The sequence below is a fragment of the Diabrotica undecimpunctata genome, chromosome 1 (assembly GCF_040954645.1).
Source record: "Diabrotica undecimpunctata isolate CICGRU chromosome 1, icDiaUnde3, whole genome shotgun sequence".
NCBI lineage: Eukaryota > Metazoa > Arthropoda > Insecta > Coleoptera > Chrysomelidae > Diabrotica > Diabrotica undecimpunctata.
This window is the reverse complement of record NC_092803.1, coordinates 63,073,363-63,145,451: the sequence shown is the minus strand read 5'-3', so window position 1 is coordinate 63,145,451 and position 72,089 is coordinate 63,073,363. Positions and strand designations below refer to the sequence as shown.

At 33.0% G+C, this 72,089-nt stretch overlaps 1 protein-coding gene across 1 annotated transcript; it reads right to left on the bottom strand.

The window, feature by feature from the left end:
* Positions 1–24,933: 24,933 nt before the first annotated feature.
* On the bottom strand, positions 24,934–68,648 carry LOC140439059 (pancreatic lipase-related protein 2-like). Its single transcript, XM_072528708.1, has 6 exons — positions 68,556–68,648; positions 57,150–57,359; positions 46,062–46,319; positions 41,087–41,218; positions 30,975–31,230; positions 24,934–25,097 (listed from the first exon to the last, which is right to left on the bottom strand). The coding sequence occupies exons 1-6, from the start codon at positions 68,608–68,610 to the stop codon at positions 25,040–25,042; spliced, it is 969 nt and encodes a 322-aa protein (XP_072384809.1). The 5' UTR covers positions 68,611–68,648; the 3' UTR covers positions 24,934–25,039.
* Between the last annotated feature and the right edge of the window lie 3,441 nt (positions 68,649–72,089).

The window sequence follows — 72,089 nt, the reverse complement described above, 5'->3', positions numbered from 1 at the left end:
ACTCTTCTACGACCATCTTCGTGTATTAACGTTTTATCTTTTCTACCATCGTAAAATAATCCGATGATAGCACCAAAAATTGTAGGTTCACCTGTCAATGTAGCCCTAGCTTTAGAACGAGCTCGTCGAACTCTACTTCTGTCTATAACCCGTGATGAATCGTTTTCAGTAATGAGACTAATGTCTTGGAAAGCTGCAGAAATGATTGCAGCTCCAGCACGATCTGAAACCCCATAACGATCTAATGTTCTGGCAACAACTGGAAATGTGACATCAGTCATAGTGAGTAAAGAAGTGGAAATAATTGATTGCGATTGGAAGTCCTCAATGTCACCGTTTTTCTTTAATGTTACTGACTGTTGAACATTCAGTCGTATCTTTGAAGTTGTAGGTGATTTGGAAGTACTAGGAATGGATTCCACATCTATTTGCAAGGCTCTTTGTTCTTCACGTTGCTTTTGTTGGTGTAATCTATGTAAATTCACCTCATTTTTTTTTGTCGTTTCACGATCTAAACTACCAATAATCATTTTACGGTCAGTTCGTTGGTCGAGTAAGAAATTTCGTTCTGGTATTAGAATTTTTCGGTTTCTAGGACAGATGCAATCTGTGAACTCTAAACATTTGCAAGTAGCAATATCAAACAATTTCTTGCTATCCTCACCAAACTTAAACAGCTTCTCTTTGTAACCAACTTCGTCCTTCCTGCCTTTATATGGTTTCAATAATGTTCTATACTTATCGTGGTAAGCTATAACTCTGGCTAATATTGTTTCGTGTTCTACGATGGGTATTAAAGCTCTGCGCCACATCTCCTCTACTGTTTTCGTCACAATTTCACTGGTTTTCCGCACACAGTTGTTATACTGTTTTTTATAGCTTTGAGATACGAATATAAACAGCTTCATCATATCTTTATACGTAGGTAACACATTTTTAGGGAGCTCTCTACCAGAACCAAATATTGGACTCACTAGTTACTTCACTCCGGAGTAATGCCATAGTTGTAATCTAATTATAGTAACTGAATTGACACAAAATTTGTCGCAACACTAAACTTTGACGATTGAGCTTGATGCTATAGAAAACGATACTAAACCAACCGTTTATCGAAACAGTACTGAATAGTGAATACAAAAGATGTACCTACTACCTACTTAGAATTGAAATAGAGTGGGAGAGTAAAGGTCGACTTCTGTGACAGGTAATAACTGGTTGGTGTCTCCGTTATGTAGGGGGCTGGCCCGAAATTAAAAATAGATCGATTTCAGTAGCACCGGGGCAGTTATTCTGATAGAGATAGCAAGAAGTGTTAATGAAGTTTTCGTTTCATATTCTAGGACCGGATTGATACCGCACCCCGCGCATTAAAATTTTTTTTTTTATAACTTTCAAAATTTTATATCACGTTGGGGCAGATGTCAGAGTGGAAATATAAAAAAATGACAATAAACTTTTCGAATACTGTCCCACAGTAGCATCGATTCCGCACCCCACGTTTGTGAAAATCGTTATTTTATTTTTCTCCATATAACAGCGCTCTACCCTATTATATATGTGGATTTTAAACTGAAAATATTAACCTTTTTACATGTATTTGACCAAAAATTAAAATTATTACATAATTTCACTACAACATTTAGGTAATATTTTATAAAGACACTCTTCTAGCCATACTATCTACGGCTTTTTAGAGCTTTTTTTTAATCGGCTGATTGAAAAATGATCCTGTCTATCAAATAAATAGTTTATTATTAATTTCTCGACCAATTTTTATTTTATCTGGGCATATTTTTTATTTTATTGTTAATTAAATATTTATTTTATATATGGTTATAAGATTAAGTACAACCGAACACTTTCAATCCACTTTTTAATTATTCAAGTTGTTCCAATTTAACATATTATCTCTTGGTGAAAACCGAGGCTACTTCTGAAAATTTCTTATCTACTGATTTAATCAATTTATTATAGTGACACTATTACCAATAATAGTAGTCGTATTTTTCCAAATTATAATGACACCCTTTTATGTTCAAACTATTTTTTTTATTGCTATTCTGTAAGTTAATCTTGTTTCTCATCTTTAACATCCACCGTTAAATTTTTATAATTCTCTCATAAACAACTTATCTTCTTTTCTTACAACGCCATATATAATATTGTTTTTATTATATATTATGCTTATATTCTCTTCTAAATTGATTAACAAGGTTTCAAAATTTCTTTCAATTAATCGTATAATACGTGTAGCCAAGTATGCGTCCGTTAGACCAGACAGGCCTGGCGCCAATGTCGGTAAGCATTGGATATGCATTACAGAGTACGCTTACGCTTTAAAACCTTGCTTAGTTAAGATAGAAACCAATGACGTCATAGTCGATGTGAACCTGTCGCCACAAGATCACTTTTTATTCCTTTTCGTCTGTGGATGGATGTATCCCTATTGCTATTGTTTCGATTGTGATGTGCAAGGTATTATGTAATTACATTTAACGAATATAATACCAATGATCACCTTCATACAGTAAAGACGCTCATTGAAAAATCTATAGAATACAACAAACCTCTTGTCCTCACTTTCATAGATTTTCATAAAGCGTTCGACACGATCGAAATATACAGCCTTATAGAAGCAATGAATGATAGCATGATCGACCATAGGTAATAGTGAACTTATTTACAATATTTACAAAAATGCCACTATGACTGTTAAGATACACGATAAAACCCGACAAATAAAAATAAAACGTGGGATAAGGCAAGGAGATACATTGTCACCGAAATTATTCATAACGGTATTAGAGTATGCCTTTAAGATGGCCAATTGGGACCACAGAGGAGTAACAATAGAAGGCGAAAAACCTAACCATCTCCGTTTCGCAGATGACATTGTCCGTATCACAGATGATTTAGGAGAAGCCACAGATATGTTTAATGAATTGAACTTTGCATGTTCAAAAGTGGGCCTCAGAATGAATTTGTCCAAAACTAAGTTTATGACAAATATGGTCCCAATAACCATTTAACTATTTAAAACAAAGTGGGAGAACTGGTGGAGAAATATACGTATTTGGGTCACGAAATAAGAATTAGCAGGGATAACCAAACATGAGAAATCTAAAGACGAATTACTTTAGCGTGGGCAGCTTTTGGAAAACTGCGAGACACACTTAGGGCCAACATACCAATTAGCCTCAAAAGAAAAGTATTTGACCAATGCGTATTACCGTTCATGACCTATGGGGCGGAAACTATGACTCTAACCAAGACTACGGCTTCGAAATTGAGAGTGGCACAGAGACGAGTGAAACGATCTATACAGGGAGTGACGTTGCGGGACCGAATAAGAAACGAAGATATGCGAAGAAGGACGAGTATTGCTGATGTTGTGGAACGCATAGCGGAACTTAAATGGAATTGGGCAGGCCATGTAGCGAGAATGCATGACTTACGATGGACGAGTAAAATTACACATTGGAGGCCAAGAGCAGACAAACGGAGTAGAGGAAGACCACCTACACGTTGGCAACAAAGAGCACAAAACCGCAAAGAATGAAGGAGTTTAAGGGAGGCCTATGTCCAGCAGTGGACATGATAAATGACGGCTGGATGATGATGGTGATGAATAAAACGTCAAAGAAAAATTAAACATGGCGTTATCCGAAAGTGACCTTTGATCCATAGTGCCTAAACAGCTTAACATACAGACATATGAGATGTCATGTGATAATTATTAACCATACAAAATAAAGACATAGAACACTTGAATATTGTTATGTGTCAAAGGGGCCTTGGGTACGTAGCTTTGTTTTTATTGGTTTAATTTGACGTAGAACGTGACATTGGACCTAAAACGTAATATATATGTAAATGACATATCTAAGCTGTATGTCAGCTCATCAGAAAATAAATTTATGAATTTTTGATTATCTACTGAAGAGGATGTTACACAAGCTTTTTTTATATATCACTTCAATTTTAGGGACATACTTACACCTTTTTATTCCATTACTGGATTTTACAATTTCTTTCTATTGTTGTCTTCACTACATGCTAAAAATTTTATTCTTTTGCTCTTTCTCCTTTCTAGGATATGTGTTCGATGTATCTAACTCGTACCCTTTTTTAATGTATCCATCCATTCAGCTGTTAAACTTAAGAAGGAAATCAAAGCGTTAAAACAAACATAAAATGTAATTTTTATTACAATTAGTTGTAATTTAATCTCAAATTAATAAAATATTTAACTGTAATACTGCTTCTGATAGATTCCTTACTTGAAAATTCGGATAGCGAAAGCTGAGCTGTATTTGATTTATTGTTTAATAAAATTAAAAGGTTTTTATTGGAGTTTAGTTACTGGATTGTATTTATTTTATTTCACAAAAAAGAGCTCAATAAGGTTACTAATTTATTTTTTGTTTGGTACTATGTTTTTTTTAAATATATACCCTTCTAAAACAGAGAGCTTATCTGTAAGCTAAGTTCTGCCAACATTGCCTTACTGTTATAAAGGTTCGCCATGCAGGGAACGGCCAAAGCCTTTTCTTTTACGTGCAAAGGCTCTAATACTACAGAGTTGACCAGCTTTCTGAGGCATCACTTGGGAAACACTTTTCGTTGTTATATACATATTATAAATCTCTTGGAGGTTATGGTGTTAAACCTCTAATCAAATCTAGGAACAAGTTTAAAAATCTTATAATCGCCACGCCTACCTGATGCGCACTAAAATTATCGGAAATATATCCGTAGAAGTAAGCATCTCGGCGTGTACATTTCGGTCGGTACAGTCTGCGACAGAGTTATTTTAAAGAACAGTAACAGTGACGTAAAATGGAATTTAAATCAAAATTGAATTGAAAAGTTTGTCCGATCAAAGCCGAGAAATTATAGCGAATATTATTCATATTTTATGCAACAAGAAGCAAGGGACAACGTACAAAGCAGGAAAGTTCAGCTTTAAAATCTAAGTGGGATGAGTGCAGCAAAGGCATGCTTTGTCAATGTATAATTAATTTTTGTACTACCGAAAAAAAGGTTCCAATTTTACGAAGAATACATTAAAAATTTGTCACTGAATATAACTACAATGGATGGCATGAATCTTTGAGAAAAGCAATGACGGATATAGGGTTTCGTTGGGGAAACATAAAAAATAATAGAAAACTTTAAATGGAGAAACTGGAAATCCAACAATTGAGAAGAAACTTTCTTCGAGATATTAAAATCCTACATTCATTCTTTCCATACCCACTCGAAAAGTTGTAGCAAGAACTCCAATGGGGGATTACGTACTCCGATTTCAAAAGGCCTGGGACTAATAATAGTAAATGCAGGTGAAGAAAATGGTTTTGTGTAGAATGCTTGTTTAAAATTTAAATCAAACACAAAATCATAGTACTATCACAGTGAAATGAATTACGAAAATTATAAAAAATGGCTTCAGGAAATGTTTATTCCTACTTCTTATCTTATCACGAAATGCAAGCTGAAAAATGTCATACTATGAGTTCAAGGAAAAATGTAATGAAATAGTGGCTAAGACAACGGAATCTGCCTTTTTCAGAAAGTATGTTAAAAGTCGATCTGTACAGTATTGTACAAAGCCATAAACCTAGATTTAAAGTTATTGACATGAAATTGATAGAATAACGGGTAATAGTGGTTATTCGGCATCAAGGCTGCCTCCGTATCATCCAGATCTTAATCCCGTAGAATTAGTGTGGGCGTCTTTTAAAAAATACGTGGCTGAAAAAAATGTTGACTTTAAGTTTAGTTTCGTGGATCGTTTTTGGGTTGAATTTTTTGAAACATTTTCAAATGAAGATTGGAAAAAACGATGTGAAATTTGAATTCCCGCGCTAAACGTTTCGAACAGTTTTTTAGAGAATTGGAACCTATTTAAGATTTATTTTTTGATCAAATAATAATTAATCATTGGGAAGACAGTAGTAGTGATTTTAGTGACGATCATTCCGAGTCTGATAGTGATTTTGTAGGAGTTAAGCCTCTGTAAACATTTTATTCTTCTCAATTATTATTTTTTATTTCAACGTCTTCTCTAAGTTTTAAAATTTTCTGGCCATTTCTAAGGCTTTATTAGCCTTTTTTATTTATGTTTTACCCTTTTTTTTACTAATTAAATAACGTCTAAATGATTTAAGTTCTTAGACGCACTTATGCTTAAGTGTCTCACTACGATACTTTTGAAATCTGTAAATATAATATTTTGGGTTTATGAGTTCCAAGTATATATTTTGTATAATTGTACTAATCTCACCGTATATGTATTTTGTATTTGTGCGTCTTTGTATGTATAAGTATGTATGCCATATGTGGTTATACTTTTTCGCACCTGTTTTATTTTCCTGTGTATTTATAACAAGTTTTCTAATAATCATTGGTGCTCATCGTGCAGGGAATGATGATTTTATCCTTATAAGGTTTCTTATTTTGCTGCCAATTCCTAAAGAGAACATGATGGTCATGACAGATCACGGAAAAGTTCACTTGTGAGTCCTTCAGACACTTGACCTCTTAACAGGGCCTAATACTTTCAATATTTATAACATTATTAATTTTTACTTTTTGTTTTGTAATGATTACATATTGGTCGTAGAGAAAAATATTTTAAATTAACTGCGATATGATATGAACTGAAATAAAAATTTAACTTAGAGTATTAGGTAAAAACAAAATGAACATTTAAAAAAAAATTTATGATTTAAAAAACCAACAGGTTTCGCCACTTCCTGTTGATATAATTCCTCTACAACAACTACGGACTCCGCAGAAACTTCCTTCCAAATAGCAGTTCAGAAAACCGCCCCGGGTGCTTAATATTTAACCCAGTTCTTATGCAACCCTTTTAAAATGACTGCATCTCTGACTGTTAGGTATCACCACACATTCTGTCCAAGAATTTGCGACTGTACAAGTTTAAATTTAAAGCACTCTTGTCGCCACCGCCGGAGCGGCGGTTTTCCCCAAACCGCCCCTTTCTCCAAATTATTTATGCAAATATTCCTTGCACGCCCACAATTCCGGAACGGTCTGCACGATTCAGACTGCGTTTTCTTACAGAGGCGTAACTACCCGTTAAATAATGATATATACCTCGACAATATAACTGAAATAAAACAAAGGTGTAAAAAAGGGAAATACAGGTCATCTTAACCTTGCTGTTTTGTTCGTGTCTATTTAAACCGAAAAAAAAAAGTATTTTTTGTTCTACAAGTTATTACGTGGCGTATTGCTTCGACGTTTCGTAACTTCATTACCTAGTATGAGACATTTAAATTGCATATGACGAATTATTTAGTGTCCACAGTCACATAAATCCAAAAAAACAACAACAAAATGCATATGACATAAAAATCAACTTCTTGATTTTTTGATAAAAATTAAATTCTTATCTAGAATACGTTCAGGTCAGTATTACTGACTAACCGTGTATTAAATAACATAAAAAATTACATACGTATATCTAGTTGACAATATCTTTATTTTGTAGAAATAAAAAGAAACCTGTAAATATTGACGTGAAAACTTTGAGAAAAGTGATCAGTGGTTTAAAAAATGGTTAAACTTGTGGTAGGAGATATCCCAGTAAAAGTTATTAAATATAAAACATCTAAACTAAAGTACAAAAAGTTATTAAAATATTTCTCATTGAACAACCAGTACTAGTGGCCTAAAAACACACATATATTTTATCCATCCATATGAAAGGAGGCAAAAGAAATACCGAGGGATTTAAGAAATACCTAATTGATTTTCAGTGGGTTGTATGGTAAAATACCAAGTAACTTACTAAAGTCTGAATATAGTCAATATGGAGAAGAATAACAAGGTGCATTTTGATCAGACCGTTCCTGTACCGATAATGAGTTTTCGTTAAAACAAATAATAGAAAAGAAAACATCCAGACATAAAGATATTCATCTAACATCTGTACACTAACAAATAAATAGTGATAATACACTTCTAATTACAATGTGGGAAGCTTTATAGTCATCGCCAGTACCAATTAATTAGGCTCTTGCTAAGGCGTTAAAAAGTCTAAATGCAGGCTCACAATTAAGAAGAAAAATCGGAAAATTCCTCACTTACAATGTTGCAAAACGACAGAGCTTAGACAATAATGCTGTGCTTTTACTACCGTTTTTAAAATCTACAATGTCATGTTATTGGCATTAGTTGACCATGATTACTGTTTTACATACATAGATGTAGGAGCAAAGGGAAGAGCGTTAGATGGCGGTGTTTGGGAAAATAGATATTTGCTTCGTACTATTGAGAATTGTAGTCTTAATATTCCGTCAAATAGAACATCAGTCGGCGGTGATGAGTTTTTATTAAAGACCTTTCTTTTGAAGCCATACAGCAGAAGAAACTTAACATTAAAAAAACAAGTCTCTAATTGCAGATTGTTTAGAGTACTCTAAACAATCTGCATGTCTAGATATCGCAGGTAATAAGATGATGTCATTTGTTTCTGTAAAATAAAAAAAATATCACTAAGATTATAGACTAAATTTTATTCATAAGTTTTAAAAGAATACGACCAATCCGAACGTTAAGTGATACCTGCGCATCAACTTTTCAAATTAATGACCCAAAATCCGAGTCATCCATCCGACTGTGTGAATTTGCTGGGAGTGACGTTGCGGGACCGAATAAGAAACGAAGATCTAAGAAGAAGAACGACTATTTTGCTGATGTTGTGGAACGCATACCGAAACCTAAATGAAACTGGGCAGGCCATGTAACGAGAATGCATGACTCACGATGGACGAGTAAAATAACAAATCGAAGCCAAAAGCAGACAAACGTAGTAGAGGAAGACCACCTACACGTTGGGCGGACGACATCATACGTATCACCAAAAATTGGCAACAAAGAGCACAAAACCGCAAAGAATGGAGGAGTTTAAGGAAGGCCTATGTCCAGCAGAGGACGTGATAAATGAAAGCTGAATGATAGTGATGATGAAGTACCTAAGTAGTGAAGTGATAGTGCACTGACTGGCTTTCCTTGTATTGTATCCATCGATTCGTTGTGTATTGATTTGTTTTGATTTTTCAAAGTAATACTGTGATAAGTTATCGCTGCCGTAAATAGGTAAAGGTTTTTTTTTGGTATATTTCAAGTTTTTTCTTTTATAAAAATAACGTGTAAGCAAATTCAGGTAAATCAATCTAAAAAATGCAAGCTATAAGCAACTTAAACCTAATGTTGTAAATTATATTTTGCAAAACGGGTTTTCATCTATTCCATACGAAGAACAAATTGATATTAAAAATAAGGGGCGTTCTTTGCCTAAAAGTCCCGACTTATAAATATTAGTGCGGGGGGTAAGGAAAATAGTAAATGATTTTCAAATAAGTCAAAAAAACAAACTTTTTTGTGGGCCTTGCATCTTATTTTCGTTAAATAGGAGCAAACATCAAAATTCGTGGTGTGAATCTGGTTCCGATAATTTAAAGCAATTACTTATGGCTTTACAGAAACATGATATTTCGGAAGATCATACATACAGTCAGATTCAATTAGATTTATGTGTAAAACAGAATATTTATGTTTCATTAGATAATGCCCAACGTGAAAATGCTATTAAACATAACGAAATTGTAAAGAATAATTATGCAATTTTACGTCGTTTAATTAATATTGTAATTTTTTTAAGTTGTCAGGAATTATCATTTAGGGAACACGAAGAATCGAGGCATTCGTTAAATCAAGGTAATTATAGAAAACTAATAAAAATATTTAAGAAATACAATTTGGAAATTTCAAATTTACTTTCTGATTCGAAGACACTTAGCTAAAACAATCCAGATAGAATTAACAGCATCAATTAACATTTTGAATAAGGTTATTGAATCTGAGATTCAGGAAACCATTTGTTTATCGCTAGAAGTAGATAAAACTATTGATATATATCATGTAATTCACAATAATCAATTTGTTGTTCCATACGTGTTAAGTGGTAATATTTATGAGAGGTTTTTAGGTTATACAGACGTGAGTAAAAGCCATAAGATAGAATATATATTTGGCATTATAAAGGACAGATTAAAATTTTTTGATATCAAAAATAAATTGGTAGGTCAAACTTATGACGGCTATACTGTGATGTCTGGTGAATTGAATGGTCTCCAGGCAACAGTTAAAACTATTGCACCGCAAGCTTTATTTAGTCACTGTCATGCGCATAGAATGAATTTAGTTTTGCAGGATACGTGTAAAAAATTAAAGAATGTTGTCTTTTTTGACAGTTTCAGCGGATTTGCTTCATTTTTCTCAAGCTCGCCCAAATAGACGAATGTTTTGGTAAAATTTGTTTCGAAAAAAATGCCAATAGTTTGTCAGACACAATGGAATTTTAAATCTCGGGTAGTTTTCACTGCAGCAGATTTTCGTGAACAGCTTGTGCTAGTTTTTATTATTAAAGGCGACGATTATGAAAGTTATGATATCTCGATCCGTGAAGCAATCGGTTTGAAAACTTATTAAATGATTACTCTTTTAGTATTCTTCTAAATATTTTTTAAAAAGTGTTTACCCAAACCGATTTGATATATATAATGTTGTTCAAAATAAGTCAACTGACATTAATTACTTCAAAAATAGAATGGAAAAACTGGTGCCAAATCTCAGAGATTTTCGTATTGATAGTGATTTCCAATATATACGCAGTGGAGTTTTGGATTAGCTTAATATTCCCCCCCCCAAAAAAAGACAAAGCATGACACAGCCCCAGATCTCGAAAAAACGAGTATATTATGAAATTTTGAATACTAAGATTATGCAAATAGACACTCGTTATGCGAATTTTAAAGATTTGCAAATTTCCAAAATATCTATTAGATAAGTTATATATCATTCTTTAATAAAATAAAATTAGAACATATTTTTGGAAGGTGGGGTAAGTTACAAGATATGTATAATTTTGTATACTGCATCTGAATTTCATACTGAATTTCATCTTGTAATGGAAAATAACCAAAAAGTATTTTTAAAGTGTCTAAACAATTATCTATTAGCTGAGCGCTTTCGACTTAAAAAGCCACTTTCAGAGCTATGGAGCTTTCAGAGTTTTTAGCATTGATACTTATAGTATAGGCAGGAAATAATATCTTGCCAATACCAAAAGTATCTGAGATTAATATTTAATAAGCAAAAAGAGAAATGTAATGTTTCAATAATATTTGAAGAAATAATCAGATTTAAAAAAAAATTAATATGTATGAGGTTATGATCAATAGATCAATTATAAATATAGAACAGAACTTGGAAAATGGTAGAGAAAAAAAAGTTCGAAGTAGTGAATATGGATAAACTTTAAGATAATTACGCATATCCAGAAGAAATAAAATAAAAAATGAAGACTGTTAAAAGTATGTATAGTACGGAAATAGAAGGAACAATCATGAAAAATATAGAAAGAAAATAATTGTTTATATGGTACACACATAAATACAGTATAGCCCAAAATAAACAGTACTAAACTTGTAATTATTTTATTGTTTTAAAAAATACATATTATTGACACTTTATAACATGTTCTAAATGAGCTACTCCTCTCTCAAGACAGACTTCATACCGATATTCCAGATTTCTCGTAATGTTATGGAATAAAGGTTGTTTCAAATCCGCGAAGAAGGCTCTAACGGCATCCTTTAACTCCTTGATGGTTTGTGGCGCCCGTTTAAAAACGGCAGTTTTAGCCATGACCCAAATGTATGCGTCTGGAAAATGTGCAGAATAGTGGAAGTCAGTAAATCTTAAAATAAATTTGTTTGGAAAATCTCTGGAGAAATTGAGGAACTGCGACAGCAGTATGGAAAGTTGCCCCATCTTGCTGGAAAAATTACGTGAACGGCAAAATTAACGTAGATCAGGGATAAAGCGTGTTAAATTTGTATGTACTTCTGTTCATTAAGTGTAACTTGCCTACCATTTTCTTCGATAAAGTATGGATCAATAATTCCGTGTCCCTAAACTGCACACCAGACACTCACTTTTGCGCTAAGCAAAGGAACTTCTTGAACTTCATCTGATCTGCCAACGCCCAGAAATTGATTTGTGCGACGATGTACATGGCCTGACAAATTAAAATGTGCTTCGTCTGAAAACCATACATTTTTCAAAATGTCAGGATTTTTATACTGTAATGCAAGAATTCTGGCACGAAAATGCACCCAGCTCCTTCAGGATTCTTTACAAGAAAGTTCGTCTTAAGCAAAGATGAACGCTGTTCTTATCTGGCTGGCTTTCGGATTTTCCAAGATTCGCTCAAAAACACGTTCATGGTTATCGTTGTTGTTAACTGTCTTGGGACGCCCTGAGTTTCCTTTTCGTTGGCACAATACATTACCCGTATTTTTCAACTTTTTAACAACCTTCAAAATCACAGCATTACTTGGAGAACATTTATTAAACTGTTGTGTGAATTGAACACACACGTATTGCAGACTTACACTATTACGGCGGAAGATTCCATATTAGCGAAAATAATGCTCCACAAGAAACACTTTCTCCTCTGTACTTAATACCATTTTTAACAATTAGACCTTAATAACTAATTGTTTAAGGATTACTTGACAGGTCTATACTAGTTGATTTGAATATGACAGCGCGCACAAAGATACATCTATGTTTCAGTTTCAGTACTGTTTACTTTGGGCAATACTGTATAATGAATAACGAAAGGCTCCCAAAATAATGCTTAGAAGGGCAATAATAAATTGATGGATGATATTATATTATTATATGGCATATTAAAGTAATTACTCTTTAAATGGGAATAAGCCACAATTAAAGGTTAAGTACGTTTATTGACTTTTCAATTTCCACTTCGGAAATCGTTCTCAAAATACTTTATTTTAAAAATACTTTATTTTAAAAATACTTTATTTTAAAAACAAAGTATTTTGAGAACGATTTCCGAAGTGGAAATTTAAACGTCAATAAACGTACTTTAACCTTTAATTGTGGCTTATTCCCATTTAAATAGTAATTACTTGAATATTATATTATTATGTGGAGCTAAGACTTGGACATTAAAATAACGCAATTTAAAAAGAATCGAGGCTTTCGAATTCTGGTTATACCGCAGAGTATTAAAAATGTCATGGACTGATAGAATTAGAAATAAAGAAGTACTGGAGAGGGTTGGTAAAGAAACAGAACTAATCACCTCTATACAAACCAGAAAACTGGAACACCTAGGCCACGTGATGAGGGGACCAAAATAAGAAATTTTGAGACTCGTAATACAGGGAAAGATTCAAGAAAGAAGATCTATTGGCCGAAGGTAAAACTCATGGTTGAAGAATCTACGTGATTGGTATCAATGCAGTTCGATTGATTTGTTTAGAGCAGCAAGTTCAAAAATAAAAATAGCCATTATGATTGCCAACCTACGTAGGGAGACAGCACTCTAACAAGAAGGATGATTGAGATATGATTTAATGAAATATATAAAATAACTAAAAGGATTTATAATTCCCTGATCATCATGTTACAGTTTATGGGTCAAGTATGTCAAGTAATACTTTATCGTAAGGTTCTGCAGGCTTGGTTAATATGACCGGTACTATAGGCGATCTAACGTACGCCTACGATAACGTTAGATATTTATTCTTTCTTTTACAACAAATATTATGATATATAATATTGTCATTTCTAAGTACTACAGTTAGATTTCTTATATGTAACTTAATTTTATCTAATAGTCTTGTTTTTTTTCAGGTAAGCAACAATAGAGACACTTCTAAGTAGCAGTTGTTGGTAAAGTACAATTATTTAACTTGCATTTTTAATTGAATTTGCTTAGAGTTAATTAAAATTCGCATTACAATATTTTTAATACTGAGTAACAAGATTTTTGTTTATAATTATATATTTGTAATGGTGTAGGAACATTAACCCATTTGGTCCCACTGTACTCGTCTAAGTGCAGCAGCAAAAATGGCTTAGTAGTGACACATCTGGTAAAAAGGTGGTACTCCACGTGTATGTCCGATTCTATTAGGAAGTGTTCTACTATATTTTCACAAATTATACCCTAGGTATAATCTTCTTCCTAATTTTTGCCGCAGTAATTATAAGCTAACCCCCATATTATTGTTGGATCATTGAAGTGTTTGATATTTTGGGATTTTGATACTATTTATCATTTTTTTAAATTTCATTGTTGTAAGGGTAAGTACTAGTAATGTTTATTTATTCAGTATAAGATTTTTTTTATTATTGTTGTTTTTATTTTACAAAATAGACCTGTAGTCATCTAAGTATAGTGAGTTTGTATGAGATCAAAATGATTATTTGGATTTTTATTGTTTCACATTCAATATTGGTACTGGAATAGATGTTCAAGATTTGCCGCCTATTAGTCCCATTGGGTTTTATGGAAAACATTATAGAACTCTTGTTTTAGCATTGTTCTGGAGCTATTTTCTTGTGGCATGTTAGAGTAATTACTATTTAAATGGGAATAAGCCACAATTAAAGGTTAACGTACGTTTATTGACGTTTCAATTTCCACTTCGGAAATCGTTCTCAAAATACAAACATTAGTAAATTAAACAAATTTTTTTAATTTACTAATGTTTGTTTTGTATTTTGTGAACGATTTCCGAAGTGGAAATTGAAACGTTAATAAACGTACTTTAACCTTTAAATATTGCTCATTGACCTCCCTACCTAGCTTAGATGACCTAGCCAGTTCCACTCATAAACATGTATCAGTGGTAGTTATTCCTCCTGAGACTGACTATCAAACTGACAATGAGGACATAGATGAGGATAATCTTTAGACTTAAAGCTTTCCGGATGATGTTCCCGGAGAAATAGAGGTTCATTACATTAGTGATGACTCTGATAACGACGAAGAAGACAATCTGCCTCTTGCCATTAGAAGAGAAAATTTACTGAAAGGCCAAAATAAAACCAAACAATCTGACTGGACGGAAGAAATTACTGATATTAGTATGATATCTACAACAGGTATCAAGGGTCGTCTGGATAATATGAAAGAACAAATCCGAGGTAAATCTCCTATAGAAATATTTGAGAATTTTTTCGACGAAGATATTACACAGCAGACAACTTTATATGCCGCTCAAAATAACAATCATCAATTTCATGTAACGCAGGAAGAGGTATGATATTTCTGGCTATTTTACTTTCTACTGGATACCATAGATTGCCAGGAGAACGCAACTATTGGTGTTTAGATGAGGATCTTCAGGTTCTCATTGTAGAATGCAATTTCGAGGAACCATTTCCAAGAAATTAAAAAATATCTACATTAGGCAAATAATTCGCAAATTGATAAAAGGGACAGAATGTATAAAGTACGGCCTCTCACGAACAAACTAAATAAAAAATTTCAACAATTTGGCATATTTTACAAAGACCTATCAATTGATGAAGAGGTGATAAAGTATTTTGGGCATCACTCATCTAAACAGTTTATAAGGAGAAAGCTAGTAAGATTTGGGTTCAAGGACTGGATGCTTTGTAGTTCAACTAGTTATTGCTACAATTTTGACACAGTGTGGAGCATCAGTGTAAAAGCAAAAGTCGCGGCGTTGCCTATAGGATCACAAGTTGTTCTAAAAATATTTGATGTCGTTGATGTGCCTACTGACTAGGAAGTATTTTCTGACAATTATTTTACTAGTTACAATTTGATGGAAACTTTAAAAGAGAAGGGCTTTAGGACAACAGGCACAGCAAGAGTAAATCGTATAAAAAATGTCCTTTGTTATCTTCCGCTATAATGCAAAGAAGAATCGTGGATATTTCGAATTACCGCTTTTAAAAAGCAAGTCTACTACTTTTTGTAAAATGGAAGGACAACAATGTGGTCACAATGGTATCAAATTACGATAGTACTGAACCACTTTCAAAAGTAAATCATTGGTATGCTGCTGCCAAACGAAAAATTAATGTACCCCAACCAAAACTTTTCTCATCATATAATACTTCAATGGGCGGTGTTGATCTCTTTGAACAATCGGTTAATAACTACCGAGTCAGTATACAAGGCAAAAAATGGTGGTGGCCCATTTTAACCCACATGCTCAACTTAGCTTGTTAACTCGTGGAGGTTACAAATATTTGCTGAAAATAAAGAAATGGATCTTTTGGCTTTTCAACGAGATGTAGCACGCCATTATTTAAAAAGTTTCGGGAAATCTACTATTCTAGAAAACGACTAGCAGGATCTGTACCAATTTGTCTAAAAATGGATAGAAGCGGTCATTTTTCAAAGAAAAAGACAAACAACTTCGCTTATGTCATCAAAGAGTACGTTGGATTTGTATAAAGTGTGAAGTTACTCTGTGTATTCAACGTGATTTTTTTCTACAATTTCATACTAGTTAGATTATAATACAGGATATACCCAAGTATGTACTTATATTGTAAGAAAATAAAATATTTTCATTTTTACACAATATTTTATATTTTTAACTCCCGATCAACCCATTGTACTCGTATAAGTACACCTACTTTTTGCTCAAAATTTAATTTTTGTATATCAAATAACAACTAATTGTTATTATTTAATCCAGATCCAACAAGGACATTCAAAAAATCTTGTTTTATCGAAAAAAAACAAATGTCGTGGGATCAAATGGGTTAACAGGGGTACCGTTTGTATATAACATTTTTTTAATTTTTTGCAGGTTAAAAGAAATTTATTTTTATCTAATTTACTGTGGGGTCTTTGAATACTTCATTGTATTGGTATATTCTTAAATATCAAGGTCTCCTATCGTATTTTATTCGAGTGTACATCAAAATGTATCTTTATAGATGTAACTGGACTCGGTAGGTAGAAATAAATATAATAAATTTTTACAGTACTCTAAATCTCGTATATTATTACTTATTCGCCTTTTATCGATATAGAAACCACAACATATCGAAATTTGAATTTTTCTATTTTCTACTTTGTATTCGCTCTTGCAGTGTACTAAATTATTAAGACTTAAATCAGCAAATTGTTGGCTACAATCTAAACCATCTACGAAATTATAGTTTCTTTAGTTTGCTAAATATTCTCAATTAGTTGATTGTGTTTGGTAATTCCAAATATTAGATTGTACTACTCGCTTTAACCACTAATAAATATTAAACTATGCAGAACGTGAAGTATGGTTCAGTTCTCCTAAAGTGTGCTGTTATTTCCAAGAACAATGCAATTTGGTTATTTTAAATGCTACATTAGATTGGTAATAAATAGTTATAAGGGCTTTTCTAGCAGTAATACTTTAATATTCTCTTTTAATTTCAATGCATGGGAGCATTATGTATGTCAATTTGTTTAGCATTCTAAGTTTAACAAACATGCCTAGATATATAATAGTGTTATATATTAATAATATAAGTGTATGTTTATTAATACTAATAAATAAGACGTACGCGGATTCAACTAACTTGTATATTGATAGAACTATGACTGACTAATTGACATAAGACAGAGTATCTAAAACATAAGTGGTCTCTTTAACCAAGGGTACTTTAATAACAGATAGTAACACAAAACTTGTTTTGGCTATATGTTAAACATTACTCGAGAGCAATAATTTGACATGTTGTCGTGACACACAATAGTTTTTCTAAAATTAGTTCATTTACCGTATTACAATGTTAGAACTATGAAATAATTAATATACATAGAACCTGAAAAATTTTTAAATAAATTAAATTAAAAATAAAAATTATATCAAAATAAGTAATATCAAAATCAAATGGTAGACATAGTAGACAAATTCTATATAGAATTTTATTATACGATGGAAGCTCAAAATCAAGACAATATTGCCAATACAAACTAATAAAAAATATAAAGATGATTAACTATAAATTAGGAATTTGTAATAGAGAGAGCAAGAAATAAGTTAATCCCTAAATTGAAATGCCGGGCTCTGAGACCGTTAGCGTTACTTAATGCTAAATTTTAGCAACCTTGCTTGAGCTGCGGTCACCCCTTTTGTATATTCTTCCTTCACCAACTAAGGTTGGTATCGTTCGCGTCATAAAAAACTGGTACAACTCATAACCTAAAATCGTGTTATTCACAAAAGTTGTGTAAGTTGATCTTGTCACATATGTCATTGTAATTTCTAAGGCAACGTTGGCAGTTCAACGAAAATATATCAAATCAGCTAAAAGGAAGGCTAAGCGACAGACACATTAAAAAATTACAGTAGATTAATTCCAATGTTCTTTGTACTAATACCCTACGTTTCAAGAAGCTTTAAGCATTTTGGGCATTAACTCAACCCTTTCTCTGGTTATTAAATTTATTAGATACGGTTTTTTCTTCTAATGATAATAATAATACCTATATACAAACTTTAAACATTTTTGATCGTTCTTTTTTATTTAGATTTAGTGCAATTCCGTTATATGTGATGGCAACAATGAATTGATTCACGAACCATTGTGTCAAGTCTGAACACAGGTTTACATTGAAAAAAAAGTGTACCAATTCTATATGACGTGAACTGTACGTAACGCGTGCAACAAAGAATAGTGTGTATTTTTTTCAATTATAAATTATAAGTCGCTATTTGAAAGTCCAGATCCACTCCAAGGATACTCCAGATCAGACAGTACGAAATCAAATAGACTATATTCTTATTAACAAACGATTTAGAAACTCTATAACATCTGTTAAAGCGTACCCGGGATCCGACATAAATTCGGACCACAATCCACTTATCGCCAAAATGAAACTTAGGTTAAAGAAAGTTCAAAGACCAAAAATTATGAAGTACGATATTAACCAACTGAAAAATAAAACAGTAAAAGAAAAGGTACAAAAACGCCTAAAAGAAAAAACGTGGGCTCGTACAGAAAAACCATGGGCTCGTACAGAAACAGATAACACTAATGTAGAACTAGAAAATTTGCACAAAGTAAGTCAAGAAATAACAGAGACATACTTAAAACCTGAAAGAACAAATAAAAAGGAATGGATGACGGAGGAGATTCTACGTATGATGGAAGACAGAAGAAACGCTAAAGATAATAAGAATTACTACAACAACATAAATAACGAAATAAAAAGGGCTATTAAAATAGCAAAAGAAAATTGGTTTAGCTCGAAGTGTACAGAGATAGAGTCATTACAACAAAAACATGATTCATTTAACCTCCATAAAAAGAATAAAGAAGCGGCAGGCTTACATAAACACAAGAACACTGGATTCCTGACAGATAATCAGGGAAACATAGTACTGGAAATAGAGCATAAAAGGGATATTTGGATTAAATACGTGGAAAAAACTTTTGAAGATATACGAAGTAACACTGGTATTACAACAAACAACAATTGTGAATCTGGACCACCATTTACAGTCGAAGAAGTAAAATATGCCATCAAAAGCACCAAAGATGGTAAAGCAGTAGGCCCTGATAAGTTTCACTCAGAATTCTTAAAACTTATGGACTATGATGGCATAAAATGGTTGACAAATATATTTAACAATATATATGATACAGGCATAATTCCCCAAAAATGGTTAGTGTCAACTTTTATAAATCTTCCAAAAAAACCCAATGCGAGAAAGTGCGAAGACTATAGAATTATAAGCCTTATGAGTCATTTACTTAAAACATTTCTAAATGTGAGGAACAACTAACAAGAACACAATTCGAATTTCGTGATGCTCTGAGAACACGGGAGGCCCTTTTTGCTGTACAGGTGCTATTTCAGAGATACAGGGATGTGAAGGCATTTGACAGAGTTAAAAATTAAAAAATAATGACTCTAATGCAAGAAATTGGAATTGACAACAAAGATCTTAGAATTATCAGAAACATTTACTACAATCAAACGGCCAAAATCAAAATAGAAGACCAGTTAACTGATAAAATTGCAATAGAACGTGGAGTACGACAGGGCTGTATTGTGTCTCCATTGTTGTTCAATATTTATTCTAAATAGGTATTTAAGGAAGCTTTAGACCTTTGTGCGAAAGGAATACTAATAAACGGTGAATGGTTGAATAACATTAGATATGCAATTTGCGGATTAGTCCCCATGCCTTTCGACTGGAACGTGAGAAATCAATATGTTCTACGGTAGACTTCCATTTATTAAGTCTTGTTGAGTCCAGTAACTTCAGTAAGTTGTCACCAATTTCGGGATCTTCTGATTTCAAAAATTCGTCATATAGTTTTTGGCTTTCTTCCGTCCAGCCTGGGATGTACTAATTTCGGAAACCTCGGGGGATATGTTTTTTGGCGATAGAGATAACTATTCCTAAAAAACGGTGATAATTGTTGGCCTTTGGGTCAATGAAGCGAATGCAGGTGTCCAGCTCTTTGGTGAATTCGGGCCAATTTCCTTTGTTAAAATTCCAACGGGGTCTCGGCGTGAATTCAACGATAGGAATTTGTATGCCTAGTTCGATTATGACAGATCGATGTTGGCTGTGAGGGAAACTGGGAAGTACAGTTCGAGAGCTGGGGAGTGGTTGCATCTATGAGTTAGTGGAAACCCAGCATAGATCAGGGTTGTAGCCTTTGCGCCATCTTCTAGAAAAGAAAGTAGTTTTATCTTTTAGACTATGGATAAGGTGAATATTATTTTCTTTGGCCCACTCCAGTAGTTTCTCCCCATTTTCATCATTGTTTTCATATCCCCATTTGTTGTGGTGACTGTTAAAGTTCCCAATGTAAACTGTAGGTTGGTTGTCTACAGCTTTTATTACATCTCCTGGCCATTTAGTTAATGGTGGTTTGTAGATGTTTTTTATGATTACGCCATTCACTTCTGTAGAGACTATGGACACATTATTTTCGCAGCTGCAGTCCGTCATCTTAGCATTTTGTATACTGTTATGCACGTAAGTTGCAGTGCCATAAACATTGCTGTAAGTGGCTCCAATCATGCTATATCCCGTTATGACGTCAACGTTACTTTCGATTAGTAGTTTTTAAAGAAATTCGGATTTTGATCTACTAATTCCTTCTATGTTTATTTGACATATACGGAGGGTAGGCCCGATACGTCTCGTCAAATGGTGTTGATAAACACCTTTGTAGTTTTCCATATTTCTATATGGAGATTCCTGTTCTTATTTTTCTTTATCGTACTGTTTGCCAGGAGAGCTCAGCGGCTAGTTTGGCGTCCAAAAATTGATAGACCATTTAGCGTTACCCAGGGTGCACCACGTGGAGGCGATCTATCATTACAGCCCATGTCGTGTAGACATTATAGATATGAAAACTGCTTTATATTAATATTAATAGAAGAATCAGGAGATGGTTTTTAGTAATATTTTACATTCTAGTCAATATAGCTCAGTGTGGTCCAACCTTTTAGACGTTGCGGGCCGTAATAAATTTGAAATTATTATGAAGGGCCAGAGAACTTGACACGTTCAAAAAAAGTTTATTTTAAAAAATAATATACAAACGAAACATTATTTGCAATTATTTTATTATGGTTTACAATTTACAAGTTATGTTTAAAATTTAACATAAAATAAAAAATCAATGGGATATTTTGAGGCAAGGGTTTATCCTCTACTAACTTTTGCACATCTATATCTATGCTAGTCGTACTGAGTCTAATACACGCTTCCAGAGTATCGTTTTCCAGGCGATTACGTGTTTTAGATTTAAGAGGCTTTAAAACAGAAAATATACTTTTACATATATACGTACTACTAAACATTGGATATAGTTTCAACGCAAAGTTACGAAGTTTAGGAAAACGATCCTTGGAGACTAACTTCATTTAAATAACTAATAACTAACTTCATAACTAATATCTTCATTTATTTTGCTTGAAAAAACGAATTGGACTGTAGTTCGCACAGCTCTAATTGGTATTCTGCTGATTGGTTATGGATGTTGACTCTCATCGCATTGTTAAAAAGCTCAAGATCGGGTTTTAGTGCATCAAATTCCAAAAACCTTTCATCGCATTCTCTTTTTATTTATGTAAGAACTTTTGCAATCCTCGTGAAATCGATCACGGTTTCTTCTTGATTTATTTCTAAACACACAGGGAAATGTGTATGGTCGTTTATTTTCATGCAGCTCTCGAAAAGATCAAGTTTTTTGCGAAATGTCTCAATTTGTCCAACCAACTGTGATACTGTCTTATTTATCCCCTGGAGTTGTAGGTTTAATGTGTTAAAGTGAGAGGTAATGTCGGTTAGAAATGCCAGTTCATGAAGAAAGGTCATGGTCTTAAGCTTTGTTATAAATACGTCCGTATTAATAACAATTTCCGTTTCAAAAAACAGTAAGATCTCTTTTCTTAAAGAAAAAAATTTCTAAGGCATTTACCTGCACTCAACCAGTGTATCTCCAAATGTAGGGGAACGTCCTTATATTCAGTATTTAATTCCTCCAAGAAAGAGAAGAATTTTCGGTATCGCTGAGCTCTGTTTAATCCTCAAGCTGTTTACTATATGCACTACAGTTTTTATAGTGTCATTGATTTTAATTATCTTTCCGCAGAGAGCCTCTTGATGGATAATGCAATGAAACATAACACAGTTAACACCATTTGTCCGCAAAAGTCCAGCCATTCCCTTTATGCGTCCCGTCATTGCAAACGCCAGAGCACTTTTGACAACCGCCTATATATTTAAACCTTTGTTCCCGTCTTCCATGTGGTGCAGTTTTAAAAGTTCCTCAGTTACACAAAAGTCTTCACTGACGCATCTATCAAAAATTAATAGCTGATTTTTGTCAGTGATATCAACAGATTTGTCCAGGGCTAAGGAGTAGTACAAACAATCACGAACTGTGTCGATTATTTTTTTAAATACGCGAGTATTCAGCTCATCGACTTCTAGATAGAGTTTGACGGGAAACTGAAACACATTTAAAATATTTGGCCATCTTTTCATCTCCAAAGGATCGCGCCATTTTAACGAACACCGCTTGATCATTTCCCCATCTCTAAATGCTTTTTTACTTTTGACAAGCTCTAAACATTCTTCATATGATGCTCCTAAGCTTGATGATTGAACATCTGTCGGTTTTGTAAATAGATTTTTGTTCATTCCATTTAGCTTTAAGTTCTTTTACAAGAGTATTGCGAGCTTCACCATGATATTTGTCGTACTTTGTTTTGTGCTGGGTTTCATAATGCCTACTAATACTGTATTCTTTTGATACCGCGAGTGATTGAAATATTGATTTTCCCATTTTCCTTGGAACGTACGATTCTCTTCGGAAATTTTGTGTTTTTTTGGCACTTTTCATTCTGAATTTAACATTTGATTTATTTGCCACTGTTAATTCAACACGACACGTGCAGATGACTGAAGCTAATTGCCCGCTCATCGCGAGTGGGTGTTCAAGGTTAACTACTTTCTTAAGATTACGGAAAGTTAGACAGGGTTGGAACAGGTAAAAGTTATTAATGGCAATATTTTTAAAATGTATTCGCGAGGGCCGCAGTTTAATGAGTCTTGGGCCTCATGCCGCCAGCGTGCCTAAGGTTGAACCACACTGATATAACTTATGTTAACAGTTTTATTTTATAATTCCACCATTAAACGATCCACTTTGTTCAAAGTTTGGTATTTTATTTAGAACTACATCCTAGAAGACGCCTTTTAATTCTAAATCTTAAAATTAGGCTGAGAACCGATAAGTGCGATAAAACAACAAAAGTTTTCTTGATTGAGGGTAAAAGGGAACTTTGTTAATCGTAACTTTATTGAGAATCAAATGTGTTCCTATGTTCCATATATCATCATCATCATCAACCTGTATGCGTTCAGTGCTGGACATAGGTTTCTCTCAGCTCTTTCCATCTGTCTCTGTCTTGTGCAACTTGCATCCAGTTATTACTAACATTCTTCAGGTCGTAGTCCATCTAATTGGTGGGCGTCCTCTGCTCCGTATTGCTTCTTGTCTTGGTATCCACTCGACAATACGTTTTGTTTATCAGTTGTCTAATAATCTGGTGACATGTCCTGCCTAATTTCATTTTAGCGAACCGATTCTTTCGATGGCGTTTGTTGTTTTTGTTCTACGACGTATTTATTCGTTTGCTGCCAAGGGTAATGCTATGCGACGTGGGAGTTTACATGTCTGGTTATCTCTGCCCAACCGAATTTTATGTTCTAAGTACTTATACAATGTAGTCTGCACAATATTCCTTTCATCAACAGCAATATTTCGATTTAGCACCAGATTAGTCATTATTTACGTCTTATTCATAAAAATCCTTAGTCCGACCTCCAAAGAAGCTTGATATAATTTTTCAAACATTATTATTACATCATCCATACAATTGGCTATAAGGACAATGTCATCTGCAATTCTCAAATCACTTGAGCTTTTTTCCATTTATGTTGATAACATGCTTGTTTAGATATTCCTTCTTACAAGTATGTTCTAAAAGCCTCGTGAATAGCTTTGGAGAGACGGTGTCTCCTTGCCGTACTCCTCGCTGTATACAGAATTGATTTATTTCTTGTTTAGATAGTCTTACGCTAGCTATGGCATTTTGGTAAATATATTTGATTATGTTGGTGTAGCGATGGTCTATTTGGCATTCTTTAAAAGATTTGAAAATTTTTTGATGGTTTATGGTGTCGAAAACTTTCTTGTAGTCAACAAATATCATCGCCAATGGTTTGTTGCATTCCCTTCATTTTACGAGAAAAAAAATATACTGTTTTATTTTATAGACAGTAGTTTCTAATATATTAAAAAAAAATCAAGTGTAGCTTTTATCAAAAGTAAGACAATATACATATGCGGAGCATCGCTTTGTGATTTTCGGCTTTGTATTCGTTATCCAAACAATTAAAGCCACCAGATACTCTTAGTAAACTGGTTCTGTTATATGGGATAAAGAAGATTATTTTTTAACATTAAGACATTTAAAACATTTATGGTATAAATAAAACTACCAGAAAAAATTTATGTTTTAATTATAAACATATAAAAAAACTAATTATACAAATACCTACATATATTGTAAAATCTGTTACTGACTTTTTGGAGTCAACTATATAGAAGTTTATCCCCGAGCATATGGTGGTTTGCTGTTGGTAAGTAGGTAGTAACTTCCTCTTGCACTGCAACAAAAATATAATAGCTAATATAAAATTGGGTGTTTGTTTTTAGTTCAGTGGTCATGACCTCTAAAAATCGTACGAACAAGCTGAATTTTACTGAAAATATCAATTTTGGGACCCCAAAAAGGTGCATGAAAGTTTTTTTTTCGTAACCTCAGGCTTTCCCTAAAATATTCCATTATAAGAGGAGTACAAAAAAACATCAATTTACCAAAAATCTGTACATTGTAGAAAAAAAATGTGTCAAACAAACAAGAAGTGTAGCAGAGATAATTTTGAATAAAACAGTTCATTCTACAGAAAAAGTCCAAACAAACGTTTTTGTCCAGAATAATCTCAGCTACATTTCTTGTTTGAAACATTTTTTCTGTCGCGTACAGAGTCTTGGTAAATTGATGTTTTCCGTTTTCCCAGCCTTTGAGGGAGTTTTAAGGGGAATAGCGGGGAAAGGAGTGCCAAACTTTTTTGAATCTTTTCAAAAATTTGCCAAAAATTTATATTCTCAAAAAAATTCAGGTTGTTCGTATGATTTTAAGAGGTTAGGTTAGGTTGTTAGGTTGTTAGGTTAGATCGTGCAGCTCTGGGAATGCGCTTTGATGAGGTTATCCAGAAAATATAAAACAAAGTGCTAAGAAATATATGTGTATATCGTGCTGGTATACACGAAATAGTTCCATCAATCCAGAAGAGGTAATAATCACCAGCTGTACTAAAAGATATGAACATGAATAGCATTTTGAACTTGTTAAATCAATCGCAAATAGCGATTTTACATTTATATTGTTTATAAGTAAAAAATTACGTTTACTCTTTTGCATATTTTGTTTATTACATATTGTTATTATCAAATTTATCAAAAGAAGTTGTTAGATACCTATATCGCATGTTGTGAGAAAACGGTTTGGTCTCTGGTCTATTGTTATAAATGTAATATACCAACGAACAGTACTTTGTTGACAGTAAATGTTTTGGTGCAAAACGAAAGGGTAATAATTACTTTGAATGTCTGCGAACGAATGGTACTGAGAATAAATGAAGCAGTTACAGTGAGTAAATCTAGTGGAAAAGATGGTTCAAAGAACCGGCTCTACTAGTTACGACAAATATTATATGAATGATAAATGGAAGATGGGCCAAATAACTTTGCCCTAAACTAGTGTTGCCCAAATGCAAGAACAAGACGAGACTTAGACAGTCTTGGTCTTGGTCTTGCGGCAATGCACCTGGTCTTGGTCTTGGTCTTGGTATTGCACTTCCGGTCTTGGTCTTGGTCTTGGTCTTGCAGCAAGAGTCTTGCAAGTCTTGCAGTTACCTCTTAGCATATTGCTATTTATTAAACGTTACTTTAGATCTTAGAACAACGTAACAGAGTAAGTACATTTTAAGCTTGAATTAACATAGCCATAATAAAGGTCGGAGAAGAACGTCATGGCTTAAAAATCTGAGAGATTGGTTTAACAGATCCTCTGCATCTCTTTTCCGAGCTGCCGTCAACATATTACTATAGCCAATTTGATAGCCAACGCTCGATAATCAAGCTCGGCACATGAAGAAGAAGAAGAATAATAAAGACCAACCAAATTAATAAATGTCTAAACAACTGACATCGGGTGCGGTTTGAAGCAATCTTTGCCTATGCTCTAATTAACTCATCTATCTACCATGCCCCACGGAAGTCAATCTGTTTCTTAATAAACGTTTGCATTTACTACGCTTCTTCTTCTTCATGTGCCTTGTCCGTTCCGAACGTTGGCAATCAACATGGCTATTCTGACTTTGTTTGCGGCAGATCTGAATAGTTCAGCAGATGACAATCCGAACCATTGCCGCAAGTTTTGGAGCAACGAGTGTCTTCTCCTCCCTGGACCCCTTCTGCTGTCTATTTTCCCTTGAACGATCAGTTGTAGTGTGTGAACTACGCTTACATGTGCTAAAACGTGGTTAAAACACAAAAAAAGCAGGCATCGGCATGCCTGTACTTTAAAGAATATTATCTGCCTAGAAAGGGATAATGTTAAGGCAGGTTTGAGCTCTCTTCTACATTTTAAAACTTTTTTCTCAAGCACATATTGCAAGATTGACAGCATAGTGGAAGTAATAGGTTTCACTCGGCATGAGTTTTTCTCTGCATTCAAAGTATTCCCTTCGGAAAAACGTCTGTTTTTCAGTACACAATATCCGACTTTAACTAGATGGTGGTCTTTGAAAGTGTCGTAAAATTTGTGGAGCAATATCTGGAGCCTTACAGCAGCCCCTGTGATAAGTTTTTTTTGAGGCCCTCTTCAATGTGTTTTGTTCTACAAATGCGAGGACCTGGCCCATGCAAGATTTGCCGAGTCTGAATTATCCTTGTTGTGGAATGAAATTCTTGTCAACATTCTTTTCTATTCTAGCCAGGAAGTATGTTATATTATTTAAAAAATTAACACAACGGGGAAATAGGAAGATTTTCTTACTGAAATTTTTTGGGTCCTTTCCTGGTTTTATCAAAGTAGCTTTTGCTGTAGCTTTTCCATTTGAAGTGCATTTAGTATAAATAAAGTTGCTATTTGCTTTGCCTCCTGATGCAGTCTTCTTCTAGTGTTTGGATCTTTATATCGGTTCTAGTTCTTCCATTTACCGAGTTGAGTAGTAGCTTGGTTTGCTGTAACTTTGTAAATTGGTTTATGTTCCTTAGGATTATTAAGTTTTTTCAACTTAGTTACATACTATTTTGATACTATCTGTCATGTCCATATTTTTTTAGGATTTGGATCTACTTTTCCCTTCTAGCTTGATCTAGATGTTGAAGTAGGGCTACTGGGTCAACTGTTTCTTGGCTAAAATGGTCAGCTGCCTTAATTTGTTTCGTATGTTCCCATTAGTTCTTTGGTTTTGCTAGATATCCCGGAAACACATTATTGTCTACATCTCCTTGGAGATAATTTTCCAAATATATTTTTTATTATTTCTCTAAATTTTTCATAGTTCTCCGATTTTGGTTAAAGACGTAGCAGGTTAAAATGTAGCGTGTTTGCATATTTTCCCCAGTTTGTCTTTCTGAAGTTATATCTCCTTTTTTAAATAAATTTTCTCCTGAAGTTTTTGTTTAGACTATGTACTACTTTGGCACATCGATCTTCAAAAACCAGATATCAGGTTATAGTTTTTTTTTCAAAAAGTCTGATCTAAAAGGATAATGGAAGTTTAAAATCATGTATTAATGTGAGACCAATTGTTTCAGCCCATGCTTCTACTGCGTCTCCCTTTGCGTCCGGATCTGCCTCACCCCAAAGCAAACTGTGATAGACTCCACACTATTGAACTGATTATCATGTTACAGGAATACCAGATAGTGAACAGTTTTGTCTTATCTCGGATCTAGTATAACTAACGATGGTAACTATGAAGTAAAAGTTCGGAGACGTATTGTTATGTCGGAAAATGCGATGAGTCGCCCAATTTAAGGTTGAAAAGACAGATCTGTCTTTCAAAATATCAATACGAGACTGGTGAATGCCTTTGTATTCTCAATATAGACGGGGCAGAGGTTTGGACTCCTCGTGGATGCAAGCGCCAAAAAATTGATACTTTTGAGATGTGGTGCTGGAGAAGAATGCTACGCATACCTTGGACAGCTTATAGGACAAACGTCTCCATTCTAAACCGACTCGAGATTACAAAAAGTCTGTCCACAATATTTCTGCAACGTATTCTGCAATTTTTTGATCGTGAACGTGGTTCGAACGTGGTTCGCTGAGTTGACGATAGTTTGGAGGGAATAATTATTTGGAAATGTTCCGGGGAGAAGATCAAGAGAACGATCATCAACTAGATGTCCGACTAATTTAGAAAATCAGCTGAAAAGTGATTCTGCGAAGCTCTCAGAGCAGCTGAAGATAGAAACCACTGGAAAAAAATGTTAGGAATATTGAAAGAAATCATGATCCTCAGTAATAGAGAAACGGCAAGAGAGAGATGCCGATAACAGTGTTCTGGTTATCCCTCGACAATTAAACAATATAAGAGAATTGGATATATATTCGCTAACTTGCAGCTTTATACATAGCTCCAGATAAAGAAGAATATACTAATAGTTTATTATCTTTAATCAAATAAAAGGGAGATATCGAGCACAGTTCATTTATTAAATCTTACCTAAGTATTTTCGCTACTAAAGCATCTTCAGGGGCATTTCGTTAAATTTGGCCTATCCAACAATATATTAAGAATATTATAAACATTACAAATTATACAATAACACAACACGACGCAAGGACAAACAGATTAAAATTATTAAAAAATGACGAAGCTACACATTGGTTGGCATCAGGAGAGAGAGATTCTTTCCTGATTCTATCTTAAAAATATTTCACAAAAGTATATTGCTGTTCAAGAAACAGTTATAGCAGACTTAGATATAAAAATCTCATAATGCCTGATAAGCTGATAGCTTATCTTTTAAGGTCGTGGCATATTATCGTGCACGTTGCGTTTCCAGCACATAGCGTTTAGTTTCCGAAAAATATAATTTAAATGGTTTTAAATATGAACAACGCACACTGTCCGGAACATAGCGTTTCAGGCACTTAACGCTTCCGTTCAGTATATTCGAAAACAATATTTTACTGATGCCGACGGCTACGTAACGAGTCGTAACCGGTTGGTAAGGATAATGTGCATTAGATGTCCGTCGTTCTCCCCTTAGTGTTGATTTAGGAATTTGTTTGATTTTGATACAGAGTATTTAAAAAAATAATTTTTGAGGCTATTTTGTCATTTATGCATGTGTTTTTATTGCTTTGTGACAATTAATCACGGAAGTGATAAACAATTAGGACTTTTGTACGGAAGTGATACCTCTTCTTTCTAAAAATACTTTTTGGTTTGATATGTATGGCTTCGTTAAATGTAGTATTTATTTTGTTTTTTAACTGAAGGTGAAATTAAATTTAAAACATATTTAAACTGAATGCTATTCATTCTAAAATAATTGTTAAACCTATTAATTATTATTAAATTCCTAATTGTTTATCACTTCCGTGATTAATTGTCACAAAGCAATAAAAACACATGCATAAATGACAAAATAGCATCGAAAATAATTTTTTTAAATACTCTGTATCAAAATTAAACAAAGACCTAAATAAACAACAAGGGAAAAACGACGGGTATCTAATTAACATTATCCTTACAAACCGGTTACGACTCGTTACGCAGCCGTCGGCATCAGTAAAATATTGTTTTTGAATATACTGAACGGAAACGTTAAGTGTCTGAAACGCAATGTTCCGGACAGTGTGCGTTGTTCATATTTAAAACCATTTAAATTATATTTTTCGGAAATGCTATGTGCTGGAAACGCAACGTGCACGATAATATGCCACGATTTTTAGACTAGAAGCGGCATTTGCATGTATTTGTTGTCAGGCGGATACAATTCTGGAACTAACTGCAAAACAGTTTTAACAAATTTTATTATTATTTTAATATTTTATGTTCATTAAACCCGTGAATAGTTGCTACTTTTGCAAGATCTAGGAAGACCAGATTGAAAAAAAAATAATACAAAAAAATTGAAAATTAAAAATGATTAATATTTAAATATTCACATAAAACATACTATTCCATATTAGATTAGAGCAAATTTCAGAAATTTTATTAAAATTTTCATTAGGATTTTTAATAAATACTTGTATAAAAATAATATATAGGTATTATATTATATGCTTTCGTTAAATTAGATCAACTAACAAAATAAGGCTGTGTTGTAAAACATGTATTATTTTTCAAACTCTACTTTTTATCTAATTTTTGCCATTTGTATTTGTTTTATAGATGTATGGCATATTCCTGTTTCTATGTTATATATTTTTAAAAATATACGTATATACTCACTTATAATCTATCGTAAATCCTCCCATTACTGAAAAATCGTTAACGTCAATGTTTTTGCAATTTCCCTTCTTATATTGTTTGATATCAGTACATCTTCTTGCGAGAAAGTTATGCCGTAAGCTTTCTGAATAATAAGCGTAGGCTCTGGAATGAGAACAAGTTCCTACCAAATCCCAACCACAACCTGGTTGAGATTCGCCTCCATTTGGAAAATAGTCAGCGTGTCCTATAGCTTGTCCAAATCCCAAAGTTCCCCCTGTTTATCAAAAGATAAAAAATATAATATGTAGTTAAAGTTTAAGATATTATCTGTTTAAAGTAAATTAGTTAAAGTTATTAAGTAAAAAAGTTAAATTTATTAAGTTAAATATATTTGGTTAACAGCATAAGTTTCTTTAGAATAGTTGCTAAACAAAAACCTATTCTAATATATTTTAAACTGAATCAGTATTTCCGCTTTACAAAATAAAAGAAACACCTACAAACTTTACAACTGTAGTTGTAAAGTCTTTTAAACGGTCAAAGTTTTAAAAAAATTCCCTTATTCTTTGCCTAAGAAATTGTAACATTTTATTTATAATTAGATTAGTAACTAACTATCATATATTAGTTAAAGATTAATTTTAAAAACCTTTTGCAATTACCGCAGATGACCGTATCAAAAAATCTCTCTTTTGCACTTCGCCAAAACGAATGAGAAGTCCGATATAGTCCTTTATGAGAATGTAACCGTACTTTAGATTTTGTATTTTTATATACCTAATTCTTTGATATCTTTCAGCTTTTTTATTTCTTAACTTAATGGCTGCTTTGTTAGAAATTTGAGAGCAATCGTCATTTTTTTGGGAACAAAGAACATTTAAGCCCCTTTTTTATAGCTCTAGGAAGAGAGTAATCAAATTTGTTAAATTTCTTACAAATAGCTTTACTTCAAACAAAATCTCTTCCTCAATATGGTACATTTATTTTCCTGTTTGCTTCCCTTTTTAAAATACCGTTATGTTTATCCGTTTATACCGTTATGTTTAAAATACCGTTATCTTTATGTTATGTTTTCCTATATGTTAAAAATTTAAATACAATAATTTAGGATTATAATTTTTATGTTTCGTTGTTTTTTTGTTGAATTAAAGATACTGTTTGATAGTACTGACTGTTTAAAACTCCTTATAAATAAAAGGGAAATGGGTCACGTTTGATTCATCATCGTAATCAAAGTAAGTAAAATTACCTCCGTATTCCGAAGGTTAAAAATTTAAATTCTTTTCTGTTAATATTAACAGTATAGATGCTTGCCAGTTTTACTCAGTTCGCTATTCCCAGTCCGAACTTTCTAGTGAATTTAGTAATTATTTTTTTGCGAAGATAGTTTCTTTTTGGCAGACTAAAAGTGGCTGGAAATTACTATACAACCAAGCACACGTACTCATAGCCAATATTAATAGTAAACAAACTAAATACTAAATAAAGTAAAACTTTGTGAATTACCAACAATCAATATTTATTTATCTGCACCATATAATAAATAATTATGTTAAATTATAACAACTAAAATATATTTTTTAAATATATACTACCCAAAATTTGATCAGTTTAGTATACACTTCCACTTTTTAGAATAATTCTTCTTTTTTTAAAGAAAGAAGCCTGCAATAGTAGGATACTTGAGCTATTAATACTGAGAACTAGGAATTGTTGTGTTGTTGGTTTCCGACAATGAATCTGTCAAAATATGCCCGAGCTAAGCGAATGGAGTATATCATGCTGTCATTTTTGGAAGTTGTTTTTGCATTTATTCGATTCGAATTTTCATCAAAAATCCAATTCTGCTGTTTATCTTGTCCCAAAACTTAAATTTGTCACTGAGTTCCGTAATTATCTAATCCATAACTTATAACAAAGCTACTTGGTACACATTAACAGCATTTGTCGGAGCTTCATCACCAAACAGTTCATCAGGTATGTATTTCTTTTTTCCTTATCTTTTTCTGAGAACTCAAAGGATAGACCGTTCATACTTGCTAACAATTTACCCTTAGTACAGCCACAGATGGAGAAAACTCTCTGCAAGACTTCAAGAACTTTAGAAATTTAAGAAGTTAAAAAACTTTTAAGGTTCTGGGCAGCCAAATCTCTTGTCTTTCAAATTCCGTCTTAAGATATTATTTTGCAAAAATTGAATAATATTACAAGTCTTTTTTAACAATGTATGCCATAAATACACCAAAACGATGAATTTACGTTTCCAATAGTTTTCAAAAGAGAGCTGGCCTCACTCATAATTTGGAGTGTTAAGAGATCATCTTTGTCTATTTTTTTTTAGAATTTCTACTGTGAGATCTTCACCTAGAGGTGAAATCTTCACAACTAGAAATTAGTATTTTCACCACCAGAGAAAAACCCAGTAAATTCTGCTCGATTACATGCACAGAAAAGATATCAATAAAATAAGCCAAACACATAAAAAAGAAAGGAATAACACTAGATTTCAAAACAAACAGCATCTTGACAAATATACTGCGCGGCATAAGCTAGGGATATTACCAATATAATGGCAATGGTATTTTATTTTGTTTCAATTAGTTATAAGTAAACAATTAAATCGGGTGACATACCCAATGAATGGTTGACCTCAACATTCATTTGTCTCCCAAAAAAGAAAAATGCTAGAGAATGCACTGACCACCATACCATAAGCCTGATGTCTCACACACTTAAATTGTTTTTAAAGATCATTCATAAACGCATTTACAAAACACTTGATATGGATATTGAAGAAACTCAATTTGGATTCCGTAATGGCGTAGGTACCCGTGAAGCTCTATTTGCATTCAACGTACTAATCCAGAGATGCTTGGATGTGAACCAAGATATGTACGTCTGTTTCATAGACTACAACAAAGCTTTCGACAAAGTCCGCCACAAAGAGCCAATGGACATCCTCAAAGCAAAACAAATACAACACAATGACCTTCGAATTATAACAAATCTATATTATAAACAGCAGGCACACGTACGCATTAATGAACACACATCAGAAGAGTTCGAAGTTAAAAGAGGAGTGCGACAGGGGTGTGTATTATCACCACTACTATTCAATGCATACTCTGAAGAAATTATGAAAAGAGCTCTTGAGGGAGAAACAGCAGGAATCAAGGTCAATGGAACACCAATTAACAACATTAGATATACGGACGATACTATCATAATAACAGACAACCTCCGAGACCTCCAAAAGCTAATGAACAAGATAGTTGAGTATGGAGAGGAATATGGATTATCAATAAACACCAAGAAAACCAAATTTATGAGGATATCAAAAACCCAAAATAATGGTGAAAGCCTGACAATTAACGGTAGTTAATTGTCAGGCTTACGTTCTAACGGTAGTTAGAACAAGTTGAAAACTACCACTATCTTGGCACAATAATTAATCACACAAACGATTACTCCAAAGAAGTCAAAGTTCGAATAGAGAAAGCACGTACAAACTTCAATAAAATGAGAAAGGTACTTTGTGCAAGAGAACTAAAATTGGACTTGAGAGTTAGGCTGGCAAGGTGCTATATTTTCTCGACTCTTCTTTATGGGATAGAAGCATGGACACTTAACGCGTCGACTGCTAAAAAGTTGGAAGCATTTGAAATGTGGGTGTATAGAATAATCCTGAAGATATCATGGACCGAGCATGTAACAAACAACGAAGTCATGAGAAGAATCAACAAAAGAATGGAAGTATTGGAAACCATCAAGATACGAAAGCCGCAATACCTGGGGCATGTTATGCATAATGAGAGATACAACCTACTTCAATTGATTATACAAGGGAAAATCCAGGGCAAGAGAAGTGTAGGAAGAAGAAGAATCTCATGGTTGCGTAACTTGAGGGAATGGTACGGATGCACATCAATTGAACTATTCAGAGCAGCAGCATCTAAGATCAGAATAGCCATGATGATTGCCAACCTCCGTCGCGGAGATGGCACGTGAAGAAGAAACAATTAAAGATTATTACAGTTTTTAAAAAACATGAAAATTCGAGACCTTGCAAAGATAATCAGAATAAAAAAAAACATTCCAAGTATTGACAAAGCCATTTGAAAATGACCTTTGTTCTCTCAATATTTTCACAATATTAAAATGAATGAAAGTTCTCTTTTTTGCTAAAATTTCATAACGCAGTAAAAGTTTCGATAACCATAAGATAATCGCTTTCTATCGATACTTCTCAGATATGCCAATTAAAAAATAGCTCCCAGTAATTTTTTGATTTTTCAAGTGATTTTTCGGTTTCGTGTCATGGGATAATAAACTATAAACAACTGATAAATTTCATTTAATTTAATTATTTATTTCTTAGAAAAAAAAATAAAACAAAATAGTATTAATTGTTGATATAGATAAGTAACAGTTGTATAATTGTTGTATTATTTTTTATTTAATATTTAGCTATATCCCTAACTTATGCATAGTAGTTTATATTAAGAACAACAAGAGTCAAAAGAAAAAGCACTCACACAGTGGTGTATATAAAGTTAAATGTGGCCACTGCCTAAAAACTTACATTGGTCAAACTGGTAGAATTTGAAACAAATAGATAGTAGAACAAAAAAGGGCTTTCAATAATAGTAAAACAGATTCTACCTACAAACTTCACCTTCTAGACCACAATCATTCTTTAAATGACCATTTTAAAATTTTTCACATTCAAAATAAAGACCTTAAGCTACCTTTATTAAAATCTATGGAAAAAAACAAATGAAAAACTACAGACATAATTCTGAATAACCAACTTGAGACAATCAGTATTTTCAATTAAAGACTATAAAATGTAAACAGATGCTAAAAATAGATCACTTAAGAAAGGCACTATGCCGACAGAGGTATAATGACAACAAATTATATTAAATTTTGTAAGTTTTAAAAATCAAAGTGTTTAGTCTTTTATTGGTAGATAAAATGAATTTCCACCAAGTAACGGTCAAATCCATCACTTATTTAAATATGAATAAGATTTCCCACTACCTCCGATGTATTTAGTTCTCATAGCGAGTCATTTTTATCACTGTTGCTGTGTTTTTTTTTTGCTAAAAATGGGATCTTACAATCGCTAAAGATTACGCTAGAACAGTTGGAACTAGAACATGGTTAATATAATGTCAAGTAATCACGGCTATTTAAAAAAAAATATTGAAGTTCGTGTAACCTCCTGGTTTAAGCCCAGTTGAAGTATTCAGGTCGCGCAAGCGTACTTAACATGACTTAACTACCACTTACATAGTCGGGACTGACCCTTTTACTTGCCTTCCGAAGTACGTTAGTGCAGTGGCGCACCCAGAATTTGTCTTAGGGGGGGTTTTGAAATTTTTTTATGCTACCTCCATGTTGAGTCCCTACAATTTGGGTTTTAGTTTAATTTAAAGTACTAAAGATAGCAGTTCCAAAGATTCAGGTATCTATTATCCTACCTACCAACTAAAACCACCCTCTCTTACTTATGCGCAGTTGACTGTCGCACGTACCGTACTCCGAAAGTGGGATGGCCACTGTAAGGCTGACGACATTTTTGGAACACTCCCTTCTCTTATCTAGATCTTATCTATTGTTCTGAAGCTATTTTCTTGTGGCATTTTAAAGTAATTACTATTTTAATGGGAATAAGCCAAAATTGAAGGTTAAAATAAGGCTATTGACGTTTGACATTAATCGAACTTGTAAATACAATACATTTTGAAGACGGCTATCGCCGTATTCCCGTTCTCCTTCGGGAATCCTCCCGGTGCAAGGCATGCTCCTCCTCAAACCTGTCGATTCCATCGCTCTTCTAATTCCTTCATTTCAAGAGCGTCGAGGTCTACCTCTTTTTTTTCTTCCAGGGGGCTTCGATTTGTGAAGTTTTTGGGGCTAACGTTTGTCAGACATTCTCAATTGATGTGCAAACCATTTTGAACCTCTTCTTTCTATTCTGTCAATGACCGTTTCTGTAGCATTCATGTAATTTCTTATAGATTCGTTAGTCTTCCTTTCCTGCCTTGATATTCTAGCACTTCTTCTCAAATAATCCATTTCAACTGTCAACAATCTTCTCTTCAGGTCTGCATTAATTGTCCATACTTCAGAGCCATAGAACAAAGAACTGATTCAACCATGGTTTGCCCTATTCTTTTTTTGTTCCTTTTGGAAATGTGGTGATCCCACCATAAGGAGTTCAGACATCCTACAATTTTGCGTCCCTGATTACTTCGTGTTTAATTTCGGTTTCTCCCAAGCCGTTCTTAGCAATGAGTGGATCTAAATATTTAAATTTTTTCACTTGTTTGATTTCCACGTCCTCGTCTATCAACACTTCAAACCTTGCATCTGAACTGATAATTAAGTAAATATTCTGTTTTCTTCATGATGACTTGAAACCCCCATTTTAAATATTCTCTCTATAGACACTTTATCATAAATTCTAGATCATAAGAATCTTGAGCTAAGATGACTTGGTCATCCGCAAAGTTTAGGGAGAACAGTACGTCATTTCCTATGGGGATTCCCATTCCCTGGCAGTGTTTTCCCAATTTTGGAGGGCTGCCTCAATATATAAATTAAACAGTAAGGGTGACATACTGCATCCTTGTTTTAGTCCTTTAGTTTCTTTTATTGGCTCTGATAGTCTATATCCGATTTTTAGGTAACTAGTGTTATCCCTGTATACTTCTGTGATTATTCCTAAAAGGTATGGACTAATGTCGAGTTGTTGTTAAGCTTGCCACAATTTAAGTCTTGGAACTGTATTATACGCCTTTTCTAGGTCGATGAAGGCTAGATGTACTTTTGTACCAACCGCTATTCTTTTTTGTATTAATTGTTGGAGTATAAACAAGTTATCAGTGCAAGATCAAAGATCAAAAATTCAAACGTCAATAAACTTATTTTAACCTTCAATTGCGACTTATTCCCATTAAAATAGTAATTAGATCTTATCTCTGTCATTAGCCCGGTTGGTATTTCTCTTCTTCTCCTTTTTTTTTAATGACTGCTTGGATGTAATTGTGAACACTATTCCATCCCTCCGTATTTCCCGTCATCTTTACGATCATCTCTTACAGTCACAAGGTTCATACCTATTTCTTTATACATTCTGTTTCTCTCCACTGTACATCTATTACACTCCAGCATTGTGTGAGTAACAGTGTCGGAATATTCGCAGTATAGGCATTTATCTGCATCTGTCTTTCTGAACCTATGAAGATACGCCCTAAAACAGACAATCTACCCAGTCCCTTAGTCTCGGGATCAGCATCTTTGTTCACTGAGCAACATCTTCCTTGTTGTTCCACTCTTCTTGCCATTTTTCCATTGATCTTTCCCTTTCTTTTTTTTATAGCTGTTGTCAAATGCTTTCTTCTCCCATAGAGATGTCTCTTTTCTTTTCTACTGCTCTAACACATGCAGAGGAATACAACCCGTGATAGTCCACAAGGCCGCCGCAGATAATGTCCTGTGGGCGCATGCTACTCGCAACAGACTCGTTCTGTCTAATTTTTTATAAGCCTAATATTAGGTATCTATATCTAAATATAATGAAAAATATTATTAATTATTGCGTATTTATACAATAATTATTGTGTTCTACATATTTAAAGTGGTAATTTAATTATTCAATCAGCGTTTTGGATTTTTTGTATTGTGTGTGAAAGACAAGTTACATTTTTCTACTATTCTTTATATATTGTTTACTTTATATGCCCTGGGGGGGGGGTTTTAACCCCCAAAACCCCCCCCCTGGGTGCGCCACAGCGTTAGTGGCTTAGTTAAATTAGAAATTAAAAAATTTCTTGGAAACGGTTGAGCGAGGGAAGGCAGTGAATACTGTAGAATCCCTAAATATATATATATATATATATATATATATATATATATATATATATATATATATATATATATATATATATATATATAAAAATTTCTTGATGTCAGTGCCAGAAATCGAACCGGGATCCTTCAGCTTGTTACCTGCTCTGAAGACCTGCTTCCATACGAGATTGCATCCCATCATAACTCATCGAGTATGTGTTTACTGACGTTACAGACAAAATTTAATTTACGCGTAAAGTACTTTTTAACTAAAATATTCAAATTCGCGCTCGATTGAACGAGTGTGAGTGAGAAACTTTAGTTTCTCAAAGTGCGAATTGTAAATACCAGCATTAGTGTTTTTCTTTTTTAAACTTTATCTAATATCTTTTATACAAGATTTTCGGGTCAATCTTTATTAGTATACTGTAGCAAAAAATATTTTTGGTCGAAGATATATTTTATAAGGATGTCTATTTCGACGCCGTACAAGAAGATGATATAACCCAAAAAAATTTGGGGTTTCTAATCTACACTCAGGTGCAAATAAATCGATCCATTCCTTATTTCTTATTTATTTGAAGTTGTATAACTTTAGAGACATTAAATTACGTATGTAAATTTAGGTGTAACCTCGTATACGAGAAATAAAATAATGTTTTGAATATTGCTTTTTATATTTCTTAAAACAAATTGGTATTTCAGGTTTTTGTCAAAAAGGGTCTGAAGCAAGTAGATATTTATTAAATGTTGCTTTTAATTCAACAACCATACTAGTGTAGTGATTTTATTTTCAAAGCGTGTTATATTTTTATTTAATTAGCCTTCAAAATTGTGTCTCTAACTCCGACAGATGCTGCAAGGGGGTGACTTTAGTTCAAGATGGTCGTAGCCAATATTATGCAGCTGAAATGTTGGGTGTTAGACCAGGATGAGGTCGTAGAAGGGTAACATCCAAAAGAGATGATCGATTTCTGGTCTCATCATGTTTGAGAAATCGGCATCTAACTTCAGTTAAACTGGCAGATCGTCGGAGCGAAGTGAGAAGTGTGGATGTAAGCAGATGGACAGTTCGTCGACGACTTGTAGAAGGTAATTTATTATCCAGAAAGCCAGCCCTATCTCCAATACTAGCCATAGAACATCGCAGAGCTCGCCTTGCTTTTGCAAGAGAACATAAAAACTGGAGTGATGCAGATTGGTGCAATGTGTGGTTCTCAGATGAGTACAGATTTTGTCTAAGGTCACCAGACGGCCGAGAAAGGGTTTGGAAAAGACACGGAGAGCGATATTTTCAATGTAATATTGCGGAAAGAATAAGTTATCGGGGGGGCTCTGTTATGGTATGGACTGGTATCAGTTCAGAAGCCCATACTGATTTAGTTATTGTAGATAGAGGTTCTATGACTGTTGCAAGATACATAACAAGTATTTTAGATTAGCATGTGGTACCTTTTGCTCCTTTCATTGGACCTAATTTTATTTTTATGGACGTCAACGGGCGTCCTCACCGTGCTAGAATCGTCAAAAAATATATAGAGGAGTTGGGAATTGTCCGTATGAACTGGCTAGCTTGCAGTCCCGATCTCAATCCCATAGAACATCTATGGAATATGATGAGAAGACGTCTTCGAGCACGAGTATCCCGTCTAAACAACTTGGCTGAACTTACAGCGGCTCTTCAATAAATATGGGACCAATTGGATCAATTTGATATCCAGAGGTTAATTACCTTAATGCCTAGACGTGTACAGGCTGTTATAAGGGTCCGAGGGGGAAACACTAGATATTGATTTATTATCAATGTTTTTCGTAATTTCAGAAAGTTTTGAATATTCTTGTATTTTTGAGTTTTGGCGTATGTCTCTATAAATAAATGATTTTTTTGGATAATCTGTAAAAATTAATTTAATCTAACATATACTTTTACATATATACCTGATTTAAAACTAATATCTTTAAACGTTTTCTTTTTTCAGCAAATAATACCCATGGATTGATTTTTTTGCGTGTAGTTAGGATTTTTAAGAAAAAAAAGTTGCTTGGCATTTACTATAAACTATATTTGTCTGCAACTACGTGTCTCCCTTTTTCAATAAGTAAGCAAGAAATATTTAGGTTAGGATATGTTAAGTTAGGTTTAATATGAGTGGGCACTTAACCATCCTTCCACTCAACATAGAGGTCCATTGTGGCGTATTCCTTGGTTAGAGTTGTCTTTTAAGCCTAGACTTATGTCATTGGGAATAAGAATAGTTTAGTTTACTTACCATTTGTATGGATGACCTGGACAAACTTTGCATCACTTCGGTCCAGACGATTAGCAATATTTTTAACAGTAAATAGAGGACCTGCTGGATCAAGTCCGACTATTCTGTCGACTTTTCCACCCAATGCAGCACCTGAAATAATATTTTAAAAATAATTTTCACAAATGAATTATTTTAATTAAATTTACAAAATATTGTTTAAAAATATATTTAACTCATTTAGTTTCTCATCCTTTATAAATGTCCTTTGTAAATGTTCGGAACTCCACAGCGAACCTACTTAAATTGTATAAAGAAATCACTCCTATTACTTATATAAGCAACAATTTTAAAAATAAACCGTGTGGTTTTATTTTTATATTTTCTATTTGTTAACTAATTTGTCGTTAATAGTCATTTTCTGTCATTCTTATGTCTCCAAGTAGTCCTAATTTCCCTTGTTCTAAAGTATAATTTATTAAAACCCTCTATTTAGGTCACTCTTCAATAGTCACCACCCTTCTTAATAGTCAGTTTTAATATTTTAAAACTGTGTTAAAGCAACACCTTTCAGATAACGGTCACTTAACAAAATTGCATTAAATTTATACCCTAATTATTGATCGTAAACGTCCTTGACGCTGTCAATCAACCGACATGCCTCTTACTTCTTAATGTGAGTGTGTAAATTATTCTAAATAATATACAATTATTTAGGTGGGCCTGGCTATGTGTTTTTAAGTTTGTGTATAAAAAGTATCAGAATTAGTCCAGTAATATTATTTGATTAATATAAATAAAACTTCAATATAGGTCGTATCACAATTATTTGCTGGGGAAAGGAAGTGAGAGTGTGAATATATGGAGAACCAGAGTTAAATTGAAAACCAAGAATAAGTTCTTTAGACATAAAGATATTTATAAATACACATAGGTTCTTGAACTCGTAAGAGGAGCATAGAACTTCAGTGAAAACTGGCCAACGGATTCTATTTTGCGTTAAGGATTTCACCTCATATCAAGACTTTTTTTGACCTCTTATCTTGTCTACGATGGATCTTCTCTAAGTTTGTACTGGGCGACCTCTTTTTCTTTTTCCTTAGGGATTTCACTTTAGGGCAATCTTTGCAATACTGGAATTATTTTTTCTGAGTGTGTGACCAATCCAACCCCACTTGCTGAACTTTATTTTATGTTCTACCCTTTTAAGTTTGGTCAAATGTAAGAGATTTTCGTTTCTAATAATGTTAGGCCACAATTCGCCATAGACATTTATTAATAAAGACCTGCAGTTTATCTGTAAGGGTTTTTGTCACTTTCCAGGTTTCACATCCGTAGAGTAAAACAGACATGACATTTGACTGGAATATGCGGATCTTTGTCCTTGTAGTATACTCGCCAGATCTCCAAACAGGGTTGAGCATGCTGAATGCTTGTTGAGCTTTTCCTTATACGAATATCGTCCTCTGTACCTCCGCTTTCTGGTATGACACTTTCAAGATACGTAAAGTTTTCCACATTTTCAATCTGCATGTTGATGGTAGTAAATAGCATATTGTTTCTTGCATTTACTCTCATGGATTTGATTTAACTAATACTGATGGCCAAACTTACTTTATTGGCTTCTGTGTAAAGTATTTCCAATTGATCAGTCACATCTTGGAACCTTTGTCCTAATAGGCAGATATCGTCGGCGTATTCCAAATCGCTTAAAAAAGAAAAAATGGTAAAAAGAAACGGAGAAAGCACGCATCCCTGTCTGACTTCAGTAAGTATGTCAAATTCGTCAATGTTGATTCCATTGTGTGTCACGCTGCATTTCGCCTCAGTGTACAGTGACTTTATAATGGAAATTATTTTATGTGGGGTGTTTCTTAGCTCTAAAATTTTTCATAAAGCATCATGAGATAAGCTACCAAAGGCACGCTCGAAGTCAACAAAAACCATGTTTAGGGGTGTGTTCCATTCAACCGATTGTTCCATTACTACTCTTACAGTATTAATGTGGTGTATGCAGGAGGATTCTGGTCTAATGCCTGCTTGACCAGCTCAAAATTCAATCTTGTTTGTTAATCTTTTAAGTATGATAATCGTGAATATCTTATTTATTGCGGTATGCAAGGTTATTCCTCTCCAATTTTTGTACAGTGTGAGGTTGCCCTTTTTGGAAGCTTAATAATTTTACCCCTTTTCCAGACCGCTGGAATGCGGTTTATTTCCCACATCTCTCGGATTATGGGGAGCAAAAGTTCAGCAGTTAGATGCGTATCAGTTTTAAGTATTTCGGCACCAATGTTATCGATTCTCGGACACTTGTATTTTCTCAGAGATTTGATAGCTGCTATTATCTCCATTTAGAAGAGGCCTCGCATGATATACGCAAGTCTACATTCTGCGGGTTTTTAACAATTTCATCTGCGTTTTCCCTAGGGTCATTTGTTGTAATAAGCAATTCGCCTGTCTTGGATTTTACAATGTTTAAACAGTTAAGCCCATCTTTTGTTAGTCGTCTAGTAATTTGGTATAGCTCTCAAGTTCTGTTGTGTTGTGCAGTTGTTCCAGCTTGTTTTGCCAGTTCTTCAGCCTACCTTCTTTTGTCTCTTCTTGCATTTCTTTTCACTGCTTGATTTATTGTTTCATATGCTTGTTGTCGGTTTGCTCTTTTTTCTACAGTTCTTGCTTGCAAAATATCTTTCTTCTGCTGTTTTCTTTCCTCGATAAGATTCCAAGTTTCATCTGACATCCATTCTTTATTTTCTCTTTTTTACCCAGTTTATCTTCAGCTATTCCTGTCAAAACATCTGTTAATTCTTCTCAGCTATTTAATTTACGTTTTCGTGTTTTAAATTGGAGTTCCTCCCTAAACATGTGTCGTCCTGGAGCCGTTTTTAATTTGTCTAGATTTTATTTTGGTTTGTTGGTGTTTCGCGTGAATTTGTTTTTTGCCATTCTGATTTACATGGTACCGATTAGGAGATGATGGTCACTTGCGATGTCTGTTCGTCTTTTATTAGGTACATCAAACAGAGATTATCTCCTTTTTTTTTGATATGGCGGTGTGGTCTATTTGATTTTCTTTTATATGACTTGGTGCAGTCCATGTAACATTGTAAATATTTTTATTTGGGAAGATGGTTCCACCAATAACTTGATTGGAACAAAAATTTGTAAAACTATCTCCGTTTTTATCATCACTCCCAGGCCATGTTTGCCATTACGTGTTCTAAGTTAATATTGTCTTCTCCAATTTAGCGTTCATATCGCCCATCATGGTCCAATCATGTTCTTGTAGATTCGTATCTTAGTTTTTTTATGTACGTTTCGTAATTTTAATATCGGGTTCATAGCGAAGTATGCCGTATTGGTTAGAATGGTTCTACTTCTATGCTCTGCATCGTCAATGTTGTTCCTTGTAATATTGAAACCTAAATAGATAAAGCTATATACTTTTTCTAAGTTGTCAGTTGTCACGTGGAGTCATGTTGCTCTCTTCTATCAAATGTGTACTAGAATTTTAGTCTTTTTTTCGTTTATTGACATACCTATTTTTATTTATGTTTACCGTGTGATTTAAGTTTCGTATACCTACGTATTCTCACCTATTGCTTTAGTTTTGCTCAGAATATTTATGATATGTGCATAATTATGCTGCCAGTTGGACTGTTTTATTGATAATTGTGTTATTTCTACATTCTTATGTTTTTCTTACTGTAATTTTTTTTCTTTACTATCTTACTTTTCGGTCAAATTTAAATCTAAATTCAACAATATTGGTGTCAGCCTATCACCCTGTTTTAATCCTCGTTTTATTTAAAATGGGTATGTCATCTCATGTTTCAAAGCTCCTGTGCCGATAAATTCATTTAAAAAAAAATTAAATTATCACCTTGTGCTAAAACAACTTTAAAAGTACTTAAATAAAGAACCTAAAAACTCAAGCTAACACCATGGCCGGAAAACCTTATTCTTAGGCTATACTGAAAAAAGAAGAGTTAGATACTATTTTATTAAGAATAAGTCACAACTGAAGGTTAAAAAAGTTTATTGACATTTCAGTTTCCACTTCAGAAATCGTTCTCAAAATACAAACATTAATATATTATATTAATATATATATATATATATATATATATATATATATATATATACATATATATATAATAAATATTATTATATATTAATTATATATCATTAATGTTTGTATTTTGAGAACAAATTCCGAAGTTGAAATTGAAACGTCAATACACTTATTTTAACCTTCAATTGTGGCTTATTCCCATTAAAAGTGTATCTAATTTAAATTGACACAAGAAAATAGCTTCACAACAATATTAAGAAACCGTTATGGGCCCAGTGTTATTCAAATTTTTCGGAGATGAAAATTCATTACAAAAAAACTGGCATAACATTACGTATACAGTTTCCCATTTTATGGTTAAATCGTGGACGCTAGATCAAAAGACGATACCTTCTAGACGAATCAAATGGATAAAAGGAGTTTAAACGTCTTATGAATGGATCACATTGCAAATGTTAAAGTATTAATAAGAATGAAGAAAGAAAAAAAAACTGAACCAAACATAAAAAACAAAAAACCTGCAATATCTCGGAAAATATAATGATAGAAGGTTTATAATCCATGGTAAAATAAATGACAGAAGTATTGTGGAAAGGAGGCAATTATCTTGGCTGAAGACCTTAACGGAATGGTATGATTGCTACTCAAAACAACTCTAGCTGTTTTTTGAAAGTTGAAGTGCCATAATTATGAGCAAACTCGGTAACAAAGAATGCATTTAAAGCAGAAGAGGACATTTCAGTTGCTACTGTACATTTTTATCAATATTATTATAATAAAATTTTGTGATATTTAGAAAACTGCTGTTCAATGTTTTGACTATAAAATAATTGCTTATTAAGTATATATGAAACGGTTCTATATATTTTTTTATTTGGAAAAGCTCCTTTAAAACAATTGCATAATTAAGGACTTTACCTGCATTCCCACATATGTGTGCACCTAAGGAGTGACCTACAAATTTTACTTTTTCAAGTCTTAATCCAAAGTTCTCCTTTAGTTCTGTAATGAAGCCAGCAACATATAATCCAACTCGAGTAACGGCTCTTTTAGCAGAAATGTAATTTTTTCCGGCCATTTTACTCCAATCTACAACAATAACGTTAATGTCGTGGGTCTTTAGAATAGCTGCAGTAATTTCTCGATTTATTTGTGATACATTGTTACATTTCCAACCTAAAAATAATAATTAATTTATTACTAAAACGGACTAAAGTAGCTATTAATTTTGTTTAAAATTCTAACATGCAATACAAATTGTTTGATTTTTTTTATTGGAACCTCTGTCCATCTATTTAGCTACTTACCAAACTGAGTACTGAATAAACTTGTCATTACGAAACAAAAAACAAAAAAAGAAAAAAAAAACTAAAGGAAAAATCTTTGTCACTCGTTTCTCTAAAAATATGCTTAAAATATTGGTCTGGTGGTAGTAATTCAGACGTATTCACTTTGTGGCTAGACGGTAAAGTTAATCTTTCTTCAAATTACATGCAGCATTTTCACATTTCTTGTCCTTAATAAATCCCTTCTTATTCCTGTTTAAGATATTCTTACCTGATAATACCATCATAATATTTCTTAAAAAGTAAATCATTATCTCTGTACCTTCATCTCCGGTATTTTTTTTTTCTTTTTAACTTGATCTCATCTTAGCGCAAATCTCGTTGGTATGTATTTCTTTATTCGTTTCTTACGTCGCGCGTCGCTCCTTCTAGTTTTGCATACTGTATTCCTCAATATGATAATTTGTGCTACTGGTAGTACATTTTTGGTTTGTTATTATACTCTTTTGTTTAAATAACTTATGTTTTAATAGGTTTAACACACGTGTTACAGATTCTAATTTTGCTCTATATTCTTAAACCGGCTCGCAAAATTAACCGGACACTATTATTTTAAGTAAAATTAAAAAACATTAAAACAACTTGAATTCCAGTAATTTTTTTTTCAAAAGCAAGTTCCAAAATATTCACAACATATTAATTTCACAACAAATAGAAATTTACAAATTTACACCTTATGTCTTTTCTGGTATAGACCAGCTACCGTTATAACGTTACCAAATATTCAAATTCGCCACAATTTTGCCTAACTACTCTTCCTAAGTTGTCATACGAATTTTTTATGGGGTTAAGGTTTGGACTTCTACGAGTCCATACTAGTACTTGAATATGAATATCTGTAAAGTAATGCATTGTTAGCTTGGCTAAGTGCAGCCGAGCAAAATCCTGCATTGGGAGAAAAATTTCACGTACAAAATGCATATAAGGTACCACATGTTTTACCAGTCGTACCAGGTCACTTTCATACACAGAAGCATATAAATAAGGTATATGCTTCAAAAGAAACACAGACCCGTACAGTTGTACTTTCACCACCAAAATGTACACTAGAAGAGAAACAGCATCGATTATAGCGTTTTTCAAGTCTTCTCCATACAATTTGGCGACCAGTAGGTGATTAGGTGAATTTGTCGTAAAAAGAGACTCGTCTTTAAATAAAACGTTTCTCCAATGTTTCATATCCCAATCTCCATAAGCACGAGAGAATTCCAAGCATGGTCTTTGATGAGCTTCAACCAGTAAAGGGCCTGTAGCAGGTATATGAATATACACCAGTCTTCTACTCAAATCTGCAGCAGTATATGTCTGCTCCTGAAGATTAAGAAACCGATCTTTAACGGCGTTTGTTGCCCTTGATCTTTCCTATACAGCTCTACTTAAGTAAGAACTGGTTTATCAAACTCTTTGTTTAGCATCGGATTTTGTACTTTGCGAAGCAAGTACATACATACCAAGCATTTCTTCATTTATTTGGCGACCATCAGGTGATCAGGTATATATCTCTTGAAAAGAGACTCGTCTTTAAACAGAACGTTTCTTCGATCTTTCCTTTCCCAATCTGCTTAAGCACGAGATAATTTAAATCGTGGTCTTTGATGAGCTGCGACCAATAAAGCACCTGTACATGAATATACGCCAGTCTCCTACTTAAATCTGCAGCAGAAAATGTCTGCTCCTGAAGATTAAAAAACCTGTCTTCATCAGCATTTGTTTCTTTTGATCTTTCCTATACAGCTCTGCTTGAGTAACTAATTTCTTAAAATACTTATATCGCATCAGATTTTATACTTAGGTGGAGCAAGTACACAGATACCAAGCATTTGTTCAATATACCGAATGGAACGTCCATCCTTATGCAGATTACTAGCCTGCTCTACGTGATCTGGTTTAATTGTAAATTATTCTTCGTTATAAAAATACTTTTCGTTACCAAAAAGTTTGCCAGCGATATACCAAAAGGAATAAAATCAATTTATATTTAAATGGGAATAAGCCACAATTAAAGGTTAAAATACGTTTCTTGACGTTTCAATTTCCACTTCGGAAATCGTTCTCAAAATACAAACATTAGTAAATTAAACAAATTTTGTTTTTTGTTACTTAGTGAAAAATTCTTCTAATAATTTAATTTTATCTGACTCATCTATATTGACAATTCAGACATACCTTATACATTTTAAAGTAGAAGACTTTAAAATGATATTGCCAATATTGTTGAGTTGCGTTCCTGGGACGACTTTACTTATAAGTTAGTTCATTCGATTACATGAAATCAACTTTAACTTGAGAATATCCGTCAGAAAAGATCATAACATGTAATTCATCTTTAAAAAGACAAATACATGCCATGATGACAGTAAAATTGTCCTGTTAGTGATTCCATAGTAAATTATGAGGGAAAAACCAGGAAAAAAACCTCATAATACTATCCCGACATGGTAAGTATTTGATCGTGCATTTAGTTTACCTTCAATAAACACCAAGTTCCGATTTTATATGTTTGTTATTTAAAAAACATAAATGATTTATTCTCTATATGTTACTGACTTACCAATACTGGTATTTTCCTTTTAATAATTTCCATGGTTTTGGACAAGATAGATCTCAACGTGTTTGTTGTTTTGAATGTTGTTGAAATGTTGAATTTATTTCCTATCCTTTTAAGCTTTTTCGATAATCCTTTTATGTATGGTATTGTTATTTTTCTCGTATTATATCTTGCATATGCTGTAGGATCTCATTCTAAGTTGTTTTGTTCTATTCGATCGATTGTTGAAAATTCCTTATTTATAAACGATAAAGGATAATCATTTTTTAATAAAACAGATGTTAACAAATGTTTTTACTCAAAGAACAAATTTTCGTTAGAACAAGTAATTTTGGCTCTATCGTATAAGGATTTAATAATTCCCTTTTTAATATTAATATTGTGATTTGATTTGAAATTTAAATATCTGTTGGTGTGTGTTGGTTTTCTATACACCTGAGTTTCGTATCCAGTATCGTTCTTAGAGATTAAAACATCCAGAAAAGGTAATGTGTTATTATATTCCTTTTCCATGGTAAATGTTATTGTCTCTTCTTTATCGTTAATATCATTTAGGAATGTGTCCAACAACTCTGATCCATGAGGCCATATTGAGAATACATCATCTACATACCTCCACCATACTGAGGGTTTTAAATTTTGTTTAGAAATAATATTTGTTTCAAAATCTTCCATAAACATATCGGCTAATAATGGAGATAAACTAGAGCCCATCGCTAGTCCAAAACTTGGTTTATAGAATTCATTATTTAGTTGAAAGTATATATTATCAGTACATAATGTTATTAACTCCATTATAGCTGATATATTTAGTCTTGTTCTAGTTGCCAATGTATCATCACTTTCTATTTTTGTCTTGACTATATTTAAAGTCTTCTCTAATGGCACATTCGTAAATAAACTATTTATGTCAAAACTTACTAAAGTATTATTTGGATTAAATTCAATATTTGATAATTTATTTAAAAAATGTTGTGTATTTTTTATAAATGTGTCATTTTTATTTGCAATTGGTTTTAAAATATTTAATAAAAATTTTGATAGTTCACTACAAGTAGAATTCATGGTACTACAAATGGGTCTAAGTAATATATTCGTTTTATGAATTTTCGGTACTCCATAATTACTAACAGGAGAATTTTACTGTCATCATGGCATGCGTTCCTTACATGCTGGTTGAATGCAACTTTAACCCTGCAGTAGACGCGTCTAATTTGATAACTTTAGTAGACGCGCCCGGACTGAGAGTCCGATAACAAAAAACTACTCCCGCTAGTTGTAAAACCGTTTTATATTACTAAAGTTATAAAAAAAACTTAAACTTATACATGTGATTTACTTATAACCTACTTTTCTTGGAAACAATTATTGCAAATAATACTGGCATGTTCTAAGCACAGATACTTTTTGCAGAAAATACAAAAATATTTTTTTGGTTGATTTTTCTTAGAGTCACAAGTACTGCAACGTCCTCTTTTGTTAGCTGTCAGTTGTAACGGAACAGCTTCTCCTTCTGTACGCAAAGTTCTTGTAGTCTCACGTTTAGAGTTTTCGGAAGATTTGGCAAGGTCGCACGTACTTTGGTCATATACTAATGACTGGAAAAGTTATAAAAAGAAATTTCTACGTGTAATTTTTAAATTTGGATTATTTGCAAAATATATTATAAGGCTATTTATCCCGGCAACATTCAGCATACTATAAAATATCACAATATCACGAGTAGCCATCTTCTTGTATTTCTGGCAGCTTTGTATTGAGCACACTACTGGTCCACAACGTCCACTCCGCACTTTGTTGAAATATACCACTCTATAATTTCTGGCTTATTGCTAACTGAATTTATATCATTATCATCGTGTAAAGAAGATATGAGCAAAACATTCTTATTTTTTTTTGGTATAAAAGATACCAATGTACAATCTGGTCTAAATGCAAACATACTAGATGCAACTGGTCTCTTACCTTGTATAAACTCTGGGAGTAATTCCGATTTATTTTTGCGTATCGTCCCTAAAAAAGTAAGCTTATGTGACTTGAGACTCATAGCAAGAGGTAAACTAGTAAACCAGTTGTCAGTTGTTACATTCTGGTTGGATCCACATAACGTTCACACAAACATTCTACAATAGATTTGGCAGTATTATCTGTTTTGTATGGACCATCTGGTTGAGTGCCTACGTAAACTTCCATATTACTCGTGTAGAACATTTTGGCATCACATAGTGCAACAATTTTGATACCATACTTATTTGGATTAGACGGTATGTCCTGTCGAAATGTACATCGACCTCTACATCCTTCTAATTTCTGGTCCACCGTGACATACTCAGAATGAACATAATTTTTTTGCAGCTATGAATGAACTGGTTAAAAATGTCTCTGATAGGCGCTAATTTGTCTAGTTGTTTGCGCTAATCACAAGTAGTTAGATCATCAAATCGAAGGTAACGCATTAGAAATCTAAATCTGCTTATATTCATAGTTAGACGAAATGCTTCGATTCCTGTGCCGTCGGTCTTCCAGAGATCTTCAGTGTTGAGACGATTTGCTTTACGAACACCTGCAAGGTAAAGCAAGCCAAGTAATGCTTTAATTTCTGCAATATTGGTTGATTTGTGGTCCCTCTCACGTACAAAGTTAGTAGACACTGCTTCTATCTTCTGATTTGTATGCAGAACTATAGTATTGAGAATTTCATTTTTAAAAAATGTATTCCATATATGAACAGGAGATTTTAAATGTTGAAGATTACGAGGTACTCCCGGTAAAACTTTTATTAAATTTTCGCTTCTGGTTTTCACTTTCTTGTTTTTAGGCGCACAATGTTTTTTCCACTTTGTAACTTTATCTTTACCGACAAAAAAATTTCATTGTAGTCAATAATTTCACATGTCTCTTCGTACTCCGTTTCACCCAATTCCTGTTCGCTATCTGATTCTTCAGATCGTTCCTCAATAAAATCATCCTCACTTTCAGATTCCTCGACCTCACTTTCTGACTCTGCGTCACTTTCAACTTCTTCCATGAGCTTTCGAAGCCGGTTCTGTTCTCTTTCATAATCACACAGCCGGTTCTGTTCTCTCTCATAATCACATATCATCTGTACAAAAAAATAATATTAATTTTAGGGCAAGTATTATGAAATATTTAATTATTTTACCTGATTTTTAAAATTCTTCGTATACAAATAAATATAACTGTAGTAGACGGGTCGGACTCACACTCCCAAAATGATAATATATCTCACACGACTGAACGCTGAACTGTGACCTTCCAGACTAATGCACACTGAAACAATTCTAACAGATACTTTTAAAAGCTAGACTGAGTGCTGTCTAATAAATAAAAGTTATGGGTGCATAACATATGGGCCGGACTTACAGTCCGGGCGCGTCTACTGCAGGGTTAACAGATGATTGTAGTTTTTCTATTTTTCTTTCTTCCACACTGAATACATCTTTCTCTCTTTTTATTATAATAGATTATTTCTATTGAGTTTTCATTGATTTAATATGCTCGAAGAAACTGTTCTGTGTCCAAAGATAAATTTGGGACTTTGGTCTCATAAATAGATGTAGCTTCATGAGACTCATAAATAAATTTTTAAGAAAAATTCTTCAATTCTCACCATTTGTATGGATTGCATTATAAATCACATTTTAATTTATTTCAGCAATATTTAGATATTGGTAAACAATTACCAAAGGCCAACATTTGGTATGTTTTTGTACCGAGGAGAGGCTGAGCCAGCAAATATTTGGTGTACCAATTATCAGTGGTTAAATTTCTATTTTCATTTTTGAACGAATCTACCAATCGAAGAAGAATATCGGTTGGAGACTTTGATAATTCGTATATTTTCGCAGGTTTTTTGCCATAGTAGACTTCAAAATTGGACACATAAAACATTTTGGAATCGCAGAGGTAAATATCTTTTTTACTTTGCCAATGTATTCGGAATGTACTGAATAAAACTTCAGCGGCCACGGAAAGGAACCAGTGTCTCGTCAATTGCCATGCGATCCTCTGGTGAATAAGTTTTCAAAGAGTTTTTCTTAAATTATTATCCTTCATGACTCATTGATTACTATTTTTAGTGTTCTTTGTAGTGTTGTTTGAAGTATTTGTTTATTTATTTCACGATTTTTCCTTCGCATCCTACCTTTCGCATCCTTCATTTTAATATGTTTTTAAAATATAAACTGCATTTAGTTTTAGACGCACCCACACCGCGTGTCTAAAAGCAACATTTTTCCTTTTATCGCCCTGCTAGATTTAGTTAGGCGGTTTAGACCATTGATTTTTAGAAAGCATTTTAGAACGTACTTCGTTCGAATTGTATTTTTGAAAAAAAATCTTGCTTGTTTTAATATTTATGGAAATTTTTGTACATTTGTAAAATTTGTAAATTTTTGTAATAGAAAATATGTCCGATATTATACAACTAAAAATATAAAAAAAGGTTTTTAAAAAGTCCAAATATCATTGCAGTACATATATTTATTTTTATATAAGCATATTTTTACATGCATTTACTCTATTTGTATTGGCTTACATTTACATATCTATTTTTTCATGTTATGACATTTTAAAATAACTCAAATATAATACTGTTTTCAAATTTAAAATTATTTTTACGGTTCATAAAAACAAAAAATCCTTTATTTTCATAGAATAAAGTTCATATAGGTGTAAACATAAATATCCTGATATATTAACTAAATAAAAAACATATTCTAAACTTTGCAGATCAAGTGCACATTTTCAATAGAAAATATTTCTGTCATATATTTAGCTTTAAGTACTATTATATTAGTTTATGTTTTATGTTAGATGTCATATTAGTTTTATGTTTGATGTTGGTTGTCACCTAGATGAAGGATGACACTTCGTGCCATGCCGATATATTGTAATAGTCCTAAATAAAAGAGTTAATAAAAATCTAAAAAACCTACGTTTATTAATAATACAACATGGCGCAGTCAAACGGAAATTAAAATCACATTTGTTGTGTTACAAAGTTTTACTAAAGTTAAAGTCAAAAATAACTTTTAAGACCTATTATAATTAAAAATACAAGATGAAGGTGAGACTGCCAAATCCTATAAAATTTAAGGGCAATATAGTAGAGCATTTCAGGAAGTTTAAGCAAAACTTGGAGAAATACTTGATTGCCTCTTAAAAGGACACAAAGCCAGATAAAATAAAAGTTGCTTTTCTTTTAAATTTAATAGGCGAAGAAGGAGTTGAGGTTGTAAACACTTTAAAACTTTCAGATGTCCAAAAGCGTAATTTTCAAACATTACTAAATGAACTAGAAGCATTCTGTGTACCAGAAAGAAATGAAATGTTTGAAAGATTTGTTTTTTATACTGGCAATCAGGTAGAGGGCGAAGCATTTGATCATTTTTATACAGATATAAAAAAATTAGCACAGTCTTGTGAATTTGGGTCTGAAGTAGATAAAGCTTTACGTGATAGGATTGTCATGAGAATCAACAGCAAAGAATTGAGAGAAAAATTATTCATTCCCAAGAAACTTACTTTAAAAGATGCTGTGGATATTTGTCAAAATTACAACTGAAAGATGTTGAGAAACAGTTAACAGAAAAAATAGAGGCTGTAAAATACAATTAGAGTTATCAAAGATCAGATAGAAACATTCAACAAAGAACAAGTAAAAGTGGTAGTGGTAATCAAGAAATGTTCAATTGTAATAGCTGTGAAACCCGTCATGGAGTAAGGCAGTGCCCTGCATATATTCAAAAATGCAAGAGGTGTTGGCGGTATAGGCATTGGGAAAGAATGTGCCACAATATGTCAAATGGATCTAGCAGCAGTGGTTCAAGGACAGTCAGAGAGATAATAGAAACTGGTATTAGTAATAATATGGATGCAGATGACATGACAGTTGCAACAATATCTATTAATGAAATTAAGAATATTAAAGAATGGATGAAAACTATTCAGGTAGGAGGTGCAAATATTTACTTTAAAATAGACACAGGGTCACAGCTCAACCTGGTTTTAGGTTGAACTGTGATTAGGTTTTACCTAATCATATGTTGGATAAAATTGATAAAAACATAGGCTTAGAAAGGTCTAAAATAATTTTGGAAGCATATGGAGGATTCAAAATTGTTCCATTGGTTATTGTACATTTAAATTGTTTGTTCAAGAATATTATACATAGCCTTAAATTTGTTATTGTAGAGGGAAATAAAAGCTCACCAGTATTGGGTCTTTCATCATGTTTAGATTTAAAAATTTTACCCAGGGTTGATAGTATTACATATGAGAAAAAGAGGATTTTGTTAAAAATAATATTGATGTGTTTTCAGGATTAGGTAAATTTAAAAAAATGTATCCTTTAACTCTAAAAAAAAGAGTTGCCAGTTGCTAAACCACCACGTAGGGTACCAATAGCTATTAGAAATAAGTTAAAGGAAGTGCTAGATAGTTTAACACTGAGAGGTGGGATTTCTCTATGTGAAGGGCCTATGGAGTGGTTAAGGAATTTGGTAATTGTTGAAAAAAGTGATAAGTCACTAAGATTATGCTCAGATCCAAAGTTTTTAAATTTGGCATTAGAAAAAGAATATTGTGTTATACCAACACTAGATGAAATAAGAACACAATTAAAAAATTAATCAATTTTTAATGTACTAGATTTTAAGGATGGATTTTATCAAGTAGAGTTAGAAAAAGAATCAAGTAAATTGTGTGCTTTTAGTACAATATTTGGAGCATATAAATTTAACAGATTGCCAATGGGTCTTAATTGTACTCAAGAATTTTTTCAATTAAATTAAATCAAGAAAATTTTGGTGATTTGTCAGGGTGCTTAGTTTACTTTGATGATTTGTTGGTTTTTGGGGAAACACTGGAGCAACAAAGTATGAATTTAAAAAGAGTTTGTTACCTTAAAAAGATATCTTTTTAAGGTAACACATGTAACAACTTATCCACGCTTGTGTGGTTTTTTCATATTGTTCTTTTTAGATGAACTGATAATGCTTTCTGATTAAGAAAGCGAAACGTCTTCAATAAATAGATGAAGTAGCCATCATCTTTGTCTTTTTTCTCCACCTTTTGACCGAAAAAACCGACCACTCTTCCGAGTGATCCTTAATTTATATTGGATTGACGGTCGTACTCCTTTTCTCGATATATATATATATATATATATATATATATATATATATATATATATATATATATATATATATAATGAAATGCATGTTTAAACAGATGTACTTGTAATATAATTATAACCTTAAATGTTACACTGAAGCGTGAAAAGAACTGCCTAGCATTTATTTTACTATTTAAAACACAATTATTAACAACTAATATATACAAATTTCTTATCAAGCCCGTGCTCACTTACGCGTCAGAAACGTGAACGATGACAAAAAGCGACAAAGAACGAAATATTGCATAGACACCATTACTTAGGTTTTACCGCCTTTATACTGAACATTATTTTTTTAGGTCTATTAAAATAAATAAAGCTAGGGTTGCTTGGCTACTTAGAGAGAACAAATGAGATGGAAGCATCAAAACATATTTTTAATAGGAAGCTAGATGGAGTGAGGAGAAGAAGAAGTCCGAGAGCACAATTTGAGGACCAGTTGGAAGAAGACTTACGAGTGTTAAGAGTACGTAATTGGAAAATCAAGGTGAAGAATAGCAAGGAATGAAAGCGAATACTATAACAGGCTAAGATCCACTATGGGTTATGGAGTTAATGATAATGATGACCTATAGAATGCTATACCCTCCTGAGACTTTATGTTTCGAAAGGCTATACACAATTCGGAGATCTCACTTTAAGTGACCAAATTAACTACCAATTTGATCAAAAATTAATTGCTTTAAATGTTTGAAATATATGAATCGATGAACTAGTCAACATCTTATTAGAATGTATGTCAACATCTTTTACTCTTTTGTACACATATAAATAATTTGTTGTATGCATATTATTATGGTTTAAGCATATATAACTCTTAAGTATTTTATTAAAGTAATAATTGGCTTTTCGTTAAGTATGTAGGTTGGACTGGTCGAATGACAAGTACCAATGTAAAAAAATGAAACGCTTACCATGCACAATAAACATCGTTTCCTTTTCTGCGGAAAAATGTGTGTTTTTTAGCCGACTTATTGTACCAATTTCTACTTTAATACTCTTGGTAGGATGACGCGTGCAATAGAAGTGGTAAGCTAGATCTGTAGACAACTTCAGACCAAATGACGTGCTGTTGAAATCATTGTAGTCTGGATCAAAATCCTCAAAACCATCGTCCAATGAAACTGAAAATAAGAATATTATTTATATAAATTGTTTAAGAACTAACTACAAAATAATAATAAAAAAAAACAATATCTATGAGGTAAATTAGAAAAATTAAAAGTTTAGGAAGGACCCGGCAATACAGCACTGCGTTAATCTAATTTGTTGCTGGCCTTGTTCATTACATTGCCCCGACATGTTTGTTCTAGCGTCTTTTCGTTTTATCATTAATATTTCTTGCTATTATTTATTTTTGTAAATATAGGCATGTTTGTTTTTTTAGTAGTTACATCGATGTCATATTTCTTACTGATTTATCTTGATGGTACTTACAATTATAAACCGTTTATTCCGCGCCCTTTAGTTTGTTTTTAATTCTTTTGTTAATTTTCTAATATGTATTTGCTATATATTAAAAAGCATTAATAAAAGAATATACCCTTTTCCCACGCTTTTGTTTTTGTAAGCTTTTATTAGTTTTTCCATATTCTTCTTGGCTGTTTGACTTTGGTAGAGAGTAAATATTGTTTTTTCATTATGACAAGTCATGTAAAGTGGTAGTAAAGTGTCCAATATTGTTCAGACTTGACGATATAAAAAGCTTTCCAGTAGTATATGACGCACCGCCTAAAATCTTAGCCTATAGCTTTTAAATTTTTTATCAATTAGTGCCACTTTTGGACTCTCTTTATTCTTCTTCTTCTTATTTTTTATGTAGACAAAACTATCTGTTTTTCAATGTGCCTCCAACAAGTTGTCGTTTCATCGTCTTCGTGGTCTTTCTACTAAACGTCTTTCTATTGGGGAACCGTCTCTTGCCGTCTTTACTACTCTATTTGTTATTATTTGGCTTATATGATCGTTCCATTCTACTCTTCTATTTCTTACCCAGTACTTGATATTCTTTATCATGCATCTACTTTGTATATCTGTACTTTATTTATAGCAGTTGGTTATAACGTAATCTATTATAGATCTTGGTCCACGGGTGCTATTGAATGTGTATTTTTGTTGGTCTTATTGGTCAAAAAATGTCTACTCTAAGTTCATTATTCGTGTAGAAGTTGATCATCAGTTCCCCATTTTCGTTTTTAACTTTCTCGTTATGTTTTTGCTTAATTCCGGGTATTACTTGATTGCCTATTCGAGTGTTAAAATACATCAATATTATCATCTTCCCTCTGACCTGATCTACCACTTGTTGTAATTCTCCATAAAACATTTCCCTTCTTGTTTAAGGCTTGTTATTTTCTAAGCCGTATACTCCGATGATGTTTAGTTTCTTCTCAATTCTTATCATTACTCTTACAATACTTTCTAATACGTATTGACTCTATTGTAGTAGCCAACCTCCATTGAGGAGAGGGCACTTTAAGAAGAAGAAGAAGATTGACTCTTTGATGTGATTTTGGAACCTTTGTTAGCAAGGCTGCACCTCCTTTGGTCTTGTTTTCTTTTGCTTCTTCATTGAAGATTAGTACGTATTTATCTAATTTTGATTGTCCTGTTCCTTTCTTTTTTTTTACTGTAAAGCACAACTGTCTTCTGTTTCTCACAACTTGTTTCTCTTTCAGCACTTAAATTATTTCTTGGTCACGTGAGTTGAGTGACCTACTATTCCGTATAGTAATTCTTATCTGGGTTTTGGTTATGTTTTGCTTGTCCTTATTTCTTGCCATGGTCATCTTCAAAGTATAAATTCTGTTCCGAGGCTGTACATTGTTTCTTTACGCAATATTCGTTTTTACGATTGGTAGATTGATCATGTGGTATGTAACCACAAAGCTACTCAATCCACCCCACATTTACCCCAGGCAATGATAATCTCTTTCTGTATAAGGTTACAATATTCCAATATATCTATTCTATTCTTTCATATTATTTAATAATTTTTAAGGTAATTCTATTGTAATCTATAATACTGTCTGATAAATATTTGTGTTTAATAAATATTCAGAATAACAGGTTCTGGAATTTTTTTCTGAAATTGTTTTAAATATTGCTTCCATTGAATTGAGCAGAAAAAGGTAATGTTGTGTAAGAATATCCTAATTACTGCTTCTAACTCAGTTGTGCCTAAAATAAAATTATTCCATATAACAATAGTGATGATAATATCGGAGAATTGCAATCAACTTTAAATTTTTTGTCAGAAATATTATACAAGAAACAACATTACCTCCTCATGACAGTGAGTAATGTGAAGAAAATTTTTAAATTTCCAAACAACGTATAATAAATTCTGCTCATCTGAGAAAAGAGAAAAGTCTATGTATCTCTGGTATTTTTCAACTTGATTCAAATAAAGTTTTATATGCACTACATTTTGTTACTTTATTTATTTAAATATTTTAAATGTAAAAATAATTTTTTTTGTCATATTTAAGAGAATATGTATGTTGTAACTTATTATTCATACTCAGCTGCCGATTGTCATTAACCAGTAGTCTCTAGTGCTCCAATTTTTTTTTTGTGTTGTGTAATTAGAGTTTTTCCTAAATTTATATCATTGGACTACAATATCGGAGTTTAACCCTACAACATACAAGAAATCTAGGACACTACTAAATTATACATTTAGTCCACCTAGCATCATTAATTCACGCTACGTGTCCGGTTCAGTTCCTCCACATACGTGATATCTCTCTCTACAACAGCTGTACTACCTGCTCTGACTCTTCAAATCACAGTACAAACTCCCTTTATTAGCGGTAATCCTATCGACCATACAGGCTGTGTCACCCAATCAGGTAGGGTATCATCCTCACTATCTTTACTCTTTCTGCGGCTGCTCAGAAAAGTTTTAATGAACTACATTAACACCAGCTCCTTTATTTTGACCATGAAACTTTTTCTCTTATGCCTCTTTCTTAAAATAATACAGGAGAAATAAAAGTAAATTAGTACAAGATGACAGGCAAAACTGTGACAATAAACAAGGAACTGTTTGAAACAATAAAAGAGGGAATAAGGAAGAAAAAAGTTAACAAACGTTGGGGATATACGATTTGCATAGGATTTTTTTTAATGTGAAGTATATGCTAAGGAAGAGTCCTTAAATTTATTGTGTTCGTGACAAACAATTTAATGTAAGGGTTTTTTAATGCAGAAACTTACCCAAAGGAAAATGTTCTAATACCGATATTTTTATAAAATTTTTTAGCTATATTTTTATTCTTCGGCAGATTAAGGTATTTTTTGCCATGTAAATTTTCGTTGATAAGCTTTAGGTGTAAAAGATAGTTATCCAATATACCTGCCCATAAATTTTACTTTTCATTTATGACATCTACCAAAAACTATTTGCTCATTATCTAACCGTCTGTCTCATATGACAGCCTTCTGATACTAGAATTACTGGTAATGAAAGAGCAGATCATTTTACAAAAGAAACTGTCAGTCATAGTACTGGAATAACCACAATTCAATCAAATTTAATAACACTAGTTTTCTAAAAGTCAATAGAGGATACCTAACAAGACTTATTAAAAAAGAGCAAACCAACTCTTTACAAACTCCAACCGTTTATTGGCCATCTTTTCCTGAAATTCCTAGCTAGTACAGAAGCATCCTAATTAACAACACCAAGCTTATCCTTGGTTTCTTAATGTCTTCAGGAACTCGTTCAACTTGCCACAATTGCAATTTACCTAACTGTGAAACATATCCTCACCGAGTGCAAACCATTCATTAACCTATATAAAACATTAGATCTACTCTTAAACAAATACTCAACTACCCTATAGAGATTACAAAAACTATACCATTTCTAAAAAACACAAAATTTAAGCAAATAGACATTAGTTAAAATAACATAATTATTATTTGTTTTCGTTATTTAATGTATTTTCCTGTTAGTGTAGATGTAAATAAATAAAAAAATAAAAAAATTTGAATGGAGTGAATTCGAAATTTCTCTAAACGGTTCTTGTTTGGTGCAAATTCTCGAGGAAAAAATCTTTTATTTTTTTCACTGTGACCACAACAGTTAGTGAATTTGCCAGTAATTAATGTGCAAGAGCAAGATCAGTGAAATGGATATCGCAAGTGACCTTCCTCTTGGAATTATATTAAGGCCCAACAAGTTGCTTTACAACTTAAGATGCAAGACCTTTAGCTACTGTATTAAATTTTTTCCTATATATAATATTCTACCTAAAGGGCAATATGTTACCAAGTCACAAGCCTACCATATTTGCATGCCATACTTATCTGGTTTTGAAGGTATATACTGCATAAAAGTACACCTACCTCGATACGGAATAAGTTGCTCATCTACCGGTATGTTTTTTCCTAGTAAATAGTATTTCTGAAAGTTTTGGTTGACTTTATTCCACACATCGCGTATTGCTGCTAATATGTCGTTACTTCTTCGTTCAGACCTCGTGTCCTTATCGTCAAATCGAACAAATCTTAGCAAATTTTTGAATCGTTTTAACTCCATGGTACCTTTAAATACAGTAAGTCCATAAAACGTACTCCAAAGTATATCTACATTATGGATGTTGGCACTTAGGTGTCCTGCAGTTCAATAAAGGCATATAGCTGTGTAGAGTCGCCATATTTCTAGTTATCTATCCCCAGGACTTTTTCGACTTCTTTATTTGTACACTCCACTATTTCGTTCACAATTTTTTCGTCCACAGACAAACAAAAGGAATCAACAGGATCATTTACACTTTGACCAGGGGCTAACATTATTTTGTGCACTTTGCTTTTTATTATGTTGCAGGATAATATACATCCTGTCGGTTGTAGTTGACTTTTCCGAATAATTCCATTTAGTTTCAAAAATTATACACTCTGAAATCTGGGAACTTGTAGCTACACATTCTTCTTTATTATCAATCAATACTACTTGCTGATCAGCTTCTTTACTTGCTTACGAAAGATGATCTTCAATTTCAGAGTCACTTTCAATGCCACCTACTTTAGGAGATTCTTCATCATCGGAATTCCATAAATTATTTGCAATATCTTGCTAACAATGATTATCAATTTTTAATATTAATTTAGAATAGATATAACACCTATTGTAAGCATCTCTTTGATGTTCACATCAAAGAGATGTTTACATTATTTGTTACACGTTTAGACTTTATTATTGGATTTCCGGAATCATAAAAGTCGTTTAGATAATCCACAAAAACATTACCTGACTGGCAGATTAACTTTTGTAACAAAGATTTAGACTTTGGGAATAAAAATACAAATATGGTCCGATGGGCCCGTGTTGCCCCTTTACGCGACGCAATAATTTTAAAAATGATAATGAATATTTTGAATAGCTTTTAACTATGTTGAAGAAAACATACTTCTAAACAAATTCAGTAATGCATAAAATTTTTATCAGTTTATGATAAAAGACCCGTTGTACCCACCTTACCCGCATAAGGGTTAATCTAAAAATAATTAGATACGTATTTATTAATTTTATTTTCAATAAACGAATTATAAAAAACATTAGTTCCCGGTAAAATACACAATATCATGGATTTTCAGTAAAAAAAAAAGATTTATTATAGGTATTATAACGATTATTATTAAGTGTCACAATAAATAGATTATTGTTTCGATTGTGAAATAAATGACTCTATTGTTATACATTTTTCAACTTGATAATATCGGAATATATATATACTGTTTGTATAATTTTCTAATATTGTTTTTGTAAGCTTCCTCTAATAATTGTCATCGATTTATGAAAGCTTATTTTGGTTAAATGTACATAAATATTTAATTTACTATTTGTTACAGAAATTAAAATATTTTAAGCCTAAATATACATTCCTAGAACATGCAAATACTTTTGATACCTTGTAATTGATAAAGCTATCGATTTTTTTAATAATTATGTACTTCAAAAAGTCGAACATTATGTAGTGTGCCGTTTAAACATTCTATGGAAGTTTTTTGTTGATTATTTTGCTATTATTTTGAGGTTGTTTTTCTTAATGTAGAAATTAATATTGGCTTCGTATTTTTTGTTAGTTCTATTAATTTTCTCGTGAATTTGTATCTTTTATTTAGGCTTACTGTATTTAAAGTTCAAAGAAAATAAGATCGAGAGAGAAAGAGAGAGAGAAAAAGAAAAAAAGAGAGAGAGGGAACTAACTATCAACCACGTCCTAGTGAAAAGCAAGCATACGAAATTATTAACAGATATTAGAAGTTATAGATGGACAGACGCAGATTCCGATCACATACTAATAATTACAAAATTTAGAGAAACTATCCTAAATGTCACAGAACAGAAAATATTGTATAAAAATATGACGTCGCCTCAATAAGGAACAAAGACAACGCTTAGTACTTCAAGGCAGACGTAAGAGCAAAACTACTTTAAAGCGAAAATCACGGTGACGTCGAAGTAGAGCAGGAAATAATAGAAGTTATAAAAAAAGCTCCATGAAGCAGTTGTGTCGAGTAAAAAAGGAAAGAGATAAAAGATGGTTTTATGCTAATAGCAAGAAAAACCTTAAAAAACAGAACGAGCCAAGACTAAAATATATGATAAAACCAAGTGACGAAAACGGAAATAAATAAGAAGCACAGAGCAGACATGCGAAAAAAGTGTGAAGGGTGAAAAGGAAGCATAGGGATAAAAAGCTTTAAGATATTAAGCAAGATAATATTTATAAAAATGTGAGAAACTTCTACTAGGAGGCGAAAAGGAGCAGTGACCAATCCGCAAGAAGTCAGAATTACTACAAAACTAATGAGATCATCTAATAGGAGATAAGCTGAGGAAGCTAGATGGATGACAGAAGCATTTTAGAGAGCAGCTTAATCAAGAACCAAACAAAAATAATCAGAAGCAAATGGAAATGATAATAATGGCTTCTTTCTAAAGCTATTCATTCCAGTAGACGAATACTAGATGTTACAAATAGCAATATTTTTAATATCTGGTCATCTATTCATTCTTTTAATGTTCATCTTATATTATGAGACAGTTTTGACCATATTAACACACAAAGAGTGCTATTCTTCGTCTTTAAGTTCCATCTTCTATCGAAAGTTGGAAATCATCATGGCTATGCGGACTCTGTTGACTGCCGCTCTAAAAAGTTCTGCACTACTGCATTAAAACCATTCCCTTAAGTTTTTAAGCCAGGATATTCTTCGTCTTCCCACATTTCGCTTTCTTCGTATTTTGCCTTGCATATAGAGAGCCCTATAACATTTTCTAATCTAAGAGTAAAACTCAGAAAAGCAATTTAGCTCATTTAATTGCCGAACAAATTGCAAAACCTACAACTTTGAAACCCACTTCACTGGTTCACAACTTTTCTGATACTCCTATTTTGACCATTGCCACTTAAGCTTTAGCGAAAGGTTTCAACTACCCTTTAGTAAGGTAAGTTCAAGTCACATTCCAATTGGGACAATTATCTGTCAAACTAAAGAAACCATAGATGGTTCATTACCATCCATATTTACTATACCTATCCATAGACTAAAAACTATATATTAGTCAATCCGATAAAAAACCTGAAAAGCTTCAGTCAAATCCAAATCTGAGTCCTTCAGTCATTTTCCCGCTGATAAAGGAAATGCCACCTTCATCCTAAGCACTTATTATAACTTTAATAAAATTTCATTGCATTCAATAACAGCCTATGGAGTAAATGAAGATGCAAAAAAGAAAGAGAAGGATAAATTTTTCGAGGAGCTCCAAATGCAAATTGACAATGGGGAAGAAAATATAATTATAATGGGAGATCTAAACGGTAGAGTCGGAAATAATAACAATGGAATTGAGGAATGCATGGGAAAAGAAGGAGAAGAAATACTAAACAAAAATGGTGAAAGAATAATAGAAACATGTGTGAAGAATAAGCTTGTTATAACAAATACAAAATTTAAATATAAAAAAGTACACAAATACACGAGAGTACAAGAAAGCAGAAATAAAAAATCAATCATAGATTACTTTTTGGTAAGTAGCAACAAATGGAAAAGAGTACAAGACACGAAAGTGAAAAGGGGCTCAGAGATTGGCAGTGATCATCATCTAGTAATAATGAGAATGAGAACACAAAATGAAAAAGTAAAAAGCTACAAATTAAAAGAAGAAAGATATAAGAAGATATTCCAAGAAAAACTAGACAATATTTTGAAAGGTAGGGCAAAAACTGCAAGTATAGAAGAAAAGTGGGAAAATCTTAAGACCAGCTTAATCATAGCTGCTAAGTAAACTTGCGTAAAGACAAAAATAGCAAATAATAGCACGAGGAGAACTGAATGGTGGACGGACGAAATACGAAGACAAGTAAAGAACAAAAAAGAAACATGGAAGAGATATCTAAGTACAAAGCGCCCTTAAGATTATAAGGCATATAAAGAAAAAAGAAAAGAGGTTAAAATAGCTGTGGAAGCAGAAAAAGAAAGATCATGGAAAAAGTTTGGACTAAAAATGACAAATAATTATAGAGAAAATCAAAAACTGTTTGTTCTATGGCGCATTAAAACAGCTTAGACAAAAGAAAGAACACATAATGGCGAATATAAAAGACAAGAATGAAAAGGTAATAACAGAACAAAACCAAATAATAGAAAGATGGAGAGACCATTTTAAAGAGCTAACTCATACAGACGTAGACAACCTAGTGAAGATACAAGAAATAAAAGAAGAACAAAAAGTAGAACCCATAACAACAGAGGAACTAGAAAAAGCAAAATTAAAAGGGTTAAGTAAGGCAAAGTAGCAGGCAAGGATCATATCACCCCGGAAATGATAAAATTCATGGGAATAGAGGGAGTGGATAGCATGAAAGAACTAATGAATGATATCATAAAGAGAGCAGAAATACCACAGGACTGAAAGAAAGACATTATACTGCCAATACACAAAAAGGGCGACAAGAGAAACTGTAATAATTACCGAGGTATTACTATATCAAGTATTCCTGAGAAGGTATTCGCAATAATAATAGAAACAAGAATAAAAACCCAAATAGAACCAACTATGGAAGATACACAATGTGGATTCAGGAAGGACAGAAGCACGCAAGACCACATATTCACAATAAGACAAATAAGTGAGAAAGTAATCAATAAAAATAGAGAAATACATATATGCTTTATTGATCTGGAAAAGGCGTTTGACAGAATACAAAGAAAGGACGTATGGAGGACATTAAAGGAAAGAGAAGTTGACAGGATAACAATTGATGTTATAAATGATATGTAGAATAATAATACAAATACGGTGAGAACCAACAACGAGGAATCCAAAGAATTTACTACAAGTCAAGGCGTCAAATAGGGATGCGTGTTGAGCCCACTGCTGTTCTCAGTGGTACTGGATGAAGCAATAAAGAAACCCAAGAGAAGAATGAGAAAACTAACATTAGGATACTGGCAAATGAAACAGACTCAACTATCAGAGCTTCTTTTTGCAGACGACATGGTTTTAATAGCAGAAAACAGAGAAGACCTACAGAACAACCTTGAAATCCTAGAAGAAAAACTGTCAAACATAAATATGAAAATAAATACAGAGAAAACAAAAACAATGATAATTTCAAATAAGAGAAAGACACGCGTAATACAATTAAATGGAAAACAACTAGAACAAGTGGAACATTTTAAATACCTAGGAGTAATAATTAAACTAAACGGTAAACAAGACATGGAAATAAATGAGAGAATGGGATGAACAGGAAGCTTATTTAACACTATGAAAACAACATTTTTGGGGAAAAAAGAAATACCGGAGAAGGTAAAAACGGCAGTCGTTAAATCAGTAGTTAGACCTACAATCATGTATAATAGCGAGTCATGGACATTGACTGGGAGACAAAAATCTCGAGTCAATTCTATGGAAATGAGGTTCCAGAGAAAAATAGCAAACAGAAAGAGGACAGACAAAATACGAAAAAACGAAACAATCGGACAAAACCTAAAACTAGAACCAATAAACGAAAAAATAGTAGAGAGGCAACTAAGATGGTTCGGGCACGTATGTAGAATGTCAAATGAAAGATTAACAAAATGAGTGTTTGAAATGAGAATGCAAGGGAAAAACAAACGAGGAAGACCAAGAGTTAGGTGGGTAGACGAAATCAGAAAAGAAGTTGAGAAGAAAGGATTGACATGGGAAAGTGCACAAAATCTAACACAAGACCGGATAGCATGGAGACAACAGTGCAAAACTTAACCCCACCAGCCTTACACCTAACGGTAGAAAGGCTTAGGACTAAGTAAATAAAATTTCAAACCTCATTAATACTCCAGACGACACACCAATTACCAATAATTCAATAAACTGTCTAGAGGAAACAACAAAAGCCATTATCAATGAAACTCTCTTCATGTTTATTATTATTTAAATTTAAATATAAATACTTCAAGAATGGCACTGAGGCTGAATAAAGCAGAAATATTTTGTACCCACTTTTAAACCAAAAATATCGCGAATTATGTTTATAGTAAAAATAAATTTTTAAAACGTATTTTATTTTAGAAAACATGGAAACTCATTTGTCTTGGCTTGTTATATCCTGAGAAGAGGAAACCCATCAGACCTTGTGCTTTTCAAATCCGATGATTTTAAAAATCAAAGCAAAGACATGTTTTTTATTTGGTCAGTAAGTAATTATATTTAATATTTATGAGCTAGAAAGAAATATCAAATTTAAGGTAGAAGTAAAAAACCTGGATGGACTAAAAAACAAAAAAATCATGATAAACATAAAAAAATTGGGAAGACTAATTTAAAAATTATTGAAGCAAGATCAGAGAAATACTTATTGAGTCAACGAACCTTAAAATATGAAAACAGTTAAAATATATAACAAAATATAAAAAGATATCAGAAAGTAAACAAAAAGCAAAACAAAAAGCTGACGAAATTGAATCAAAGAGAAATCAAACTTATAAAAGAAAAAAGTGGTTGCTTAAAAAACTAAGGAAAATTGAAAGAACGGACATAGGACATCTGTCATTCTTTCTGGTTTTAATTTCTTGGCTAATTAATTGTTCATCTCCAATATTGCACTTCTTCTTTAGTGTTCCAATGAATATTAGCATTTTAGTGCCTCTCATAAATTTAGATATCTTTAAAGTTATTTATTATAAGTTAAATTATATTAAAAATTAAATAAATAAAAAATAATAAATACAACAATGTATTTCACATAAACCAGCTTTAAAAATACAACCAAAATGTTACAACTAAGTAAGTTTCCTGTAGTAATGAAAATACTTACCAGCTTCAGACTGATATAAAATTAACACCGATATAAAAAATATACAAACAAACATTTTACCGGATAAAATTTTAGGTTACATACAAGTTTGTTGGAAGCTTTGGTTTTTTATTTATAGTCATTTATAATTTTATCTCTCTCAATGTTGTAGATAAAATTTAATAAACAAAAATTATAGTTTTATGAGGGATTTTTACTTGTCCATTAGGGAAAAATAAACTTAATTGATATATAATTAATGTTTTATTGTTTTTTAAGCTTTTAATGCCGGATATTTACAAAACACGAACAGAAAATATTTATTTAATAAAAATAAAATTGTTCTATAAAACAGCAGATAGAGAAATAGATATTCGAAAATGGTTTCGTGGAATTAAAGTGTACTTAAGAGACGAAAAATACTTTGAAATTCTCAATTCGCTTCATCATCATAAGTGGCTCGACAATCCGTTGTGGATCTTGGCCTGCTCACAAAGAAGTCGCCACTCCTGTCGATTCCTGGCAACTTCCCTCCATCTAATAACCCCTAGAATCTGTAGGTCTTCTTCCACATCATCAATCCATCTCATTCGTGGTCGTCCTCTGCTTCTTGTGCCCTCTGGTTTTGAAAATGTTAATCTCTTCGTGTATTCGTGATCTGACATCCTAGCAATGTGTCCAGCCCATCTAAGTCTCTGCACTTTAACGAATTCGCTTGGTCGAGTTTTTAATTCCAATGAAACCTGCTTTCTGTTATACCCTAAAAACAAGTGCAGGTGAGAACCAAAAGCTGCAGGGAATGTTTATGAAGTTGATAATGCTTCAGCTAAGTTTAGTTTGACTGTTTCATTTACATTTTCAGTTAAAACTCCGTTTCTGCTTCAGCTACCTCGGCAAAAGTCATAATATTCCTAGCGAATCTAACAAACGCGCTGTTGAGATACAGGCTACTCCCAAACCGATGGAAGGAAACCCATGTCAAAACGATACCAAAGCCAGGAAAAGACAATATGTTCCTGCAAAATTATAAACCGATTAGCTTACTCCCAGTGATTAGCAAAACAGTGAAAAGAGTCATACTTAGTAGACTTCAAGCTGAAACGGACCGGCTGGGATTATTACTTGAAGCTCAGTTCGTCTTCAGAGCAAACCACTAGAGAGCTACAAGTACCTTAACTAACAGAGTATATGAGAGCCGGATATAATGATGGTTAATACACAGAAGGAGCCTTCCTGGATGTAAGTAAAGCCTTTGACAGGGTCTGGCATAAAAGCTAATATACAAAATAAGAGGGTACGGATACAGTGGGGATATGACGAGACTGGCCGCGTCATACTTGAGCAACCGGAGCTACAGAATTCGGATAGGATAAGTCCTGTCCGAACTTGGAACTCCAGAGGATGAAGTGCTACAGGAGACGGCCCTGCTACCCTTACTGTATACAATATACACTGCCGATATTTTAAGAACACCATAAACCCCACTAAGCCTTGATGTTGACGATACAGCGATTGCGACAAAACATCGAAACATCGGCATAGCGATTAACAATCTACAAACAGTACTACACCACATGAATGGACTATACAATGAAAAATTGCCATTAACTTTGAAAAAACACAATCTGTCCTTACTAAAAAACGAAGAGGGGACCCAGAGAAACAATTGACGGTGCACAATAATGCTATCTGAATGGAAAAGATATGCTAAATACCTGTGAGTCACGGTAGACCAAGGAATATCATTCAAACATCATGTAGACGTAACAGTACAAAAAACAGCAGTAGACAGAGCGGCAATAAGAGAACTTGCATGTTGAAAAAGTAAACTATTGTTACGTAAAAATATGAGTCATAGTTTTAACCTTTAAACATGTTTTTATTCACTAATATTTCTGTTTTATTGTAGAAATTTTGGCGAAGGATCTAGATTCAAATTATGGTGAATCATCCAACTAGATGCTTCTCGATTTTTCGATGCAAGACAATGCGATCTTTCGATGCTGTTCTAGTATATCAGGATTTCGTATATAAATACAACATTTTTATATGGAGGGACAGTTAATTCTGAAGACCCGCGCTCGCGAATTGTTACGTACGGATATATATAAATTATTGTCAGATAAGTTAATATAAATAAAGAAATAAATTATATCCATAAGTGTTATAAATATTGAACCTTTTAATAAATTCACAACAAATGGTGTCAGAAGTGGGATACTTAGATAAATTGCGAAAATAAATTACAAGTGAATATAAAATAAATTGTGAAAATGACGACGATTTATGAGCTGACAGTGACTAATTTAAGAAGACATCTCGAAGACAGAGAATTAGCTTCTACCGGAAAAAAGGCTGAGTTAGTCCAACGACTAAAGAACGCTTTGCTAGAAGAAGGACTAGATCCAGAGACTTATATATTTGAAGATGCTGTCATCTCGTCGATTTCGAAATTGGAGAACAAAGTTTCTGACGATATTTCGAAAGTTTCTTCTGATGTAGCCAAAGTTTCCGACGACATCGCATCATTGGAGAACAAAGTATCCGGCGACATCGCTTCTTTAGAAAGCAAAGTTTCTAACGAGATTTCTTCTCTGGAAAGCAAAGTTTCTGCTAACATCTCTAAAGTCACTTCAGAGATATCTGCTCTTGACGATAGAGTGTCTTCGTTAAAAAACCAAGTTGCTGCCGATATGTTGGCCTTCGAAGAAAAGATATGGAAAGAGATGGAAAGGAAGATGGAGGAAACAGGGACAGCAGAGAGGGGAAACAATCCAATTACAGTGGAGATAAAAGAAGACCAGACGAAATTTAAGTTGGAGACACGGCCGAAATTTGAAGGAAGTGGAGGTTCTATTCATGTTAAAGTCCCAACTTTCGACGGAAAATCATCATGGAACAACTACATGAAACAGTTCGAATCAGCCGCAAGAGCGAATGGATGGTCTGAAAAAGAAAAGGCTGTAAACCTGACTATCGCTCTTCGAGGAGATGCCTTAGATGTGCTTCAGACCATAGCCGTAGAGGAGACCGATGATTTCGAACAACTGAAGAAGAGGTTAAATATGCGATATGGCCACGAACATTTGGAGCATGTATATCAGTCACAGCTTAAAAATCGTAGACAGAAGAAAGATGAGGCTCTTCAAGAATATGAGGTAGATATTGCCAGATTAGTACGATATGCTTATCCAACAGCTCCCGAAGACACGATGGAAAAATTGGCCGTTCAAACGTTTATTGATGGTCTTCGTGATCATGAAATGCAGAGAACACTACGATTAGCTCGTCACAAGACGCTGGTTGATGTCTTATCCGCCGCCCTCGAATACGAGTCAGCTACGCAGGCCTCTGGAGGATACAGTAAAGTTAGGACTGTAAAAGAGGAAGGAGATGAAGATAAACTTGACCAGCTCGTTAATATGATGAAAATTATTACATGCAAGAAAACGAAGACCATAAAATCAAGAAACTCACCATCAGGAAAACCAGAACGAGTTGGCTTTAGGGGAGCAGCTTCGACCCGGAACTTTTCCAAAGACCCTCTTATACTAA

Excerpts from the sequence above, each read along its gene's own strand:
- LOC140439059 (XM_072528708.1), bottom strand. The coding sequence starts at position 68,610 with ATGTTTGTTTGTATATTTTTTATATCGGTGTTAATTTTATATCAGTCT. Across the intron at positions 57,360-68,555 it reads TTTATATCAGTCTGAAGCTG|TTTCATTGGACGATGGTTTT; the intron begins GTAAGTATTTTC and ends TCTTATTTTCAG. Across the intron at positions 41,219-46,061 it reads ACACATATGTGGGAATGCAG|GTGCTGCATTGGGTGGAAAA; the intron begins GTAAAGTCCTTA and ends ATATTATTTCAG.